Source organism: Centruroides sculpturatus, unplaced genomic scaffold (genome assembly GCF_000671375.1).
Source record: "Centruroides sculpturatus isolate CEXI.00-Female unplaced genomic scaffold, Cexi_2.0 scaffold381, whole genome shotgun sequence".
Lineage (NCBI taxonomy): Eukaryota > Metazoa > Arthropoda > Arachnida > Scorpiones > Buthidae > Centruroides > Centruroides sculpturatus.
The window spans coordinates 517,685-589,043 of NW_019384670.1; the positions used below are offsets into that span (position 1 = coordinate 517,685).

Genomic DNA, 71,359 nt, shown 5'->3' on the forward strand with positions numbered 1-71,359 from the left:
TATAATTATTACATTCTTACCCTTTAAAACTTAGTGCTCACCAGTGTTAAGTAGATAAAACCACTGAATGTTAGTCATAGATTTGCACCTGAACAATAGGCTAGCTGCATGGAGTTTTCCATATTTTAAGATGTCTAACATCTAAATAGGGGGAGTTTAATCAGTTCGTTTAAATCAGTTTCCATTAGAAAATACTCTAGGAAGGCATCCTCCCTCTGAAAGATTGCCCTTCTCTTACATTGCCTCATTCTATCAATCCAATCCTTTAAAATTGAATTATTATTCAATGTTTTTCTCAAAATTATCAAAATACCAAAACAATCAATATTGACATTAATATAATACTGGCATTTTATTCTTTGAAAACTGGTAATGTCACTATCAGTAATATTGATATTGCAATCCTTATACAGATGTGACAGGTTGTCTGTTATGTTATAAATAGTTATGTAAATAGATGTCACCAGCTGAACAGATATATGCTTTTTATAAAAGAAGAGATAAAAATAATGAGAAAAGAGCTGCAAAAAGAGAAAGAGAAGGGCTGAACCAAAAGATAGAAAAGAAAATACTAACAAAAGTATCATTATAAAAATGTTCAAACAAAATCAAGCTAAAAATATTGCAATAAAAATAAGAGGCAGAAAAGGTGCCTACTTAAGAAGAGATTACTGAATGAAAATGCCAATGTGCCTCAGCAGTAAATTCTGTGAAAAGCCCAATTGGCAACTATAAGAACAGTGGTACATTTGCTAAAACTAGGTCACATGTAAAAAATTTTTCGTGGAACCCCAGAAAAAAATTATAAAACAGTGTAATTATTCAATACCTAGTTTAAGAAGCTGGATTTTTACTCAACACTCATATTCTAGAGCAGTGTTTTTCAACCTGTGGGTCGCGACCCCCATACACGGGGGTCGCAACCCACAGGTTGCATGTAAGGCTTTGTGACCCCAGGGGGGTCACAAAGCCTTACACGGGGGTTGCGGGTGTAAAAAAAGACAAGTGTTTGTAGGTCCTACACTACAATAAAAAAAAAAACTAGAATTTCAATGAGAAGGCTGTGTTTGTTTATTTTACAGTACAATTGGTTTTTCGATCAATATTTAAAGATAGAAAATTAAATACGTAGTTTTTAAAATCACTGACATAGTTTTAATATGGCCCTGAGGGTTGCCAGAATTTTTTAACTTGTAAAGGGGTCGCATATTCAAGAAGGTTAAAAAGCACTGTTATAAGCAATGCCAATGAGTTTGCCCATTTTGCTATAAAGGAGTTTTAATATATGAATATAATTTTTATCTCACATTTACTAATTAAAGCATACAAATCAAAGCTAAACAATAGGTGGGATACAGTCAAGGCAAACTTTTCATGAGAAAAAGAGTGTTTGCAATAAATTTCTCTTGATTCAACATTCTTCAAAAAGTGTTATTCAAAGATTTTTGTCATGTCAACAAATTCTAAAAACATCATTGCTGATGTAAAACAGAAAAAACAAGCAAAGATTATTGACATTGTCACAATTCCAGGCTACAATTTTTAATCATATTTTTAATTAATTTAATTAAAAATATATGCTCTTGATCTCAAATTAATTGTGTCTTGTCCCTGTACATCATACTTTTCTTGATGATAACAGAGTCATGCTGATCATTTATATAACTCTATTCTGGGAAAAATTTTTTTAATTGAAATCACGACTTCCAGTCTAGACCAGAAGTTCATATATAGTTTATTGGGGCCTCCTGTCCCTAAGCTTTCCATATCAAATATTGACTATCCATATTGACTTTGGTCTTGACTTTCATCTATCTAACACTGTTCTCAAGATTAAGAAAAAACAAACAGACAGGCAGAAGACAGCAGGCAGATGGACAACAGTGGAAATTTATAGGTCTACAATTTTTTTAAATTGCAGCCCAAAAAGGAAGAAATAAATTTGTCAATGACAAACATTGCATTTCTGCTATATGAAGGAAAGCCAGAAAGTCCTTGAGTTTTTAAGAAGCTTTCTAGTTGTCTTATCACAAGTGAAATGAAATGCTTTCAAGTTGGTGAAGCAAATCAAAGACATTGTCAAGCAGAAAACGATGGTTTGTTAATGTCAAACTCATCTAACAGATCTATTTTATCTAATGGTTTGAATATTTTGTTTATTTTGTGCATGTACATGAATATATTATATCTTTATTATTCTTATGTAAGTCTAATTGCTTATTGCTTATATCAAAATATTTATAATTTCATTTAAATAATAGTAATAATAATAGAACAACATAAAAATAAACAATGAGATAATGAAACTACTGTAGCTACTAGCTGTTAAGAATAAGCTCATAAGATTGCATTGAAAGTTTTTAGATAAAAATGAATGAACTGTACAGTCACAGTAGGGCACAAATATAACTCCATTAAAACAAACAAACAAGCAGATGCTTGGAATGGAATCATCTTACTATCTACTTTTACTTGCATAACTTTCAAATTTTACACAAATATGTTTTGAATAAATTTGTAATACTGGGATTATTCAATTCAGATATTGCAATGTGTATTAATTATTTTTTGTAGCAGTAATTCGGATACAGGAAGTTCAGATATCAGGGTATAACTCTATATAAAATAAAATTTTATTACCATATTTTTAATGTGCATAATCTCTAAGTTTAAAACTTGCTAAAACTAGAATAAAATCTTTAAATAACCTAAATCTATGTATATTCTGTACACCTGAAGTTATTAATGAAAACATGGTACTTATTGGTATGCCATTTAGAAGGTACTACCACAAACATTCTTCTTTCTTTTGATTTGAAAACTTTCTCCTTTACGTCTGTTAACATTTCATTATAGATATAATTGTAAAATAAGCAAACATAGAAAAAACGAGCAATTATTTATTGTGACATTTAGAGAATCACACCTAAATGCAAAAATTTCCAGCAAATAAACCCCTAACTTCAATAATTCAAACATTTTCAGTCACTACTTTATCAACCCTCTTCAGTCTGGCATTGTAACATTGTCACAATGCCCAGCTGCAATTTTTAATCATTTTTAAAATTTATTTTATTTAAAATATATTCTCTCCACCTCAAATTAGCAGTGTCTTGTCCATCATACTTTTCCTTTTAGTAAGCTCCTGTACATCATACTTTTCCTGTTAGCAATAGAATCACGCTAGTCATCTAACTCCTTTTAGGAGAAAATGTTTGAACTGAAACAATGTGACTTCCGGTTTGCATTGGAAGTTCATATATAGTTAACTGGGGTTTCCTGTCCTAAGCTTTCCATATCTGGTCTTGACTTTCATCTACCTAACTCCATTCTTCAGATTAAGGAAAGACAGACAGACAACAGTGGAAATTTATAGGTCTACAATTTTTTCAAAATGCAATCCAATAAAATATTTGAGACAGTCTCACAAACTGTCAAAATTATTGTTAATGCTCATTCATCATACTGGAGTGAGAATTAAGAACATAACCACAAAATTACCAACATACCAGCATAAATTCATTTCAAAAACGAACGTTTTTGAAATAAATTTATGCTGCGATGTTCAATTTTTTGAAATCTTGGATTCGAACCTGATGATGACCGTTGAAGACGGTAGAAAACGTTCATTTTTTAAATGAATTTATGCTGGTATGTTGGTAATTTCATGGTTATGTTCTTATTGTTAATCCTAAATGATAAACCAAAGTATATTATTTGTACTCATTAGATATGAATCTATAATGGCAATTCATTTTGTCTTTTAATAATATACAAATATAATTTTATCTTTTAACTTAACTTTCTCTATAAGCCATTTTTCAACTAAGTTATTATTACAGAAATATAGTATGAAAAATTAATAATCTATATATTTTAGAATTTCCTAAATATATTATCCAATAATACTAAACTTTTTTAAAAAATCCAATAATAAACTATTTAATTACACTAACATTTTTGAATTTTTTTGACAGACTTTCCTTAGGTGCTCATTACCACTTATCAAAGAAAAATAAAAAGAAAAAAGTTAAAAATATAATCAGAATGTTACAAACTTTAAATATTAACATTCTAAATATCAAAGTATCTAAATATTGAAAAATGAAAGTTCAAAAATATCAAGGGGAAAAAGCATTGCAAATCTCTGTTCTTTAACAAATCTGTTACATCTTGAGCACTCTGATCCTAGATCAACTAATTTTCCTAAACTATTTGCTTTTGCTAAGACCTATAAGACAAACACAGACCAGTGCTGGACAAATGTGCATATGCAATGTTCTTATTAGAAAAGGTCTTAAAATTTGTTATATCTAATTTGGATAACCATATGCATATGATTTCGGATTTACTCCAGGTGTTACATTGCTTGCAGGATATACTATTGTGAAGAGAAATACATGAATGTTCATTGTCATTTTCATGAACTACAGAATTTTCTGTTTTGCAATGTTTCTAATTCCCATGTTTATTGTGATATCTTGAAACTGGAACATCTTATTTAATTATTCTTTTTCTTACATAACAGTAAATCCTACATACAATGTAAGAGTGTATCAATGAGCTGTCTCACATTAGCATATTGAGTGAACTTGTGTTACAAAGATTAGAAAAAAAACTTCCTTCTACTTTTAGACAACAAATTATCATATGCACATGTTATGTTGATGATGTATTCATTTTGTGGTGTAACAAACTGGAGATACATAAGTTTCTGTACAAAATTAACAATAATCCATATGGATTCTATCTTCATTTAAAGCAGAAGAGTCATATGTCCATGCATTTTTACATCTTGTAACTTTTAAGAATGGATGAATAGCTATATAAATATATTGGAAACCAAGTTAGTACCCACTCTTCAAACTGTATGTGCCCATCAACTTTTGCAGCATTGGTCAGACAAGCATTTATGCATTGTACAGACATCCAGGATGTGCTAAGGGAACTAACTGGCTTATATCAAAGAAATAGCATGCCATCATGAATATTCAAGTAAAATGCCAATATTTTAATAAAAGCTTATAAAAAATAACAGAGAGTAAACAAGTGTAGGAAGGTTAAATGTTAACAGGAAAGTGATAAAATATGTTCCAGTACATACATAGGATATTGCTAGTAAGAATGAGATCATCATCATCATCATCCACTATTGTCCACTGCTGTGCAGGACTTAAACCTCTCCAATGACTTCTATCTTGAGTTTTCTGCATCCAGTTCATCCCCAATTTCTTCTATATTTCATTTCTCCATTTCATTCTGGGTCATCCAGGCAACCTTCTTCCAAATCTTGAGGTTCATTCTAAGCTCAACATGTTATGTAGACATAACCCTTTAATCTTTATGTTTAAATAAGATGCCAAGAGAATATTCTGTGACAGTAGAGGATTGATGTTTTCGTATAATAGACTTTATATGGGCAATCTCCCACAGTATTCAGGTCAGACTTAAGGAACATTAATAGACAGTTAAGAACGGTTTAGAGTGCACATCTTTATTGCCTTTGTATGTGACCCAGAAGTGCAATTGCATTGAAAAAACATTTTTTTTTCTTTTGTAAATGATAATAAGCACCTGATGAAGGTATTTCAATAAGACTGAAATGTTAGTGTAATTAAATAGTTTATTGTTAAATTTTTTAAATAGTTTTTGTTATTGGATTAATAAATACAGTTTTTGGTAATAAGTTAATATTACGTTTAGACACCAATAACATTGAATTGGTCCAAAAACAGGTATAATTCTTCAAAAAACAAACATTTTCAATCTTCTAAGATCTGCTTCAGGCAAAACAACATTCTAAAATGGAATAGTCAATAAAACAGAATCATAAATCAAATTCAAAATAACCAATGCAGTACATGTATATATGATATACCTGTTGCTGAACCAAATCAAGGCTATTGTTGTCTAAATTAGTAGTGTTTTGTCCAGTTTTGTGAGATAATAACTTTGTGAAATTAATATTATATTATAAATCTCAAATATCTTAAATTTACAATACATTTTTTTCAGTAAAATTCTGATCCATAATCAGAAGTAACATAAGAAATGGAATGATGTACTATAATTAATAATTTTATTTTAAATACAACATACGAATAAGCCTGATTGTATTATAAGAATCATAAAACAATGAAAAAAAGACATTTGTCATCATGATAAAAATACAGAATATTTTTTCCTATACTTTTCACATCATATAATTTTCAACATTTTTTTCTACTAGTTTTTAAAAATCTACTTTGATATTACAATCTTCATATTATAGCATTATTTAAATTGAATTACTTGAGAGTGCATTTTAGAACCCTGCAATATTCACTCACATGAGAAACAAACAGTTGTTCTATTCAGAATGACATTTAGATCCAATTTTCAAACCAGCCTGATCTTATTTATAATGGCATCAAGAAATTATTTAGTCATTTATAAGTCTCTTATTTTTTTTTTTTTTAAAGTTCTTGTTTTAACCTACTTTATATCAAAAATCACTTAGCTTCTTCTTTCTTAATAACAAACTTTAAAATATTTTAAATTACACTTTAAAATATCCAGCAAAAACAATTCTATTACTTCACTAACATTTTCAACTAGCTTAATTAATAATCCTCAGATGAAAAAAGAATAGAACAAAATGCTGATAATACATTAGAAAACAAATGTATCTTAACAGGTATTACAAAAGTTTTAGACATTTAAATGTTCAAAAATACATAAGAAAAAAACTAAAAACACAATTTTTGATCTGCAATTAAACAACTTTTACATAATTAAATAAATTTTTTCAAATAAAAATTTAAACAAATACTTAGAATAGACACAGTATCCTGTAACAAGAATTAAAAACATTAACATCAAGAAGTATCACATCTTTTTGAAGCTAATCCTAAATTATACCACCTTGTATATCAATCTCTATTCATTGAACATGCTCTCTGCATCCCCCAAAAAAATCCAGAAACATTTAAAACAGCATGTTTGGTGCCTTCTATTATGATATTTTATTATTAAAACTTTTTATATTTTTAATTATTATAAAATGATTAATTTTGAGAGTAGGGATGGATTTTATAAAAAATTTAAATGCTAATAACAACTAAAATTGTCATTAAGTCCAACCCTTCTTCAGATATAACACATGACCCCCCTTTATCTTCCCACCTTGTCAACCTTTAATCATCAAAATTTAATCCTAATACACAAACCTCCCTGTAAAATTTCAGAAATTTTTGACAAAAAGCACAGGAGTTATTAAGCTTCAAAGACGACAAATAAAATCATGCTCCCCCACATCCATACATACAGAAAAAAAATCCCAAAATTTTTTTTTGCATTCCTCAATGTTTCAAGGTCCCCCAGACCAAATATTTAAAAATCTCAAAAAGTCATTTTTTGACTGATTGCCATTTCCTGACTATTATAAATAATAGTCAGGAAAGTAATTAATGCATTTGTATATATCTCCAACACAGCCAATCTACTGCTTTTAAGCTCCTCATATTGTACAAGAATCTGTTTAATAGACCAACAGAACAAAATGAAATGTGGAAAGGAAGAAAGAGCTAACACTTGGACAGAATACATCAAAATTTGGTTTGGGGATCACAATAGACATTCCCAGATCCATTCAACAGAAAGAGATGCTACCCCTCCTATTACACTAAGAGAATTAGAATGTGCCATGGACTCCATGAGATGTGGAAAAGCGCCTGGTGATGATGACATCCCAGCCGAGCTCCTAAAATTCTTGGACATGTTTGCAAAACTATCATTACTAGATCTTTTTAATAAAATCTACAAAGATGGACAGCTACCATGCAACTTCAAAAGATCCACTTTCATCCTGATCCCAAAGAGGCACAAACCAAGTGGTGTGACCAATTCTGAACCATAAGTCTAATGAGCCATAGTCTAAAACTCTTACTAAAAATTATAGGATATTGAATAAGAAACAAAACAGAGGCTCAGTTAGGACCATCGCAATTTGGGTTTAGGCCTGGAATGGGCACTGTTGATGCACTGTTTGCCATGAGAATTTTATTGGAAAGAGCCATAAAAATGCAAAGGGAGTTATACATTTGTTTCGTCGACTACAAAAAAGCTTTTGACAAAGTACAACACCCACTTTTAATGAAAACATTAAAGAGAGTCAATCTGGACACAAATGACTATAACCTGTACTGGGACCAGACTGCCACAGTTAAGCTGGACAACATAGAAACAACACCATGCCAGATAGAAAAAGGAATTAGACAGGGATGTGTATTATCATCCACACTTTTTAATGTCTTCTCCAAATAGATAACACAGGAATGTTTCTGCGGGGATGTGAGAATCAAGGTCGAAGGAATGAATATCACTAACATCCAGTACGCTGATGGTCTCACATACATTGCCACATCTGCAACGGAGCTCCAACAGATACTAAACTCACTCCGGGTGGGCAGTGCAAAATATGACATGTGAATCAATAGGAAAAAGACGAAATGGATAAGAATTAGTAAAGACTCCACGACGGACAATTCCCACATATTTGTAGATGGTATTTTACTGGTAGAAGCAACTGAGTTCAAATATCTTGGAGCCATGATAACAAGAGATGGTAGATGTGACAAGGAAATCCAAACATGAATCCAAATGGCAAAATCAGCCTTCTCTAATCTCCAGAGAACACTTACAGATAAGAAACTAAGCCTGGAGATAAAGCTTAAAGTACTACACTGCTACATATGGTCTGTCTTACTGTACGGATGCGAGACGTGGACCCTGAATAAGGGCACAGAGAAAAGGCTGGCAGCATTTGAGATGTGGTGCTATTGCCGCATGCTACGGATAAGCTGGACAGAGCAGGTGACCAATGCACATGTGCTGGAACGGACCGGTGTGAGAAAGCGACAGCTGCTTCCTGTCATAGCAAAATGCAAAACGAGGTACTGCGACCATGCCACGTGGGTCACTAACTCACTGCTTCCTGTCATACTGTAGGGTAGGATCCAAGAAACCCGTTTCCAATGAAAACAGCGGAGGACCTAGCTACAAGACAGTGGCATAGCGTGGGTGTCAGCCGCCTGGGGCAAAGGAAAATTTTGCCGTCCCCTTATTTAAGTATCTCAATTTAAAAAACTAAAATTCGGTTTCATCACAGAATAAGTAATGAAAAATTCCATGCTAGTGTTGCCACCTTTTTAAAATTGCCGATCCGGATGACAAGTGAGGTTTGTTCGAACAGAAGTTCCTGACACATGCGCAATGTCATTTTGCAATGCAAAGAATAACGTGCAGTGCATGCCTGTTCTAAATCAGTTACAGTTAGAGATTAGGGAGACTTGGTTAGGAGTTATGTAAGTAACTAAATACAGATGACTTAGTCTATTGGATATTGGAAACGTGTACAAAGACGAATCATACAAGCAAGAAAAAAAATAAAAAGGTCGACAGATTGCACATGATATTCCTGGACAAAATTAATTGTTCACCCAGACAGTGAGTCAATTCCCAGACTGTCCGGAAGAAAGCCGGACAGGTGGTAACACTAAATATAACATACTTTTATTTTAAAAAATTAATATACACTATTTCTCTGGCAATAATCTGCCCTTATAGATAATCTCTTCAGTATTCTAAAAGCTTTGTGAAATCAGTTAATGGTGATGATGTAACCCAATTTCACTGCCCCAAGTAACAGGAAATCCTTAAGGGACTTGCTCTCATTAACATGACCAGTTATTGGAATCAGTGTTGCTACCTTGTAGAAGTTTTTGCAATTTGAAAATGTTTTAATATGAATATAGTTATAAAAGAGTAAAGAGTTTTCTATATTCTCTCTTTACATATATAGTAGTAAACAGAGAATATAGAAAATCTTTATTTTGTAGGGAAATTTTGTATTTTTCAAAAATTAAAGTTAATTTTCTAAGAATATTTACTACAAGATAAGTATAATTGCTGTTTTATGGTGAGAATTAAAATATTTTATCTATTTTCACCTAAATACATCCATCATAATTATGATAATCATACATTCTTTATTTCACTGCTCTGTCCTCTAGATTTATTTTTTTCTAAAATGGCTATTTTATTTTGTAAATTGAAATAATAAAGTGAATATTGGCATCCTTGTACAACACCAATATTCAATTTACCAAATTTATTTTACGCAATTTATAAATTTAATGAAACTAGCATTAATTATTTAAATAGCCAAAACAGTGTTTTCTTGGAAATGAAGTATTTGAATGGGTCCTACTACAAAAAATTCCTCTGTGGGTAAGTAAAATCAAAGAAAACATTCTGTTCATTTTTAGTCCCTGGAACTTAAATGTAAATGATGATAAACTATTTGATAAAGTTTCATGTATTAAAGGTTACGTCAAAAGTATATTACATGTTAAAGACATATAAGAAATAACATTGAAAATTTCAATATTCTAAAATTCATAGGCAAATATGAGACAACACACATGCTTATTTGAATAAAAAAATGTAAGAATGACAGTGTTTGCACTTAAAAATTGTGATGTTTTGTACAGAAATGTCTCCAATTCTTGAACCACATTAGAGCAAAACCATGTTGTAGGAGGATTTCCCCAATTCATAAACTGTATGAGCAAAATCATATTGTTGGAATGCCATGTGGTCAGAAGGGATACTTGTACATTATATTTCTTGGAAATAATTGGAATGTAAAAATAATTTGAAATAAAACTGTTATTGGTATCAGAAAGCACTTTAAATTTACCTTTTGCATATAGTCTGCCCTTGTTTATAGTCCATACACCACAATGAGATATGGGTTTTTAATAGATAGTATGCAAATCATCACCACAGGAATAGAATATTAAATTTTAAAGAATTTTATTACTATTTTTATTTTAAACATTACATTAAATTTAATAAATTTAGATTAAAATTAGTTTTTTAAAATCTAAATTTAATAAAAGTTATGATGAAAATTTTTAAAATTCCAGTCTTAAAGTCATTAGCTAATTATGAAGTATTTAACATGATTTTTATTTGTTGCTTTCTATCAAAATTTTAAAAAATGATAAAATAAGTAGTTATTTACAATGTTTATCTAAACTTCTGCAGAGAACTATGTAAAATTACAGTAAATTAAAGATTTTATAAACATAGCTATAACATTTGGAAGCTGTTTTCATTTTTTTCAAAATTTATTAGCTATAATTTGTTTATAACTTATGCAAGAGTTATGTACCTGAAACAAAGATTTATAGATTTAACATGAATTAATACTAATTATTCCACATTAAAATTCAAGGAGTATATTTTAAAATGTACAAACAGTTACTAATGTAACAATTTTTAAAAAAATTTGTTTATTAATTTTAATTTTCTATTAACATAAATAAAATTAAACAAAATATGTAATAAAAATCTGCATATATTTCAATTTTTTATGATAAAAAAATTACTGTCATAAAACATTCAACTGCAAATTATCTGTATAGTACAATAAAAAAGAAATGCAAATATGCAAATATCACAGAGTAAGTTATATTTCTTTAGGTAAAGGCGGGATAAATATCATTTGTGGCAATCTTGTCATCTCTTGAATTAGTGATAAATTTTTTAAATTCTGTGTAAACATATAACAAATTATTTTAATATATATGTATATAATAAAACTAAACTATTATTATGATTTATATTATATTATTGCATTATTTGAAAATGTAAACTGCATAGACACAACTCTGAAATTTATAGCATCTCACCAATTACAATAAAAAAATATTTAACTAACTACTAAATTTGAATAAGATTACTGTTAATTAAACTAAAATTATTTTACTATATTAAATAGATAACTTTAATTATTTAGATGTTTTTAAAAATGAAGCCTATATTAACTTTTTGATATAAGCATTATATTTAGCAATTAACTATATGTTTTAGATTCTAAATAAAAATTCTGTATGTGGTAGTTATATAGAATTTTTAACAAATTGTTTATTATCATAATAGACAGGAATTTGTAAATCTAATAATAATAACAAGCTTTAAATCTTATTGCTACATTTTAATTTTCTCTTTTCTTACAGCATCACTTTGATGTATTTTCTTATTTTGCAAATCACAAATTGCACATAGTACCTGTCTAATAATATAGCTTTAGTGTATTCATTAGCAAGTATATATTTAGCTTTTTATACACATTTAATGACAAACAGAAAAACTACCCATTAAAGACAAAGCTGACTCTTAATTAGAAATTACTACAAAAACATTTATGCAATATCAGGCTGCTTTCCTTAGGCATCAGTTACAAAACAATTTCTTCAAATGAACTTTATACTTTTTAATCAATCATATGTGATGAGAATTAATTCTGTATCATAACATATTCATTTCGTGCTTCTTAATATAGTCCAATCATTAGCTCATAATACATTTGAAAAACACGTACTGAATTTATGCCATCTTTAAACTATAACAAAATGAAAATTTAAAATTAACAAAGACAAAAAACTCAAGCATCAAACTCAGCACTTGATCTGAAACTATTAAATTTAAATCAGTGTATAATAAACAAATTATTAAAAAAAAAAAAAAACAACATAATTCGAAAAATTATTGTGTAAAAACTCCACAATACTATATTCACCGTCATTTTATTTTACAATTGCAAATTATCTGAATTTTATCACTTCACATAATTTAAATTATAAAACTTAAAATTAAAAGAACAAATGAAGCCATCTAAATTTTTTCTATGCACGAAACAAATATACATTTCCCCAAATTTACACTGGAGTATAGCAATAATATATGATAGCCACATAACTATTAATTGGATATCTAGAATGCATTACATATATAAAATGCAATTATTTTATTGCATTAAATAGAAAACTTGATAAAAAATGATAGATCCAAAACATTATTATTATTGTTTATGTTAGCATGTAGTCTATTCAATATAGATTCCAAATACTATATCACAAACTAAAACTTTTAATTATTTTATGGATAACTTATTTAAGAATACAAAGCTTTGAAATATACATATTTAATTTAAATACATCGGGAAAAGGCACGAGCGATTATGCCACGTGACGTCATTTCCGGTTACTTTTTTGGCACGCTTAAATTAAACTCGAATTCGCTTCACTGTTGAAGGAAATGCAACTAATTACCGGACAAGCATTTTAGTCGATAATTAATTGAAATAGAAATTTATTTTTGTTTACGATCTCACCTGAGGATGTGTTGTTTCTGGTTCGTTACTGTCGCCGGCATTGACTTCTTCCGTTTTATTTGTCATCTCGCTATCGATTCGACGTTCTTTCGCACGACTTTTTTTTATTTATTTATTACGATTTTATACTCCTAAACGTTCTTCGAATATCTGTGAAATGTTTACTTTTACAGATCTCGTGTAGCTGGGAACGAACAAACAAGATCACATTGCGTCACGCGGTTCTAATAAAATATTTAGTTCGATTCAAAACTCCAGGTGGCGCTTTGCATTATGACCTTTTATGGAGGGGAAACGATCTTTGATCGTCTATCGAGAATATAGAAAATCTTTATTTTGTAGGGAAATTTTGTATTTTTCAAAAATTAAAGTTAATTTTCTAAGAATATTTACTACAAGATAAGTATAATTGCTGTTTTATGGTGAGAATTAAAATATTTTATCTATTTTCACCTAAATACATCCATCATAATTATGATAATCATACATTCTTTATTTCACTGCTCTGTCCTCTAGATTTATTTTTTTCTAAAATGGCTATTTTATTTTGTAAATTGAAATAATAAAGTGAATATTGGCATCCTTGTACAACACCAATATTCAATTTACCAAATTTATTTTACGCAATTTATAAATTTAATGAAACTAGCATTAATTATTTAAATAGCCAAAACAGTGTTTTCTTGGAAATGAAGTATTTGAATGGGTCCTACTACAAAAAATTCCTCTGTGGGTAAGTAAAATCAAAGAAAACATTCTGTTCATTTTTAGTCCCTGGAACTTAAATGTAAATGATGATAAACTATTTGATAAAGTTTCATGTATTAAAGGTTACGTCAAAAGTATATTACATGTTAAAGACATATAAGAAATAACATTGAAAATTTCAATATTCTAAAATTCATAGGCAAATATGAGACAACACACATGCTTATTTGAATAAAAAAATGTAAGAATGACAGTGTTTGCACTTAAAAATTGTGATGTTTTGTACAGAAATGTCTNTTATTTGGGATGATTAATGAGAATAGGACCGGAAATATAGTGAAAGAAGATCTAAAAACCATTGAAGATAAGCAGAGGCACCGTAAGGGATGCAACTATGAGCTATACCAGGTTCTTGTTAGAGCGGGATTTTAACCAAAGAAAAAAATATATATATATCTTGGAATTAATTCTGGAAAGTAAATTTCTGTACAAATCTCTTAATTTTTGAAAATATACGCTCTTAAAGGCGTGTTTATATTAAATTTGTGGGATAGAATGAGGAGGAGTTGAACGATTTTCCAGTAGTTTTGATTGTTTCTCTTTACGTGCGTCAGAAATGGAATTTTTGATTTTACGAGTTCACGGTTCCCCTGGTAAGAGAAATAACAGATGCTATTATGCTTATGCTTCGATGAGTAATCACATATAAGCTTATGAAACACAACCGTTTAAAAGTGGAAATAAATTATTAAAAGTTATAAAAATGTCTGTTATTATTTCTTTAGTTTTTGTGTTGAATTATTTTTAGAATACGATAAACTTGGCGTTAACTTTTATAGTAATTTTTTATTTATTTATTATTGCGTAAAAACTGATATGTAAAAAAATTTATAGGTCTATTAAATTTTTATACAAAGTATTTATGAACCAAAGACGTTTACATAGAAATAGACTTTTAAATTTAACATTTTTTTATTATTATTATTTCCTAAAGTAAAAAAAAACTACCTTAGAATTTATTAAATCAGAATGAATTACATATTTTAAGATATGATTCGTATTAATCTTTATATATTTATTTTGTCTATTTTTTTGTTTATAAATTATTTAGGATTTTTTTTAGCATTTACTGTTATTCTAAAGTTTCAATTAACATATAAATATTTTAATGTATTATATGACATTTTCTAAGTGTATCTATAAACACAAAGGCTTAAGTTGCCTTATCGGGTAAAATATTCGTAATAGAAACTATCTCGATTAAAATAATTCAATGCTAAATGTCTAATCTTACTCTTTGTGATTAGTTTTCTATTTATTGAATTTATTCAAACCTATTTTTTTTTTAGTTTAATTAGTATAGCTATTATTAATCTTGTGTCATAGAAAAATTAAATTTATGGAATTGCTTAATTATCATTGAATGCTTTCTGTAATTTATAAATGGAACATTTAACAATGTTTCCTTACATTATCAAATAAATGGTTCTATTATTATTGACTCATTAAGTTCCTGCTTTAGTTGGTATCATTTAATGGAACAAAGGTATAGGGAAAAATTACATTTTATACCGAAGGTTAACGACAAACAAACTCAAATATTAATAGCTTATTTGTGTTCTACTTTAGTTCATGCATTTAGTTATTATTTGTTCTATTATAGAATTTTGTTTTAATTTCTTTCATAATCAAATTCACATTTTAGTTGAAGTAATAACCTATAAAGATTATTTTATACTCCACGAATATATCTAAAAATATTTTGAGTAAGTAATGCAATAAATCTATAATAAATACAAATTTCTACGTAAACATAAATTATTAAAATATTTTTAATATACGTCTCATCTTACGTGACCTATTTACTCTTAACCAATTGTTAAAATGCTAATAATATTAAATAATATGTTCAGGATTATCATCATACGTCATTTACTTTTATTCAAAATATTTAATATCCTGCTTCTTATTATTGAAAAAAACAAAATTGCTTGCGGGTATAATAAGTTAGACAGCACTGTTCTATCAATAACTTGTCAATAATACCTCTTGAAAAGAAAATTTATTGTTGAAAACATTAATTATTAAATAAATATAAATTTCTCATTTTATGAGTGAACATTTATTATACTTTACTAAATAAAATAAGATTATTTTATTTTGATGGTAAATATAGTCGACCCCCTATAACACTGTTGATTATTCCGTTTTATATGAATTCCATGTTGTACGAGTCACTTAGATTTTACAAATATGTGTGCCGGGCTGTGAACGGCTCACGTATTTGTAAAATCTAAGTGACTCGTACAACATGGAATTCATATAAAACGGAATAATCAACAGTGTTATAGGGGGTCGACTATATTTACCATCAAAATAAAATAATCTTATTTTATTTAGTAAAGTATAATAAATGTTCACTCATAAAATGAGAAATTTATATTTATTTAATAATTAATGTTTTCAACAATAAATTTTCTTTTCAAGAGGTATTATTGACAAGTTATTGATAGAACAGTGCTGTCTAACTTATTATACCCGCAAGCAATTTTGTTTTTTTCAATAATAAGAAGCAGGATATTAAATATTTTGAATAAAAGTAAATGACGTATGATGATAATCCTGAACATATTATTTAATATTATTAGCATTTTAACAATTGGTTAAGAGTAAATAGGTCACGTAAGATGAGACGTATATTAAAAATATTTTAATAATTTATGTTTACGTAGAAATTTGTATTTATTATAGATTTATTGCATTACTTACTCAAAATATTTTTAGATATATTCGTGGAGTATAAAATAATCTTTATAGGTTATTACTTCAACTAAAATGTGAATTTGATTATGAAAGAAATTAAAACAAAATTCTATAATAGAACAAATAATAACTAAATGCATGAACTAAAGTAGAACACAAATAAGCTATTAATATTTGAGTTTGTTTGTCGTTAACCTTCGGTATAAAATGTAATTTTTCCCTATACCTTTGTTCCATTAAATGATACCAACTAAAGCAGGAACTTAATGAGTCAATAATAATAGAACCATTTATTTGATAATGTAAGGAAACATTGTTAAATGTTCCATTTATAAATTACAGAAAGCATTCAATGATAATTAAGCAATTCCATAAATTTAATTTTTCTATGACACAAGATTAATAATAGCTATACTAATTAAACTAAAAAAAAAATAGGTTTGAATAAATTCAATAAATAGAAAACTAATCACAAAGAGTAAGATTAGACATTTAGCATTGAATTATTTTAATCGAGATAGTTTCTATTACGAATATTTTACCCGATAAGGCAACTTAAGCCTTTGTGTTTATAGATACACTTAGAAAATGTCATATAATACATTAAAATATTTATATGTTAATTGAAACTTTAGAATAACAGTAAATGTTAAAAAANCTTTATCCATTATAATTGAAGAAGTATAAAATTATATTTTGCAAATTTTATTTTTGTGCCTTATAGTTTCATTTTCTCCATTATAAAATTCACAATAGCCTACTATATTTCAGTATTAAATTATAAATATATTCATAAATACATATTGATGAATGTATGTGAAGAGTAGCAAACATTAGTTATTTCGAATCATTTTATGTATTTAGAAATATTTTATGGTAACTACATATTGGTATTCAACAAAATTAATTAACTTATATAGAGGCAAGGGCATCCGCAGAAATAGGCAAACAGGGCACTTGTCCTCCCCTGGAATTCCATAAATTATAATAAAAATTTATTGATGTAATTATTTGTCTCCAAGTTTTGTCTCTACTGGAAAATTTTCTGCGAACGCCCCTGTATATAAACCCAAACAAATTCCTTTTCTGTTTGTTTTCAACTGAATTATTTCTTCTAAATTGATATAGCTGTTGGTTGAAGTGGGTAAGTTTTATACCAACATCTTTCTGCTTCAGGACTGCATCAAACCCTTAAAAAACCCTTTAATTCATACAGATACAATAGGCTATATCAAAGAAAAGTTCTGTTTAACTTTTATATCGCCTATACAAATTTTTAACTAACTTTCCATCATAAAAAAAACAAACTTTTTACATATTTGTATTTATTACATTCATTTATAACATCTGGCTGTATTGTATTCTCCTTTGGTAAAAATCTTACATACTCGCTTAACGAATAATAATTATTATACAAAATATTTCTTTGTAATTAATTAAATAATCGAATTATCCATGCCATTTTAATATGATAGAAATCTAGGAACGTCTTTATTTTATTCTATACAGTTGACCCCCCTATAACACTGTTGATTATTCCGTTTTATGTGAATTCCATGTTGTACGAGTCACTTATATTTTATAAATACGTCAGACGTTCACAGCCCGGCACACGTATTTGTAAAATCTAAGTGACTCGTACAACATGGAATTAATATAAAACGGAATAATCAACAGTGTTATAGAGTGGTCGACTGTAATTATTAATACATACACGAACATATAAATATATTAGTTGTATATTATATAAATACATCTAAATGCTATACATAAATAGAAATATGCCACATACAATTCTATTAATACATAATTCTTATTTATTAATCGTAACAGTTATTCAATAGAGCGTATCAAAATAAAACAAAAAAGATCGATATCTCTCGTGATTATGATCAATGACTGAAAGAAAGACACGAGCTTATTTCATGCATTTATTCTACATGATTTAACACTTTCCTTATCAGTTCCATAAGCATTTTCGGCAATAAAATTTCATAAAATTCGAAATGATACTATCGAATTAATGTATTTCGTAGGGCATTGTGTAGTGTTTTAAAGTAAGTCCGTAAGTCGGAGTAACTTTGCTTCAAAAACATTGTCATTTTTTATATTTTGAGTAAAATTTGTAAATTATTATATAGCCTATATACTGTACAGTACAAAACTTCCCGTTAGTATTGAATACAATCCTCCTTTACAGGCCATCTCCAACACTTTTAGACATACAGTACATACGTATATAAAAATGTACTTATTAAAACAAAAAAAAAAAAATTCAAAGGTTATTCCACTCAAATAGAAGTTGTAGGAGGTATGTATTTTATTATTATAATGAAAACATCTACTGTACATTTACATATGAGATGCTGTATGCCGTGGCAAAAGTATGAACCATTTGGTACACTTAGCTAGTGCTGCCATCTATTTTTTTCGTGTCAAAATTCATTGAATTCGGTATTATAACATTGAAAATAAACATTTTTTACGTTTTGGGATCAGAATTACCCTGGTTGGACCAAAGTTACTCCAACTTAGAGTATATAATTTTCTTTTTTATTATGGAATATCGATTATTTTTATTTTTATTTAAAAAAAATGAAAAGTTTTAAGTTTAAAAAACGATTTTAAAATGCAAGAAAAACGCTAAAAAGAATCTTTATTAGATTTTTTTTTAGCGTAATAAATTTGGTTAATAGATGAAATATTGATACATTATAAAATGATATACTTGGTACAGTCGACCCCCCCTATAATACTTTTAATTATTCCGTTTTATATGAATTTCATGTTGTACGAGTCACTTAGATTTTACAAATACATGAGCCGTTCACAGCCCGGCACACATATTTGTAAAATCTAAGTGACACGTACAACATGGAATTCATATAAAACGGAATGTTATTTGCAAATTTTCACGTTTTCAGAGCCCCTGAATCCCCCCAAAAAAGAAAAAAAAATCCATGTGTGGTTGTGTAATACGAATTCTAAAACACAAGATAACATTAGAATAAATGAATTCACTCGACATCTATAAATTTTATTTTTATAATTCTATTGATTAGAAAGTAGAAAAATTTTAATTTTTAAAATGAAATAATTCGACTCCATTAATGTTATAACGTTACGCGTCACGTATTTGTCGAAAGTAACGAATTGTTAGAATGCATTGTTGGATGATTCCATTGTTGGCGCTGCTTTGTTGGAGGAGAAAATCTGGAATCGCGAAGAGAAGACGAAGAATCGTTAACGTTAAAGAGATGTTATTCAAGTGTGAGTTAGGATGAATGAAACTGCGCAAGTGATGTTAATCACGTGTGGAGTTGCATTCCTTCTAACCAGGAGTGGAGAGTTCTGGGTTGCCATTCGTTTGGAAATAAAGAAGGACAAGCGAAGAGTTGCGTGTTTTCATTTATTTTATTATTATAAGAAGGGATGAAAATAAGCCAAATATACTTAAGAATAACAGAAGTAAGAAGTAGTCATTTATTGTGACAACGTCGCAATGTCTTGTCCCTGTACATCGTAGTTTTTCTGTTAATAGTAGATTGCTATTAAGTAGTTGACCCATTCTCTCTCCAGGAGGAGGACAACTACTACTTTTGGTCGAATTAACTTCAACCTCTTTCTGCAACAGTCCCTTTTTTATGACGGCCGGATGGTCGAATGGTCAAAGTGGCAGCCTACCGCTCTGAGGGACTCGTGTCCGGACACAGACAGGTCGATAAATCCCCAGGAATTTTTCAGGTGTAGTCCGTCCGGATATGTCGGGCCCCATCCCTCACCACTCGGCCGCCCCATTGTGGACCTGGCCGAACCCATAATAGGTTTGCTAAAAGAGTCCATCTTAGTGCCCACAGGGCGAAAAGAGTTTAAAAAAAAGCCCCTTCTTTCTATCGGATCCATCGGTATGGTGGCAATCGAATAGGAAAATTACATAATACGAGGTTACCGACCAGCACAAAATACAATTTAAGTGGTTTTCGAGGGTGCCGAGTTTGATCCATTTTTCGCGAAATTTGATTCGTTGGCAGATCACGGTTTGATATTTGGCAGTGAATGAAACAGTTTGTTAGTGATAGATAACATTAGAAAAAAAAATTCGATATCTTATTTTATTTTTTAAGATATCGAATTTTCAATTGGTGTCTACTTGACCAATGAAACCGTGCCATTTCGTACCATCCTAGTATTGAGATAAAAATGACAATGGTAGTCTAAAATAACCAAACTCTTTATACGGTTTTCGTGTTAATAATTGTTATATCATAATATTTGATTTATACATATAACTACAAAGGTTATCTTACGTAAGGGTTTATCGCACCCAGTGAACACATTTAAAAGTTTTCCTCTTAAAGATTGGTTGCTTGGTGTTATAAACCCTTAGGTAAGATAACCTTTGTAGTTATATAAATCAATTACTATAATATAATATAATAGAAGAGTTAGAAGTACGAAATCATCTTAATGTTTGTACTTATATTTTGCCTGGGCAACGCCGGGCTTACCTGCTAGTTTTAAATAAACTAGTTTGGCAGAAATGAAATAAAATAAATATATTCAATAGGGTGGTCTGGTGGTGAGGTAAACAGATTCAGTCGGACCAACCGCAGAAAAATTCCTGGGGTAGGCTCTCATCTTGACCGCGGATGGCCGCATCCGGCCGTCCGTAGGCACAATTGATCGAAGGTACCAATAATGTTTTATTTTATTTATTAAATAAATAATAATTACATATAGTTTAGGAAAAATAACTTGAGACTTGATATACAGGGTGTTCACTTAAACATGTATACAGGAGCAAAAAAGATCTTTCCAACATTGCACGAGTGTATACATGTGATGAATGCTTTTCTCAATGGTAAAATAATCGATATTTAAATATCCATCTAGGGAGCGTAAGATTAATTCGTTTAAAATTTCGTATAGATGATAAATTAATGTATTCAATAAAATAAAATAAATCACTCAAAAAAGTGTTATCTCGTACTTCGAACGTTCACTTCAAAAGAAATTCGATTCGGAGTTCGAACGATGATTCTAAGTTCGAACTACACGCACAGCAAAAAACCTGCACTCACGGCATAAAAATGTTGTCTGTTGCGCGCGTAAGTAGTCTCTCGCTCTCTCTGTGAAAACAACTCTTGTATCAAGCGCGTATGTTTTCAGCATTTTTTTCTGCTTTATCTTTGACTTGTTTGGTTTTATATATATAACCGTGCCATTTAAGAACCAACCTATTAACCATGGCATCTAAGAAGAGTGTGGAAGAAACGAAACCTAAGGGGACGGTTGTAGTATTGACGATTGAGATGAAAAATGAATTTATCGCGAAGCGTGAAAGCGGTATCGTCACCCATGGAAAGCACTAACGCAGCTTAGTAAGTAAGGAGATTCGTTGGGAGCTTCAAGTGGTCTTTCATAACTCGAAGCTCGCTGCATACTGTGGTTGAGCTGTTTAAGGAAGCAATCGACCGTCCTGGAACCCTGGATCAAATCCGAACTAACGAAAACCCCAGGAATTTTTCATGGGTTAATCCGTCTTGGATTTGTTGGATCCCGTCTCTCACCACTCGACCTCTCCATTGTGCACCTGGACGAATCTATAATGGTCTTTCAGTAAGACCCCGTTAAAAAATGCAGACACTTTTTATGTACTAACTCGTTTAGTAGTAAGTGACTATTAATCAGCGTCTAAATTACTAGACGTATGTGAATCAGCTTCATTGTTCTGAATTTGATTGTTTGCAGAATATCCTAATTGAAGTTTTTATTTTATTGTAAAACGAAAAAAAAAAATAATAATTTATTTTTAAATTTAGTATTTTTGTTTTAATTTTTATATACATTATTGTGTTTTTTTCATCGTTATTATTATATTTAAAATTTTAGTATAATTTTTATTTTCCATTTTCCTCCACCAGAGTTCATATTTGAGTAAACTATCAGTTCGTCACACTGGGTCGTCACGTGCTTGTTGGCAGTAAAAATGTCAGAGGTGGGTTTAGCAAATTTTTCGATTGTTATTTTTTTAAAAAAGTAAAAATAAATTTATTTGGCGAAAACATTCCAAGATACTGCTTCTATCAGAGTAATTGCAAATTCATTTTTGAATTAATTATAATTATGGTTTTGTTTTATATGATTATTTTTGAATATAATACAGTACTAAACTACTGCAGTTTAATTGTCTGTTTTGATTATTTCATTGTATTTATTAAAGAGGTTTACAGGTTTATTCTGATATTCGTATTACAAACCATTTATATTTTGTATTAAAGGCTATATTATTTAATTATAAATAAACAAAAGCGTATACTAGTGTAATAATAATAGTAAAACAAATGAAAAATGCGTCCTACAAAGTTTATTAAAGCCTGTAATGTACAAGTTGTATTTTCAATGAACTGTTCAAAATCATAGATATTTGTTTTCCCACTTGAATTCATTTAAGTATTTCGGTGCAATTTAAGAATTTATCTTATAGACACTATATCTGATTTGATAGTTCAGTGATCGGTGATGTATTCAGAATTTAATCTTGGGGAGCCGAGTTGAATGCATAAAAAAAAATTTTTATGAGAATTCAGTGAAATTCTCACTGTATGTGACTGCTAATTCTTTAGTATAGATATAGAAGACACGACATAATACAAATAAAAAATTAATTTTAATTAGGAAAAGGTTTTTGGAAAATTATCTAGTATTTATTTTTTTTTGGGAGGATACCAGGGCCTCTTGGACCCCCTCTGGGTGTGTCAGTGTTAGTGATTATGTCAATTTTTTTTTATTTTTTTAAAGTAATTCATTAAAGCATTAATTCTATAAAAATTGATTTCTTTACTAGGCTGAAATGCTGTGACTAAAATGTCTAAAATATTTGCAAATTAATGAGTATAATTTTATAGAAATACAAATGTAAATTTTCTATGTGGTGTAGGGCAGGGGTTCTTGTCCTTTTTTGTGTATTGGTTAAGATGTGAACTCTGAACAAGGGATTTGCCACTCCTCAGAATTGTAGACCTCCCTGTAGGAGCAAAAAAGTCAATAGAACCATACCTATACATGCAACTCTTTGTGATATATTCACCTCCAGAAGTCAGTTTTTATCAGTGCTGTGGAGTCGTGTAAAAATCTACCGACTCCAACCAGGGGCGGACTTGTTACCAAAAGAGACTCGGAAATTCTGATGCCATCACATGACCTCAGAATAAAAGATTCAATAAATAGAGTTCTAATAAAGATAGAATGTAGAAACTTTTTATTTCAAAGCTAAAAGACTCCTCTAAGTAATGACACAGTCAATATATAAATATGTATTTGATAATCTTTACTTTTCTGGCTGTTATATATAACAGAGGGAAAGTGTAACGCTCAGTCAAAAAATGGCCCCTCCCAAATTTTTACGTTTTTGGACTCGGGGCACCTTGAAATTTCGAGATATGCAAAAGATTCGAGATTTTTTTCTATATGTATGGATGTTAGACTGTGTGGAGGGGCATGATTTTGTTCGCCCTGTTTGAAGCCTAATAATTAGTGTTGCAACGAATAGTATATTTGGCCAGGAATACTGAATATTTGGCTATTCGGCTCAATTAACGCACATACAAAAATTGGCATGCAAACCGCATTATGGCAAGGACCCTGCTCTCTATTGGCCCACTGTCACTATGCTTCGCCAATCACGTTAATTCTTGACAGTTGAAGTGGACAGACACGAGCATCATGGCAGTATGTGATAAGTGATGATATCAAATGTGGATAACAATGAAATGACCTGCACGTATAAATAACAGAAAAAGAAGAGAGAAGGACCACAAAGTGAAAATGTGAAAATAAATATGAAATTGAGTTGATAACATAATCGAACAAGTTGAGGCAGCTTATTGGCGCAGCCGTCAATGCCAAACAATTGTTGTCATAGACTTCGGAAAGCTAAATGCTTGTAATGAAAGTCACTTAGCATGCACGGGTGAAAGCCTGGGGCCGTTCGAACTACCAAGCTGTCTCGAATTTGTGAAATCATAACTGTGACTTGTATCAGTGTCATATATGTCTCTTTTCTCCGTTATCACCAGGCTATGAGTCACGTAATTGTAAAATGGAAAATCTACAATGGAAAAGTGACAAATCAAAAGTATCGTGAGCGCGTATTATGATGTATGCATAGGCATATGTGGACTAGAGCGATAGAGGAAAGAGAAAGGGAAGAGCAAAGACAAGCGCTTAAAAAGAAGGATAGGCAGGGTCAGACCCTCAGATATGTGCGATGATTCTCGAACGAATAGGTGTGTACGTGTGCTGATCTTTGTAATTATAAATTGTGAATACATGTGACTAATATTATTTTCTATTTTATTTTGTGCATATTATAAGTTATAAATAAATATAAACAAACAACACTAACCCGATAACATTAAATCTAAATACCAAAATGATTAATTTACTGTTTTTTTGTTATTTCTTACTCCTGTTTTTAGGTATTCGGTATTTGGCCGAATAGTGATTAAATATTCAGTATTCGGCCGAATACCAAATAGTAACTGAATATTTGTTACATCACTACTAATAATTTCTGTGGTTTTTAAATTGGAGTCAGATGGTTTAATACAGGAGTTAGTTATTAAGCGTCAAAGTGGTTGAACTAAATCATGTCCCCATACACATTCTAACATCTTAGGCGAGAACATCTTAACAGATTTTACTGTACTATTATAAAATGACAAAAAGCTTACTTTGAGAATAGAGATGAGTTTTATTTATTTATTTATTTATTTAAATTTTGAAACACTAATGAGTAAAATATTCATTAAAAGATATGACACATGACCCCTTTTATGTCTTCACCCTGTCGACCTTTAATTAAGAACTAAAATTTAATGGTATTAATGCCCCTTTATATGCAAGCTAAAGTGCCACATTTTGTTTCTTAAACTTTACCCATTCTGAGATATTGTTTAATGTCTCAGAACAGAAATTAAAGAAATTAACCAAATTAGATGCCAACACACACACACGCATGAGTTTTTCCTCTTTTATTGACTTTTTTTTTGGGGGTTTGGGAGGTCTCCAAATGTGTAGATTTGCAAAAAAAAAAACTTGGAGGGTCAAATTTGACACAATTTTAATACTTTTCCATTTTATATACGTAACAAGTTGGAAAGTAAAAAGGAGTTGGAGTCGATGGTTTTTTTACAACTCCGACTCGGGCTAAAACACCAAAACTCCGTGACTCCAACTCCACGGTCCTGGTTTTTATTGTGTATCAGTACTGTACTGCTGCCTATTTTCCAAGCTCTGCATCAGTCAAGATGTAGTCACTCACTACAGTGCTCACTATTGCTTATACCTTGGCATTTGTATGGGGTTAACCTCCCTAAAATTATATAACATCAATTACTCCACAAACATTTAAATGGGCTATTCAAAGCAAGCATAGTCATGTGGGTTAAATAGTTAAATGCAATAGTCTTAACAGAGTGATATGACTCCCATTTGCATGCGTCCTAGAAGTAGGCTGATTTCTGGGAATGTATATCACATGGGTCACATATAGAGGTATGATTCCTTTGACTTTTTTTGCTCACATGGGCATGGGCTACAGCTCTGATAAGGTCCCAACCATCTTATTCAAAGATGTAATTATATATTATTGACTCTTTTTAAGAAAATTTTTTCCATTGATCCCCCTTGATGCTGTCCTTGCTGAGAACATGTGATATTGATCAATAGGATTAATATGCATATAAAAAATGCAATAAATATGAGAGTATAATAAGTAGGGTATAATTGAAATGTATGAATCAGTAATACGAATAATAAATCTGTATTTGTTTGCAATACTAAATATTGATTATGATGATTATCTTAAATAATCTAACCATTTTATGTGAAGATGTTGGCCCTTCAACAGTTATCTTCATATAAAGTGAATAGCTGAGTTATTCCAAATTTATATGTATATATAAATATGTTATCTCAACAATAAAGATATATTTATTACAAAATGTTAAAAATGTGAAAAATTAAATATTCAATAAAAAAATAAACAAAACCTAAAATTTTTTAGTTTAACAACATATCAAAATTTTTGGAGTAAAAACTTGCATGTCACATATGACATTGAATTGCTAACACTTGCTCTATGACTGCTCACTTAATAGCATTTTACTATAATAGCTTTTGAAAAGTTATACCAATTTTCAAACAATGACTCCATTATTTTTTAACCAAATAACCTTTTAATAAAAAAAGTATTTGATAATTTATTCTAAAATTGGCAAGGAGCAAATAATTTTAATCTATTAATAGGTTTGCATCAGACATATTTATGCATTCTATTTTTAGAACACATTAGTTCTAATACAAATGTTACGAAATTTAAACTTTGAAACAATTTTGAACTTCATAAGTGTGTTTCATACAAAACTAATTATATAATAATGTGCAATTTGATAAAAATTAAAATGAAAGGTTTAGTTCAGTGTTTCAAATATAAATTTCCTTAATTAAAAACACCATTTTCCTGAGTTGTTAAGTTTGTCATAGAAAAGATTGCCGGGTGGTTGATAACTTCTTACTGTCTTTGAAATTGAGGCATTCTCCTGTATTTGTCACCTTGTATATTTTCAGGGTTTCAAGTGACCTGATTTGGTCAATGTGGATGGTATGCCTGATTAATTTGGCTTGTCTGAAGTTAACTTTGACACCTGATTCAGTGGCAAAGATTGACAGAGTAGGAATCAGTTTTTTCTATATGATGTCGTATTTGTGTTCTGCTAGCCTTTTAAGTATCTATTGGTGGACCTAATATATATGAGGTTAGGATTAAGTCTTTTATCTGAAGCTGGGACACTACTTACCTCTGGTGCTTGCAAAACAGTTATCTCATCTTTATTGTTGCATAACAGATATTTAATTAAATGAGCATTCACACACTGCTCAAACATCCTTGAAACACTGGAGGAATTAAAACATATTGAGAACATCATAGTTAAACAGAGACGTAAGAAAGATGGTTCAAAGATTGGCTTTTATATATGCAAGTAAGGCAAGTGAACATTCTCCAAATAATTCTAATAACCAACTAAATAAAGATACAAACATTCAGATATTTTGACTTGCTTAATTGGAATTTTCTTCATTTAGGCAAGCTAATAATACCATGTGATTCAATAAAGCTTAAAAACAATTTTTAATAGTAAGTTAAATTATCATTAAATAAAAAAATTTATATATTTTTCAATTTCTCTTTGAGAATATAAAACAAGGAAAAGTATTAATGGGGAAATTTCCCCATTAATACTTTTCCTCATTTTTTCCCCTGTTGACTTGAAAGTCCCTATTTTGAAGGAAACTCCATTGCTGCTACTGATTTATCTGTAACTAATTCTTGTAATTCTTTTTGTTTATTCTGAATATTATCCTTATTTACTTGTTTGCTAATGAAACTAATAGTTTCATTATTTAATAGTTAATAGTTCTATTTATTTTATTATTTTGGAAACTGTTCATTAGCAATTTTTCTAATTATCATAAATTTTTTATTTATGTCTTGTTTCTCTGAAGAGTGAGAAATCGCTTCTTTTACTAGTGCTCTAAATGCTAAAAGTGTGGCTGCCTTTGAATCATTGACTTCCAATGTACAAAGGAATCAATAATAATTTTCTTATGATAGATTTTAGAGCTGATGCATGCTCTCATTTTTGTAAATGGTTAAGCAGGGGAGGCCCAATCAAAAGCGGGGCCTGGTGCAAAGTTGACTTGTGGGGCCTTGAAACAAATTTCGTACAACAAAATAATTTATTGCATTTTGCTATTTATTACACTGTACAAATTGGTATAGTAAGGAGTATAATAAAATGATAATTTTATTAAATTAATTTAATTATTTAACATTTCAATCACACAAAAAATTGTTAATAAATTAAATAACAAGAATAATTGATTCATATACAATTTGGTATGCAACTTACTAGAATAAGGTTTTACAATATGTGATTTTTTTCATTTTTTTTTACATGTTTTATAGCAATTTCATTGATGTCATCATAATTCAGTTTTTTGACAAATTCAGATTCGATAGATAAAATGGCTAAGGAGGTAAATCTCTCTTGACTAATGCTAGCTCTCAAGTAATTTTTTATCTTGAGAGAGATCTTTCTGCAGATGTGACAGTAATTGATAAGGTTAATATAATTTTCAGAACAGTAACAAAATTTGGATATAATTCAAATTATTTTAAAATAAATACTATAATATTTATAATATTGTGATCCTGGAAGGCAAAACTCGACGACAAATTTTGATTTCATTAAATAAAAAAAAGAGAGAGAAGAAATTGCAGTAAAACAGAAAAGCTTTCTTATAAAATTTTTAAAAACTGAAAATGTGCAACAAACTGAAGAAACACACAATTCACAGTTACTGGAAGATCAAACTCACGGAAATAAAATTACGCTATGCGACATCCATGTAAATGATCTGGATCATCATAAAGCCAGCTCTCGTCTTAATGACAGAAAAGTGATAATAAGAAAACTGAGCAATGGAAAGATAATGATGAAGCAGAGGGAAACATACAGACAGAGGATTATTTTGTTGGCATCAAACAAAGAAGATGAATTATTCCAAGGACTGCAGCTTCAAGAGAATAAACAAAGCAAAGAAGACTAAAATGTCAATATCAATGTTTCTGGTACTTGGCCTGAAATTATAACTGATAAATTTAGAATGGCTATCATACGAAATGGCATAACACAAGTAAAAAACTTGTCACACCATTTTGTATGCAAAAGTCATAATTTAAATTTAGTTATTGGAGACATTTCAAAATCATCTCTTGAAAATTTATTTTTGGGATAGCATATATAACAAGTATGCATATTATATATAACAATGTATATATATTAAGTAGCATATATAACAATGTATGTATATTAAAACTAGAAAGAAAAAGAAAACGAAACCATTTTCATTTTGCAAACTCAGTCATAGGCTTGTGTGCTCGCACTGTTCACACCCCCCTCAGGCTGGCTCTGTGGTTAAGTCTAGGAAAGTAATTTTATCAAAACTACCTTGAGTTACATTACTACTGAGTGTGTGTTGATCCCTTAGTATTAAATCTTGCATCCTTTTGCTGCTCTTCCATAAAGTAAGAATTCATTTATGTATGTTAAAATTAGCTTAATGTTTTATGGAATGTTAGTTTCCACAACATCATCTTATCTCACTGAGAATTATTTAAATGTAATTTTAATGTGTTCTTAATCTTAACTGTTCTATTGAAAAAGAACAGTAAAATAATAATATTTATTAGTGGTTAAATATTTAAACAAATGAAGAAATAGAAACAGGTCAAATATTTATGAAATATTTTCACTATTACTATCAATAAGTTTTGGTAAAGCCAAGACATGTTTTTTTTTATACAAGTGATGATGTAACTTGACTCAAATTATTTTGTTTATGTAAACAGTTTTTTAGTCACCATGACAATTTATTTTAATGAAATTCAATTGAAACAACAATCTTAATTGAATTATTAAAAATTGAAATAATTTTATCAAAATTGCTTTTGTGTTTATATAAACATTAAACATTTTTATTTAGGAAATGAAGAAATATTTATATGACATTATGTCTAGGTAAGTTATTTTTAAAATTTTTTTACTTAAATAATGTTTCCAGTTTTATCAAAATGTACTGAGTAAAGAATGAACTACACTTTCTTTTGGTGTTAACATTGTTTTCTTGAAAAGTTTTTTAACTACAAGCATTTTCGACATTTCAAAGTGTCATCCTTAGGCAAAGTGTACATAATATTCAAATTTTAATTTTTTTAAAGTACATTAAAAGATTCCAAATCTGTGGTTTAAATCTTAGCATATAGCTTTTACAGAAGTTAGAAAAGATGCAACATAAATTTTGTAGATTAAGATAAATAAGAAGCATGTTATCAATAAACACAAAAAATAAAACAAAAAATGTAGCAATCTTAAAATATGAATATGTTATAATTTTAACCTGTTAATATATTCTGATGTATTTATCTTAAAATAAAATGAATAAATGATGAATTATTTTAACACTTTGTAAAGTGTAACCCATATCTGTGATAGTTCAAGAGTGGGTTTGTTACAGGGCTCTAACATTATGTGTAGTGACTCTCATAGAAAGATGGCTCTGCAGTTTAAACATTGCTTAAGAAGGAAAACTTCAACCCATAAAGGTGTAAAATTAATCTGTAAAACTTCAGGCAAGGTCAGTAGTGATCCTATTATCATCATCATCCTGGTGTTCTTGAAAATGTATGCTAATTTTCTGATAGTAGCTCATATATAAAAGGTATTTGATCCCTTTGCAGCAAATGTGTACAGGATCAAAAACCTTCTGTCTTTGAGCTACTATCAGAAAATTAGTTTACTGTTTTCAAGATTACCAGGATGACATTAGTAATGATAGGATTACTACTGATCTTGCTGGAAAAGTTTTAGAGAATGATTTTACGTGTTTGAGCTGAAGCTTTCCTTTTTAGCGATGTTTAAATTGCAGAACTATCTTTCTTGGGGAATATACTGACTTCTGATTGAGACTGGAAGTTTGTATATAGTTAATCGGTCCTTAAGCTTTCCATATCTGGTCTTGACTTTCATTTATCTAACTGTGTTCTCAAGATTAAGGAAAGACAGGCAGACAGATGGGTGGACACCAGGACTCTAATATTATACATAACAATGTTAGAGCCCTTTAACAAACCCACTCTTGAACTACCAGAGATGTTCATCACACTTTATAAAACATTAAAATTATAACATTCATATTTTAGGATTGCTACATTTTTGTTTTTCTTTTATTCTTGTATTAATTGATAATATGCTTTCTATTTATCTTAATCTAAAAAATTTGTTACATCTGTTCAAATTTCTGTAAAAACTATGCACAAAGACCATGCATTTGGAATCTTTTAATGTACTTTTTAAAGAATTGAAATTTGAATGTTATATATACTCTGCCTGAAGATGACATTTTGAAATGTCAAAAGTTCAAAAATGCTTGTAGTTCAAAACTTTTTTAAGTAAACAATTTTAATGCCAAAAGACAGTGTGGTTTATTCTTATTCTTGTTCCCTGTTAATAATTATTTCATATATAATGTTTTCTAATCTTTTAATTGTGAAATATTTTATGACAACTATTAATTTCCTATTTATAGTAAAATAAATTATAATCAGAAATATATGCCTAACTTTTGATTTATATAGATTGGTTTTGTGTAAAATCAAAATTAGGTAAATTGAGACTAGCATTTATATTGAAAATTGAGGAATGACTTTTTTCCTAATTTGTTTACTTATGGCATTTATAGTCCTATCTTAATAAAATCTACCATCAAAGCTTGTTTTTATTTCTATTTAATTTTTATAAATTTCCTGATAGTTAGCGAAGTTTAATGTATGTGGTATGAATCATGACAGCACAAAATGGAGAATCCCAATTTCTAAAAACATGGAAGTTTCAATAATGCAATTGCATTACCATAAGAGTTAGCACAGAGCAAAACATTAATTTTATCAATGAAAATACTTAATTTTAAAATAATATAAAATATTTGTTAGTGTTTTATCTTATTAAGCTAAAATCCTATAGTATAAAATAAAATTTTGTCACATTCTTGGATCTTGCGAAATTTAAGTACCATGTAAGTTGAGGATTAGGTGTAAATTAACTAGAAAGCTTAAAATATACATTTTAAAACTTTAACAGAATATTTAATTATGCTGATTTTAAACTTTTAATTCTAAGTTGTGCTAATTACAAAAGAATATAACTTGAAAATGAAACTAAAATTATAATTAAATCATCTAGCATTTTTATAGATACCAATAATTATCTGCAATTATTTATTAAAAGATTTCAATAAGTAATGGTTTATTATTTTGATGTATTTTAAACACATTCCCTAATATTTATTCTTTTGTTTTGATCTTAAAATTTATAGCTATTTTTATTAACTTTAAAAAATTAACTAATTGTTTGTTGCTTTTTTAATGAAGGTTAATTCTCTAGTTCAGTCTACAGATGATACATGTTTGAAAGTTATAAACTATTGGTGTTTTTTATTTATTTGTGTACACTAGCTTTGGTTTTCTAAGCTTTAAGATTTAATTTTATAATTAAATATAAAAAGGTTTATTGATAATTTTTTTATACAAAGTCAATTTATTAATAGTGTCATAATGCATGTAGCATTTCACAAAAGATCTATACAGAATGAACTTAAAATTATTTTTGCATATTTTATTATGATTTCCAAGTTAGAAAGCTCAAAACAAAAAAATGTTTGGATGATTTTTAAAATTAGAAAAAATATTCAAAAAATTGTTTAAAAGAGTTTAATAATCTGTAAGTTTATTGTAATAAAATATTTTTAGATTATAGTTGAAAATTGTATGAAGTATTATTAATGTAATAACCAACTTTCTTTGTGGCTTTCTTTGTTGTCTCTTTCTCCACAGATGGTGCTACTTCATAACATGTATTAATTATTTTTTATTGTTATGTTCTTTTTGTATGAGGGATACCTATACTAATGGTACTTCTATAACTGTTTCGCTCTAATACGGTTTCAAAATTAGGGATACCCCCATACAACATGATTCCAGTTTCGCTCTAACACAGTTTTGAAAATCCTTTGTACAAAATTTCACAATTTTTAAGTGTAAACTTTGTTATTCGATATTTTTAAAAAACTAAGACAATAATACTTTGTAAAAAGAAAATGCCCTGATTTATCTAAAATTAATATTAACATGTAATACAGTACTTTTAATTGTGATTGTTAATTAATTATTGATTGGAAATGAATTATTGATTGCTTTAATAAACATATTTCTCTTAGTAACGAAAAATAATAGTATATTTTTGCTAACTTCTGGAACCTAACCCCATGTTTTACATTAGTCCTTTGTTTCATATAGCACAGATTCATGTATGGCACTTTTTTGGAACGTAACTACCATGTTATACAAGGGATACCTATAATTCCTTTATTTAGAAACATGATATATCTATATTGACATACCATGTTAACTCCTGCTATTTTTGTCCATTTCAGGTGAAATTTTGATTATAGTCTTTTTATGTTCTGACAAATTATAGCATACTTAATTTGAAAAAATACTACCTATTGGCTGTAAAAGAAAGGTTTAAGTGATTTCAGCTCAGTGATGTCATTCATCTTAAGTTGCATTTTAAAATATTTTGGCAAATAGTATAATTTTAAATTTAGAATTTAAACATTAAATTAAAAACAAAAATAGTTGTATTGTGTTGATTCTATGATAAATTTTTAAAAAAATTCTATATTGATCACAAATGTTCTATTATCCAATCAGAAGTATGATCTAATGAACCTGTTATTTAAAATATATTAGCACATCAATCATGTGCTAATATAGGCTACAAATATAATCAAACACCAAACACTTGCTAAGCTATTAATTTAATTTTCAAATGCTTTCAGCCTATTTTTAATAGGCCATCCTCAGGAAATTACTGTTCTACAATCAAACACAAAGCTTTTCGAACATTCTTTAAATTTAAAATTTTCTAACATATTTTTTAAATCTTTACATTAAACTGTAAATATTAAATAGTTAACAAAATACTAACATATTATATAATTAAACAAAATGTAAAAAATATACTTAAAGTCAGTTAAAATACAACTGCCACAAGTTTAAGAGTTTTTAATTCTTATTTACTTTTCTATCACATATTTCCAAGCAGTAAGCTCAGCAAATGTTTGGTGTTTGATTATATTTGTAAGTAAAGCGCTTCAACCTCCGCAACGAGGACACCTGTGACTGTGACAATAACTCAATCCAAAACAGTAAACATTATCTGTTTGACTGTAGTCTCTTTGACGACAAAAGAAACAACCTTCTAGACAGCGTCCTCTATGAAGGTTTTAACTGGCCTTGCCCACTTAATGTTTTCATCGAAAACAAGGTCATCTACAGCAGACTCAATGACTTCTTATCAGCCACTGAAGCTCTCAACCCACCAAGGAATCTACCTAACACCAAAGACGAGCATGCAACTACGTGAACGAACTTTTCTTCCCAGTGTGCTTGCCTCGAACTGTGCGTGTTTTCTTACCCTAAATGGGTATCCTTCAGCCCTGGACAGCTTTTAGCATTAGCAACTGGCTCCATTCTGTCATCTGTCTTGTAAATATTTTGTGTAACTCCTGATTAATAATCTGTTTATTACTTTTTACTACGTACACGTGGTCAGCATTCATCAGCTGTTATGTTCATTGTCAATTATATAATATTGTCGGGTTCTTTAAATCTTAGTTGTACTTCCTTTATTGTCTGTTATAAGTTGTCGCGCCATCTAATTGTATATATTTTCTAGTATTTCCCTGTTAATGTATTCATTTGTTATACCACTGTATTTGCTTATTGGTTTAATAAATGCAAGCGCTATGTGTTCTCAACTTTACCTGTCCCAACCTCATCCCCTATTCTTCATAACCCTCACTCTTCCTTCCGAACTTTCCAACCTCCAGGTCGTACCTTTGAGTGATACCTGGAGGACCTCCCCTCCTTCAATTAATAATTAATTAATATATATTTGTAAGTAAACAGCTGAGGAGGTGAGGATAGTACAAGCTAGTTAATTTGTAGAAATATCAGCTGCTCTTGAATTTTTGAATTCTCTACTTTCTGTGAGAAAGTAGTGAATTCAAGAAATTCCATCATGCATGGTAGAAAAATTTCTAGTAAACATAATAAAAACTGATTTAAATTAATTGAAATATTTTATTATGTTATATACATTTTATTTTTTATATTTAAAAATAATTGTAAATCTAGTTTTTAGATATAGATACTTTAATAATAATCAATACCTCTATTTTTCATTATCAAAATTATAAAAGCTTTGTCCAATTGCTCAACATAACGTCATCATAAAAATTTTTTCTGCAGAATTGATGGCCTTCATAGTATAGTGATTACTGATCGTGATGGGGTTCCTTTATTAAAAGGTAAAAAATTTTGAAAATATATTCAATATTTAGTTAAGATAAAGTTTTAAAAATATTAACATAAATATATTAGCTAATACATTAACTATAACATCTATAGTTAAATTTTCTTATAGTCAATATTTGCTAAAGTCAATAACTTTGTATACAAAAATAAAATATGTGAAGATTAGTTTTTATAATTTTATTATATAACTTTTTCACTTTTTCTTTTTTATAATAATCTGTTAGGTTGTTAACTATGAAATGTCCAGTTTATTAAAAGACTTTAATGATACATTGTATGTGAGCAGAACAGATTTAATTAATTTCTATAGCTTTCTTCCATCTCAACATGCATGTTCTGGATTTGATGCAGAAGTGAAGTTGTAATCATCATTCTTTGAATGCTGTTTTTTACAAAAAGCTGATGTGGAACCCAAATACCTTCCCTCGAGACTTTACCAATTTCTTGCAGGTTTTTTGTACTGCTTCCTGCGAGCACTTCAAAATCTGTCATTTTCTGTAATGTTTGACTCACATTGGATTCATCAAGTGTTTGTAAGGCCTTACAGTTCACCTGCATTGGAGAATTGCCATCTGCATGGTTTTTCAAGGCTGAATCTGTAAATCAAAATTTTCCAAACCATTGACAATACTTTTACTCACTCACTTCATTTTCATAAATGTCATTGATGTTTCTTGTAGCATAAGCTACATTTGACCCCTTATGAAAGGGACACTTTCAACTGGGTGCTGGACATCCGGGCAACAAAATAAGGGATGAACAATACACAAAATACAAATTTTTTTTTCTTTATAAAAAAATTACCATTTGTTTATATTGATATATTACTCAGTAAATTTAAATAATGTTTTTTAAGAAACTAGTTAAACCAGTTAAAAGAACAATTTTGTAATTAACAAACATATTTATACACATTACATATCTTATTTATTTATTTATTTATTTTTACAAGTCAATTGAAATGTCTTGAAGGACAGTTGATATCTATTTACCCCCAAAATTAACAAATATACATAAAAACAAAGATAATAATTACATAAAATTAAAAATACATTACACTATACATTAAATATAATATACATTAAAACAAAAAAGTATAAAAGTTCTTTGAAGGAATTTGTTTTTGAAGAACTGCTTTTGACAAGATTAAAGATGCTACAGTAGGTTATTTAAAAACATTTACTTTTTCTAAGTTGGAAATAACTCATAACTATAGTTTGTAACTTATAACTTGTACCTCAAATTTTAACCATATTTATATTTATATATATTTTACCAATATTTACAAATAAATAAATAAAAAGTATCCACAAAATTGAATGCTTGCTAAGTATGCAAAAATTTTTAAGTTTCCATTGCCCACTTGACTGTCCAGTTGATTGTTGCCCAGTTGTTGCCTTATGGAACTCAAAAAGCATTAAGTGCCTGATCTATATTTCTTTAGAACTCATAGTGGACTAATTCATAAAATGAAATAACCATACCACCAGGTAGAAAAATGCAACATCCTATCTCAATATAGTTATTTTTATTATATATATGCAAAATAAGGTGCACTGAGAAATGAACATTTCATAGTTGACAACCCAATAGAATGTATAGTCTTTTCCTGATAAGAAAAGATTACATCTCAAGTTTATACTTCAGCTTGTTTTATTCACAGGTTTGTTTTTTTCATTATGAAGATAAAATTTTTCATGTGGTAGGAAAAAGGATAATTTTGGAATTTGAGAATAAAGCATTTGTTGTTAGTATGAATCTCTAAAAAAAATTTATTTGTGCAATTTATGCTTTTTTTGTAGGCTTTTTAACAACTTATTCTGCCTGTCTAGATAAAATCTTGTAACTCAATTTTCATCCAGTTTCCAATCTAGTAACTTTGCATATCTTTGTATTCCTGATAACAATATATTTTTTTAGTTTGCAAACAATTTTAGCAATTAGCAAAAAATTTAAATTTGTAAATAAAATCTGATAACAGATGACACTACAGAAAGTTTAATAAGCGAGTGCCTTAAGTGATGCAAAGTGACAAGTGCTTTTACCTGTTTTAGTTGTACTGTCTACATAAAATCTTGTAACTCAATTTTTCACTCTACTTCCCAATTAAATGCTAAATCAAGAAGAATTATAATAATTGAGTATTCAATATATAAAACTAAAATATAGAAAATAAAAAGTGTGTTAAAAAACTTTAAAAAAATGCTTTTTATTCACATTAAATGCACTAAAAATAATTTTTTCAGTAATACACATCTCAAAGCTAGATGAGTTAATATAATAATCCAACGATCGCCTAAATATTCGGGCTATAATATGGCTATAATCAAATAATTAATACAAATAAATTTGCTACTAGAGGTAGACATTACGTGCCATCTCTTTAATAAATTTATTAAAATTATAATTATTTGGTTAATAATTTAGAACCCTCTGGAAGAAAATAACTGACCCAGGCGGGGCTTGAACACACAGCCTCCACTTGTCATGCAGTGCACTACCAATTGTGCCACCTGGATCCCAAGCCAGCCTTCGCTTCCAGAAGTATTTTGATATAATTGTGGAAGGTTATATTGAAATTTAAATACTTCTGGAAGTGACGCCGTCCTGATGAGCATCAGGACGGCGTCGAGGCGTTTACGCTGTCCGCTTCTCGTAACAGACCTTGCAGGTGTGATGTGTGGGCACCAAATCGTCCGCAGACGACCTAGGTCAACTAAATAAAATTTGATGATAAAAATTGCCAAGTGCCTGAAAATAAATACAATAATAATTTGTGTTTGAATTACTACTAAAAATTATAATTATTAATTTAGATATGATATGGCACCTAATGCTTACCTCTAGTACCAAATTTATTTGTATTAATTATTTGATTATAGCCATATTATAGCCCGAATATTTAGGTGATCATTGGATTATTAAATTTTTTCAGCTTTCACAATGTCCTTGGTATTATGTGACCAAAAATAAAAACATAGGGTGCTCGTGGGAAGCCCATAAAAATTGATAGAAAATGTAACTAAGAATATTTCTAAACTTGAGCAATTCACACTTTTATTTTTTGTTACATAATATCAAGAATACTGTAAGAGCTGAAAAAAAAATTTTTTTCAGCTCTTACTAATGCACTAAAAAATTTAATATTTTTTAGTGCATTTGTGTGTATAAAAAGTGTTTCTTTTAAAATTTTTAAAAAATATTTTTTATCATTTATTTGATGATAAAATATTTATAATATAATAATAATTGTAATAACATTTTGTAAAAAAAAATTGTAAAATGACTAGTTAGTTATGTATTATTAGCTAAATGTAATGGAATTGTTTGACTGAAATTAGTATTCAGTCATTGATTTATTCATTTTCGAGAAATAAAAATTAAAACTTAAGTGAGATGATAATATCAAGAAATTTTGAATGTAATACAGATCAATAATTACCATATTTACAGAAAAAATTGTTCAAAAAATTAAAAAAATTCATTAGAGTATATTTGAAATTTTATGCCAAAATATTATTTTTACCCATGAGAGAGCAATTTTGCTCCCTGGAAACACTGTACTAGATAGTAGGCAGTTTCTTATCAAATGTAAAAAAATAATATAGATGCTCCCTACATATGAACAAGTTACATTCCTGAGGTTTTGTCATAAGTTGAAAATTAACCTATAAAGTACATTTGTTTATAGAATAACCACTTATTGTATGTTTGGTTCTTTAATACACTTAATAGAATACATTACACTCAATTACCTGTTTACTACTGTTTATTAGCAGGCCTTTCAAACACAGTTTTATCACCTAATACCCTTAGTTCTATAATGTCCGGTCTCATTTCCATGGTGAAAGAGCAACAGTTACATTTGTCTTTAATGCTATTACATTTTGGATGCATTTTTGAAACATTAATTGTAAACATTTGTAAAAACTGTAAACAATAATGAAAAATATTATTATTCTAATAGTACCTCACGATGGATGGTATAAAAAAAAAAATGGCAAATTACGATAGAAATAAGCCACATTAATTATTTATTGAAAGTTTATTATTTATTAGTGTCCAAAGACTTACTTCAACATAACTCCACAGCACAAGAAAACTTCAGAATATGTGCAAAATTTAAATTTTAGATGTATGATCAAATTGTAAGTTGTATGTTTGTGAGTAGGGGAACACCTGTAGTCAATTAAATAAGTTAATTTGATTCTTGATTTATTTTCATAATGGACAATTGATAGCACTTTCACTTTTTAAGCATATTTATTAAAAATATGAACTCTCTGACTAGTTAATAATTTTATAAATTAAAATTACATATGAAATAAGTTGTATTTAAATGCGATCGTCAATTTGTTTTAAGACTTTCACATCTTTATGCTTAGTGTGGAAAATATAGTGTTTTACAATCAGCATTTTATCATTAAACATCTGAGAAATTGTGAAAGTTTAATCAAAAGAAGAAGTTTTATAGATTGAATAATCATTCAATTATTATTGTTATTCATATCATTCAAGTAGCAGTCAGCGATATGAGAATCATTCAAATTTTTATAGGTGATTTTCAACCTACATCTTTTGATTGATCCAGCACTTTATACAAAAGTCAGTTTTAATCATAATTTGAATATAATATAAAGAATTTTTTATATTCTTTTTATACAATCATGAACAGTTATGTCAAAGATTTAGCCATCTTTGTGCTTATGGATGATTTTTCTTTTGGTCTCCAAATCAATTGCCTAAAGCTCACAACAAGGCTTTTCTTTTTCATCATTTGATCATTTTACACCAGTCATACCTGTTGGAATTCAAAAAATAACAACCGATGAGCAAAAAAGTAGAATGAAATATTTACATGAATTAATCTTTAGTTTTTTCAATGTAATTATTTATTTGCCTTGTGTATTGTATTCAGTAACTTATATTCACTACTATGATTAGTTACGAATGGAGATCAGTTTAGCCACATTTTCCCAATCTCATAGAAGAAACCTATGAAAATTGAAAAAAACAATTGTAGCATAATCTATATTTTACTAATCTATTGTAAATTAACCAGTTTGATTTAACATGTTATGCCAGATAATTGGGGAAAGAAAATGACTTAGTTATTCTGGTTCGAGTTAATGAGGATGTTCATTCATATTTCATTTCATTTTCACAGGATGATATTTTATATTTTAATAACAGAAGTTCTACTATGTATTATTGCAAAATTTAACAAAAGCTTATATTATAGTTTCAGATGATGAAGTGCCAGAAGTAGCATTAAAACCAAGCATTTTATCAACAGTTGCAACAGTTACAGATCAAGGAGGAAAACTTGGTTTAGGAAAAAATAAATGGATTATGGCAACCTATAACAACTATCAAGTATGTTTATGAAATAGATTTTATCAAAAAATCCTAATCCATATTATTAAGTTATTTATATACAGGAACTCTTATTGGTAATAGAAATGATAGCATTATTATTCTTTAGTACTGTTTTACTGTGAAAGCAGGGGTTCCCAATTTTTTTCTTGCATTGACCATTTGTTTAGAAGATTCTATTTTCAATTGACTGCCTTAAAACTTTTGTTATTTTTCAAGATTTTGTGTAATATATCAAGTAAATTATTAAATCAGTTAATGAATTTCCCACATGATTGTTGTTGTTCTTATTTGAAAATTATCTGAAATTATTGAAGCAGTACAATAAATATCTAATTTTTCTATCGACTCCCAATTGACTCTTTGAGTTCCATTGACCCCCATGGGATCTATATTAACTCTGTTGGTAATCCCTGCTGTAAAGGATAGTTTCTGCCTGACAGTTTTATACAGCAAAATAGATTTGTGTAGACTGTTGCCTAGCAGCAATCAACTTACTGTTGTTGAAGTTGCAGAACAGAACAAGTAGATCTTACTTTTTGGCAGGTATAGATGTTTACATGATGAACAGACTTCCTAAGAACGCCCTATGATTGTTATTTTCTGATCAACAACCCTTTTTTTGTAACAATGAGATGTGCTATTTTAGAGTGAATTTGTTATGCAATATTTGTCTTTATACAGACATGTTTGTTTCATCTTTTATGATAATGAAATAAATACAGATAATGAATTCATTGATTTCCTGTGTTCACTTCATTAATTGGCATGATTTTCCAGTCTTTGTGGTTAGTGACTGAATTGCCACTAAAGCACTTTGTACAGGTTTGTGTTGTCCATTGTGAGTGAGCGAAGTGATGAATGTGTTTGTGATATAATAGTTACACTTGGCTAGAGGTGCATTTACCACTAGTGACCAACAGAGACTGTGGCAGACTGTTTTTCTTGAATGGGATTTTCTGCCTAACTCACAAATGCTGATTTTGTTAACTCTGGCAATGCCCCTGTTGAGAATGCATCACAATCACAGGAAACAACCTATATCAGTAATCTATATGGATTGGATATTACTTGTGACAGTGTTCAATCCAAATGACATTAAGGTCTGAAGAGAAATGAAGCTTTTTGCTTCACTTCTTTTCATGGATCTTACTGGCATACATGATCCTAATGGAATCTTATGATCTTGCCAACATTGCTCTATAGCTTATTGGAACTACTCAGCTCTCTTCACCTGATAAGGTGCTGACTGGCAACAGAGTTATTATTTTAATTGTAATATCTAATTCTCTATTTGATATATAATTGCCATTGTATTAAATTGAAAAATGTTTTTTATTAAATTATAACAGTAATAAAAGTTGTCTTATTTTTAAAACTTGCTTGAATAATTTATTATAATTTAATATTATAGGTTATTCATTTTAATAAATCATCTCTAATGGTTAGTCTTATAGCAGCAGCAAATGCCAATACAGGTAAATTAATATTTTTAACTTAGTTATTTTAGCATTAAAAGATTGAAAATTTGATATTTGTACCAAAATACATTTTAACAATTTATTTAGTGGTAAAAAGTTTTTTAAATAATAAATTTTCTGTTTTTTTAATAATCAAATGTTATGGGATATTTAATTTAATAAATATATTTCTGAATAGCTAAAAGATCAAACTGAAATATATATTAAATACCAAATCATAAATTAACTATTAATTTAGAATGTTAATTAATTATTCTATGACCAAGATTCTGGTAATTGTTAATTTGTTTATTTAATAATACCAATTGATTATAATGTTTTAAATTATCTGTTAAAGCTTACAGCATTAGTGGGATTTGCATTTAAACAATTTTAAGAAGTATGAAAGAGAATGTTTTACAAATAATATGCAGGGTGTTTATAGTTAAAGTTCCACTTTGAAATGGCCATAAAATGAAAACTATTGGACAGAATGTTATCAAACTTTGTAATAGTGTACAGGATGTCATGAGATTTTATTTCCTGCAAAAAAAAAAATAGTTCAAAAACTCACCACCAATGGGAAATGGCGCAGTCTGCAATATTGTTAAATGAAATAAGACATGAAGACATCATTGCAAATGTTTTTAATCAGTTTTAAAACAAAACTGTTTGTGGGGTTATGCAAAATCACAATGGCTTATGGCAGGAAGAAAGTGATATACCAAGAGCTACTGTTGAGAACTCAGTAATGCAATGTAACTTTTTTTTTTATATTACCGTACTGTACTAATCTTTAGTACACGGAAAACTACTAGTTTTCCATTCGTTTCTGACTTTTGGAGGCTTAATAAGTCCCGAGTCCGTAGACTGATATAAAAAATTAAAAAAGGGTAAACAGGTTAACAAGGAAAATATAATTTTATTTTTATATAAATATATACTTCACCCCAAATGCATTTCGCCTGTCAAGGCCTCTTCAGTAGGGTTTCTGACTACTAGAGTGTACAATAGGAACAGCAGAAGGTATCTCAAACGACACATTTTTCTCCGTCGTAGACACAGAAGAAAACACATCTTTCTCACTGATACTATCGCGTTTACAATCTTTAAGTAACACAAACTCTTCCCAGCATTCCGCTGGTATCACCCCATTATTCAAATTCATTACATTACTTTGCATAATTATCGCGAAATGTTCTTTAAATTTTCTTTTTACAATATTTTTCTCTTTATGTATTATTTTTACATTATTAATATCTAATTGACAGTTGTTAACATGGCAATGCAAAAATACCGGGGATGTATTAATTTTATTTCGTACTGCTGCCAAGTGTTCCGACATCCTCACTTTTAGTTTCCGTTTCGTTTCTCCAACGTAGTAATACGGTACTCCACACGTACATTGAAGCCTGTAAACCACTCCATCTTCTTCCAATAAATCTTTCTTTCTGTAAGGTTCAGTTCTAATTAATTCAGATAATCTATTTTTTTGCAATGGAGCCAATTGTATTAAGTTTTCACAGAAAATTTTTTTATATTTTTCGAAAATACCTTGGATATATGGAAAAGAAACATACTTTTTACTTTCTTTTTGTTGCTTTACTTGAAATCTTCTTTTTGAATATTCATCATACCAGTTCCTCAGCAATCTTTTCGGATAATTGTTCAACAAGTACTTCTTATTTATTTTTTTGAGTTCTTCTATTCTTTTTTCACTTCTGGTTGTTCTAGAAAATATCTTTTTTACTTCCATTAAATAAATATTTCTTTTTTGATTAATTGGACAATACGATCTAAAATTTATAACTTTATTTGTGTTACAAGGTTTTTCATACCTACTATACTCCAAATGATCTTTAAACCTGGTTATTGTGATATCCAAATAATTTAGACTATCTAATTTTTCACACTCATAGGTGAACTTAATATGTTCATTAATTTCATTAGCTTCTTTTAAGATTTTTTCTGGTGATGTTATTTTACTATTATAAATAATAAATATATCATCGACATACCGTGCCAGAAAAACTATTCCACCTAAGTTCAGCAACGTTTTATCTATATTTTTCATAACAATCTCTGCCAGCTTTGGGCCGACCACCGAGCCCATGGATATTCCATCCTTTTGTCGAAAGTACTCGCCTTTAACTGCAAAGAAATTGTTTTCCAATACAAATGTTATTAATGATATTAAATCTGAAGGGGTGTTATACTCACTTAAACTCTGTATAATCATTTCTTTTGTAATCGATGGATACATTGACACTATATCTATACTCATTAAACGGTACTCTGGCAAAATTCTTCCTGCTTCTAATCTTGAAATTAAACTATCAGTATTTTTTATACTAAGTTCAGAGTTTAATATAACCTGTAATGATTTCTTTAAAAATATCTCTAAATTATATAACACGGTCATCTTAAAGTCTACTATAGGTCTGCATTTATTTTGTTTGTGTGTCTTAATACGAACATTTAACTTTGGCATTCTCACATTTTCTCCTGGTAATAGTTCTTTACTTTCAGTAATTGAAATAGCTCCTTCTTTTATTAATTTTCCTACAATTTTCTTCAATAATTTCTGTATGTTACTTGTTGGATCTAACTCTAATTTTTCAAAATTTCCTTCTTTTATAATTTCCTGTTTCTTTTTGTCTAAATCTGTTAAATTCATTATTATTAATTGCCTTGATTTATCTGCTTTTACAATACCTAAATTAAATCTATGAAGAAACTTTTTCAATCTGTTATATTTACCTATATACTTCTTAGCCTTTTGATCCATCATGTATCCTTGTTTTGTTTTAAACTTCTTTAGATCTTCAGCGATCTTTATTCTCATTTCTTCTTTTTTGTTTTTATCAAGTCCACTTTTGAATATTGCCAATTCAATGTCCGCTATAGTATCCAATGATTTATCAAAATATGGTAAATTCATACCCACACCATATGACAAAAACCGCATATAATCATCTGGAATACTTTTTTCAGTTAAGTTTACCACCAGATTTTCTTGCCACTCTCTGTATTCCGATTCTAAAGGATAATCAAATAATTTACATAATCTTTCATTTTTATTTTTTATGTATTTATTTATAGTCTTTGCTTCTTTTCTCTTACTTTTAATGTTTAATTTAATTTTTAACTCTTTAATCTTTTTATTTATATTATTAATTAATTTACCTTTTTTATTTATTATTGATTTCAATATTAATCTTTCTATCTTCCATATATCTTGTTCATTGATGTCTTTTCTTATCGACTTCTTTAGTTGTAATGTTCTTGGAGTGATTTCTTCACGAAGATGGCACTTAAAAAATTATACATCCTTTAAAAATTTTTCTCTCTTTTCCTGTAAACCTTTCAATTTATGTAACTTGCTTATCAAAAATGTAACTTGCTTATCAAAAATGGTGAACACCACATTGAACATGCTCTGTAATGCATTTTAAAACTGATAAAAACATTTTAAACGATGTCTTCATGTCTTATTTCGTTTAACAATATTGCATGCACCGCCATTTTCTGTTGGTGGTGCGTTTTTTAACTTTTTTTTTGCGGGAAATAAAATCCGATGACATTTTTTACATTATTACCATTTCAAAGTGGAACTTTAATTATAAACACCCTGTATGTATACAGTGGTGCCTTGTATTTTGAATTTAATTCATTCTTGGAGGCTATTTGAACTCCAAATCTTTCAAAGTCCAAAGCAGTTTTTTCCTTTAAAAATAATGGAAAGTCAATTAATACAATCCCAGACCCTGAATAATACCAATTTCAATAAACTTAAAAAAGTAAATAAACAATTTAAGAGGGAAATAACATAATTAAATGTCCTAATAATATATTAAAACATGAATAAAATAAATAAAATACTTAAATACTGTATATTAAAATGAAAATTGCATTAACTAGTTGCACACCCAGGATAATCTTGGACGCTTTTAATAAATCTACATTTTGAAGGCTTTGATCTTCTTTTCAGATGTTTTGGATGCAGTCCAAGATTCAACTCTGTACAATAGCACTGGAATCATACAGCATCTGATTATTCTAGTTTTCAAATAAAGGGTTAGGTCTCTAGAACATGGCAATTTTCTCATTTTAGTGAAAACAGTTCTTACCTTTTCCATTTCTGCTCAGATTGCTATATCATGATCCCAGTTATCATTCAAGACAGTTCCCAAGTAATTAAATTACTCTCGATTTCATTTGATCCAGCTATCAACTTGCCCTGAGTTGATGTTTGACTTATGATCATATATTTGGTCTTTTTGATGGTGAGATCTAAAGATATTTTTTGCTTATAGTTCTGACAATCTAGCATTATCTGAAGGGTTTTAAAATTTGTGGAGAACAGTATTGTGTCATCAGCATAATGAATGTTATTCAAATATCCTCCATTGATCTTGATACAAGTGTCAGATCAACCAGTGCTAGTGCTTCTAAAAAAATATTTTCAGAGTATATATTGAAGAAGGTAGGGGATAATACACAGCCTTGTGTATTATTCTCTACCTTTTTCAATATATACTCTGAAAATTTATATATAATAGATATGAATTTATTCTGTCAGTTGATCTTCCATCTGATCTGTGTGGTTTGATTCTAGTAAAGGTTGCTGATGATTCTGTCTTTGTTGTCAATGCCAGTTTTCTGCAATGCCTGGATCATCTTTTCATGTTGGCACCTGTTGAAAGCTTTTGTATAATCTAAAAAGCATAAATTTGTATAATCATAAGCGTAAATAGTATGCATGTCACATCCTATATATCTGCATCTTTGTATGAGAACTCTCTAGTGCCCATGGAATTCCAGAAGCCAAATTGTGTTTCTCCAGTGTTCTCTTCACATTTTTTTGTAAATTCTGTTTTGAATGATTTTTAAGAAGACCTTGAGTGCATGAATCATGAGACTGATTGTTCTGTATTCATCACATGACTTGGCATCAGCTTTTTTTTGTTGTGGTGATAAAAGTTGATTGCAGCCAATCATTTGGGATGATGCCTGTGTCATAGATTCATTGAAGAGTTCTGTTAGTTCATTAATGTTCACTTATGATAGGAGTTTCAACATCTCTAGAAGGATGTCATTTGGACCATTTGCTTTCCTATTTTTGGATGTTCTTAAGGCTCTTATTGGTGGTTCAATGTTACTGTTTGATAGGTCATTCTCCTCTATTGTCATTGAATAGTTTTTTTATGTATTCTTTCCATATATTGAACTTGTCTTATATAGCTATTGCCAGGTTTCCATTCTTGTCTTTTTTAGCAATGCACATGTTTTCTGCCTGCACTTCTCAGTAGTTTTTCTGATCTTGTGCATATTAAAGAGATCATGTTTATTCTGGTATTATTTTATCTCAGTGTAAAATTTCAGTCATATGAACTTCCTTTGTGATTCTTATTTCTCATTGGATTATCTTTTGTATTTCGTCATATTTGGTTTTGTCTCAATTTTTGAAAGTCCTTTTTTAAGTTCATTAGGTGGAGTATGTTATCAGTCATCCATTCTTTCTTCTTGTTCTTTTGTTCCCTTCTGCAGAAATGCTTATTGCTAATTTTCTGGATTGTCTCTCTTATTTTCTTCTGTTTATCTTCTATAGATGTTCTCTCTTGCCATCTTTTTTAATTCCTCTTGTACTGTCCGTCTTATTGTTGCTCTTTGTACTTTATCTTTGAGGATGGTAATGTCATGGCAAGTTTTATGATTTGTGGATGGGCTTATGCAGTTTCAAATGAACCAATGGGTTGTGGTCTGATGATACATCTGTACAAGTGGTACTGTTACAAAATCTTTTTTATTTATCAGAATAAAGTCTATTTGATTTTTAACAATGTTATCTGGTCTTATGGGAGGCAGTTTGAACCAGATGTTGGTGATCATCTTTTCCTCTTTGAAAAACTGTATGAGGCGAGTCCCTCTTTTATTTCTTTTTCCAAGACCATGTGATCCAATGATGTCTTCCTCCTTTATATATATTTCAAATTTATATTTAAATTGTCCTTGAGTAAAGTCATCTTTAATTCATCATTAAAACTAATGAATGAAGAGTAATTTGTATTTTGAAGTTATCATATTTTTTTCATATTTACATTCAGACAATTTTTAAATTTGAGATTCTTAATTTTAAAGATTTCTGAATTTATAATTTATTTTATGTATNGTCAATTTGTTTTAAGACTTTCACATCTTTATGCTTAGTGTGGAAAATATAGTGTTTTACAATCAGCATTTTATCATTAAACATCTGAGAAATTGTGAAAGTTTAATCAAAAGAAGAAGTTTTATAGATTGAATAATCATTCAATTATTATTGTTATTCATATCATTCAAATAGCAGTCAGCGATATGAGAATCATTCAAATTTTTATAGGTGATTTTCAACCTACATCTTTTGATTGATCCAGCACTTTATACAAAAGTCAGTTTTAATCATAATTTGAATATAATATAAAGAATTTTTTATATTCTTTTTATACAATCATGAACAGTTATGTCAAAGATTTAGCCATCTTTGTGCTTATGGATGATTTTTCTTTTGGTCTCCAAATCAATTGCCTAAAGCTCACAACAAGGCTTTTCTTTTTCATCATTTGATCATTTTACACCAGTCATACCTGTTGGAATTCAAAAAATAACAACCGATGAGCAAAAAAGTAGAATGAAATATTTACATGAATTAATCTTTAGTTTTTTCAATGTAATTATTTATTTGCCTTGTGTATTGTATTCAGTAACTTATATTCACTACTATGATTAGTTACAAATGGAGATCAGTTTAGCCACATTTTCCCAATCTCATAGAAGAAACCTATGAAAATTGAAAAAAACAATTGTAGCATAATCTATATTTTACTAATCTATTGTAAATTAACCAGTTTGATTTAACATGTTATGCCAGATAATTGGGGAAAGAAAATGACTTAGTTATTCTGGTTCGAGTTAATGAGGATGTTCATTCATATTTCATTTCATTTTCACAGGATGATATTTTATATTTTAATAACAGAAGTTCTACTATGTATTATTGCAAAATTTAACAAAAGCTTATATTATAGTTTCAGATGATGAAGTGCCAGAAGTAGCATTAAAACCAAGCATTTTATCAACAGTTGCAACAGTTACAGATCAAGGAGGAAAACTTGGTTTAGGAAAAAATAAATGGATTATGGCAACCTATAACAACTATCAAGTATGTTTATGAAATAGATTTTATCAAAAAATCCTAATCCATATTATTAAGTTATTTATATACAGGAACTCTTATTGGTAATAGAAATGATAGCATTATTATTCTTTAGTACTGTTTTACTGTGAAAGCAGGGGTTCCCAATTTTTTTCTTGCATTGACCATTTGTTTAGAAGATTCTATTTTCAATTGACTGCCTTAAAACTTTTGTTATTTTTCAAGATTTTGTGTAATATATCAAGTAAATTATTAAATCAGTTAATGAATTTCCCACATGATTGTTGTTGTTCTTATTTGAAAATTATCTGAAATTATTGAAGCAGTACAATAAATATCTAATTTTTCTATCGACTCCCAATTGACTCTTTGAGTTCCATTGACCCCCATGGGATCTATATTAACTCTGTTGGTAATCCCTGCTGTAAAGGATAGTTTCTGCCTGACAGTTTTATACAGCAAAATAGATTTGTGTAGACTGTTGCCTAGCAGCAATCAACTTACTGTTGTTGAAGTTGCAGAACAGAACAAGTAGATCTTACTTTTTGGCAGGTATAGATGTTTACATGATGAACAGACTTCCTAAGAACGCCCTATGATTGTTATTTTCTGATCAACAACCCTTTTTTTGTAACAATGAGATGTGCTATTTTAGAGTGAATTTGTTATGCAATATTTGTCTTTATACAGACATGTTTGTTTCATCTTTTATGATAATGAAATAAATACAGATAATGAATTCATTGATTTCCTGTGTTCACTTCATTAATTGGCATGATTTTCCAGTCTTTGTGGTTAGTGACTGAATTGCCACTAAAGCACTTTGTACAGGTTTGTGTTGTCCATTGTGAGTGAGCGAAGTGATGAATGTGTTTGTGATATAATAGTTACACTTGGCTAGAGGTGCATTTACCACTAGTGACCAACAGAGACTGTGGCAGACTGTTTTTCTTGAATGGGATTTTCTGCCTAACTCACAAATGCTGATTTTGTTAACTCTGGCAATGCCCCTGTTGAGAATGCATCACAATCACAGGAAACAACCTATATCAGTAATCTATATGGATTGGATATTACTTGTGACAGTGTTCAATCCAAATGACATTAAGGTCTGAAGAGAAATGAAGCTTTTTGCTTCACTTCTTTTCATGGATCTTACTGGCATACATGATCCTAATGGAATCTTATGATCTTGCCAACATTGCTCTATAGCTTATTGGAACTACTCAGCTCTCTTCACCTGATAAGGTGCTGACTGGCAACAGAGTTATTATTTTAATTGTAATATCTAATTCTCTATTTGATATATAATTGCCATTGTATTAAATTGAAAAATGTTTTTTATTAAATTATAACAGTAATAAAAGTTGTCTTATTTTTAAAACTTGCTTGAATAATTTATTATAATTTAATATTATAGGTTATTCATTTTAATAAATCATCTCTAATGGTTAGTCTTATAGCAGCAGCAAATGCCAATACAGGTAAATTAATATTTTTAACTTAGTTATTTTAGCATTAAAAGATTGAAAATTTGATATTTGTACCAAAATACATTTTAACAATTTATTTAGTGGTAAAAAGTTTTTTAAATAATAAATTTTCTGTTTTTTTAATAATCAAATGTTATGGGATATTTAATTTAATAAATATATTTCTGAATAGCTAAAAGATCAAACTGAAATATATATTAAATACCAAATCATAAATTAACTATTAATTTAGAATGTTAATTAATTATTCTATGACCAAGATTCTGGTAATTGTTAATTTGTTTATTTAATAATACCAATTGATTATAATGTTTTAAATTATCTGTTAAAGCTTACAGCATTAGTGGGATTTGCATTTAAACAATTTTAAGAAGTATGAAAGAGAATGTTTTACAAATAATATGCAGGGTGTTTATAGTTAAAGTTCCACTTTGAAATGGCCATAAAATGAAAACTATTGGACAGAATGTTATCAAACTTTGTAATAGTGTACAGGATGTCATGAGATTTTATTTCCTGCAAAAAAAAAAATAGTTCAAAAACTCACCACCAATGGGAAATGGCGCAGTCTGCAATATTGTTAAATGAAATAAGACATGAAGACATCATTGCAAATGTTTTTAATCAGTTTTAAAACAAAACTGTTTGTGGGGTTATGCAAAATCACAATGGCTTATGGCAGGAAGAAAGTGATATACCAAGAGCTACTGTTGAGAACTCAGTAATGCAATGTAACTTTTTTTTTTATATTACCGTACTGTACTAATCTTTAGTACACGGAAAACTACTAGTTTTCCATTCGTTTCTGACTTTTGGAGGCTTAATAAGTCCCGAGTCCGTAGACTGATATAAAAAATTAAAAAAGGGTAAACAGGTTAACAAGGAAAATATAATTTTATTTTTATATAAATATATACTTCACCCCAAATGCATTTCGCCTGTCAAGGCCTCTTCAGTAGGGTTTCTGACTACTAGAGTGTACAATAGGAACAGCAGAAGGTATCTCAAACGACACATTTTTCTCCGTCGTAGACACAGAAGAAAACACATCTTTCTCACTGATACTATCGCGTTTACAATCTTTAAGTAACACAAACTCTTCCCAGCATTCCGCTGGTATCACCCCATTATTCAAATTCATTACATTACTTTGCATAATTATCGCGAAATGTTCTTTAAATTTTCTTTTTACAATATTTTTCTCTTTATGTATTATTTTTACATTATTAATATCTAATTGACAGTTATTAACATGACAATGCAAAAATACCGGGGATGTATTAATTTTATTTCGTACTGCTGCCAAGTGTTCCGACATCCTCACTTTTAGTTTCCGTTTTGTTTCTCCAACGTAGTAATACGGTACTCCACACGTACATTGAAGCCTGTAAACCACTCCATCTTCTTCCAATAAATCTTTCTTTCTGTAAGGTTCAGTTCTAATTAATTCAGATAATCTATTTTTTTGCAATGGAGCCAATTGTATTAAGTTTTTACAGAAAATTTTTTTATATTTTTCAAAAATACCTTGGATATATGGAAAAGAAACATACTTTTTACTTTCTTTTTGTTGCTTTACTTGAAATCTTCTTTTTGAATATTCATCATACCAGTTCCTCAGCAATCTTTTCGGATAATTGTTCAACAAGTACTTCTTATTTATTTTTTTGAGTTCTTCTATTCTTTTTTCACTTCTGGTTGTTCTAGAAAATATCTTTTTTACTTCCATTAAATAAATATTTCTTTTTTGATTAATTGGACAATACGATCTAAAATTTATAACTTTATTTGTGTTACAAGGTTTTTCATACCTACTATACTCCAAATGATCTTTAAACCTGGTTATTGTGATATCCAAATAATTTAGACTATCTAATTTTTCACACTCATAGGTGAACTTAATATGTTCATTAATTTCATTAGCTTCTTTTAAGATTTTTTCTGGTGATGTTATTTTACTATTATAAATAATAAATATATCATCGACATACCGTGCCAGAAAAACTATTCCACCTAAGTTCAGCAACGTTTTATCTATATTTTTCATAACAATCTCTGCCAGCTTTGGGCCGACCACCGAGCCCATGGATATTCCATCCTTTTGTCGAAAGTACTCGCCTTTAACTGCAAAGAAATTGTTTTCCAATACAAATGTTATTAATGATATTAAATCTGAAGGGGTGTTATACTCACTTAAACTCTGTATAATCATTTCTTTTGTAATCGATGGATACATTGACACTATATCTATACTCATTAAACGGTACTCTGGCAAAATTCTTCCTGCTTCTAATCTTGAAATTAAACTATCAGTATTTTTTATACTAAGTTCAGAGTTTAATATAACCTGTAATGATTTCTTTAAAAATATCTCTAAATTATATAACACGGTCATCTTAAAGTCTACTATAGGTCTGCATTTATTTTGTTTGTGTGTCTTAATACGAACATTTAACTTTGGCATTCTCACATTTTCTCCTGGTAATAGTTCTTTACTTTCAGTAATTGAAATAGCTCCTTCTTTTATTAATTTTCCTACAATTTTCTTCAATAATTTCTGTATGTTACTTGTTGGATCTAACTCTAATTTTTCAAAATTTCCTTCTTTTATAATTTCCTGTTTCTTTTTGTCTAAATCTGTTAAATTCATTATTATTAATTGCCTTGATTTATCTGCTTTTACAATACCTAAATTAAATCTATGAAGAAACTTTTTCAATCTGTTATATTTACCTATATACTTCTTAGCCTTTTGATCCATCATGTATCCTTGTTTTGTTTTAAACTTCTTTAGATCTTCAGCGATCTTTATTCTCATTTCTTCTTTTTTGTTTTTATCAAGTCCACTTTTGAATATTGCCAATTCAATGTCCGCTATAGTATCCAATGATTTATCAAAATATGGTAAATTCATACCCACACCATATGACAAAAACCGCATATAATCATCTGGAATACTTTTTTCAGTTAGGTTTACCACCAGATTTTCTTGCCACTCTCTGTATTCCGATTCTAAAGGATAATCAAATAATTTACATAATCTTTCATTTTTATTTTTTATGTATTTATTTATAGTCTTTGCTTCTTTTCTCTTACTTTTAATGTTTAATTTAATTTTTAACTCTTTAATCTTTTTATTTATATTATTAATTAATTTACCTTTTTTATTTATTATTGATTTCAATATTAATCTTTCTATCTTCCATATATCTTGTTCATTGATGTCTTTTCTTATCGACTTCTTTAGTTGTAATGTTCTTGGAGTGATTTCTTCACGAAGATGGCACTTAAAAAATTGTACATCCTTTAAAAATTTTTCTCTCTTTTCCTGTAAACCTTTCAATTTATGTAACTTGCTTATCAAAAATGTAACTTGCTTATCAAAAATGGTGAACACCACATTGAACATGCTCTGTAATGCATTTTAAAACTGATAAAAACATTTTAAACGATGTCTTCATGTCTTATTTCGTTTAACAATATTGCATGCACCGCCATTTTCTGTTGGTGGTGCGTTTTTTAACTTTTTTTTTGCGGGAAATAAAATCCGATGACATTTTTTACATTATTACCATTTCAAAGTGGAACTTTAATTATAAACACCCTGTATGTATACAGTGGTGCCTTGTATTTTGAATTTAATTCATTCTTGGAGGCTATTTGAACTCCAAATCTTTCAAAGTCCAAAGCAGTTTTTTCCTTTAAAAATAATGGAAAGTCAATTAATACAATCCCAGACCCTGAATAATACCAATTTCAATAAACTTAAAAAAGTAAATAAACAATTTAAGAGGGAAATAACATAATTAAATGTCCTAATAATATATTAAAACATGAATAAAATAAATAAAATACTTAAATACTGTATATTAAAATGAAAATTGCATTAACTAGTTGCACACCCAGGATAATCTTGGACGCTTTTAATAAATCTACATTTTGAAGGCTTTGATCTTCTTTTCAGATGTTTTGGATGCAGTCCAAGATTCAACTCTGTACAATAGCACTGGAATCATACAGCATCTGATTATTCTAGTTTTCAAATAAAGGGTTAGGTCTCTAGAACATGGCAATTTTCTCATTTTAGTGAAAACAGTTCTTACCTTTTCCATTTCTGCTCAGATTGCTATATCATGATCCCAGTTATCATTCAAGACAGTTCCCAAGTAATTAAATTACTCTCGATTTCATTTGATCCAGCTATCAACTTGCCCTGAGTTGATGTTTGACTTATGATCATATATTTGGTCTTTTTGATGGTGAGATCTAAAGATATTTTTTGCTTATAGTTCTGACAATCTAGCATTATCTGAAGGGTTTTAAAATTTGTGGAGAACAGTATTGTGTCATCAGCATAATGAATGTTATTCAAATATCCTCCATTGATCTTGATACAAGTGTCAGATCAACCAGTGCTAGTGCTTCTAAAAAAATATTTTCAGAGTATATATTGAAGAAGGTAGGGGATAATACACAGCCTTGTGTATTATTCTCTACCTTTTTCAATATATACTCTGAAAATTTATATATAATAGATATGAATTTATTCTGTCAGTTGATCTTCCATCTGATCTGTGTGGTTTGATTCTAGTAAAGGTTGCTGATGATTCTGTCTTTGTTGTCAATGCCAGTTTTCTGCAATGCCTGGATCATCTTTTCATGTTGGCACCTGTTGAAAGCTTTTGTATAATCTAAAAAGCATAAATTTGTATAATCATAAGCGTAAATAGTATGCATGTCACATCCTATATATCTGCATCTTTGTATGAGAACTCTCTAGTGCCCATGGAATTCCAGAAGCCAAATTGTGTTTCTCCAGTGTTCTCTTCACATTTTTTTGTAAATTCTGTTTTGAATGATTTTTAAGAAGACCTTGAGTGCATGAATCATGAGACTGATTGTTCTGTATTCATCACATGACTTGGCATCAGCTTTTTTTTGTTGTGGTGATAAAAGTTGATTGCAGCCAATCATTTGGGATGATGCCTGTGTCATAGATTCATTGAAGAGTTCTGTTAGTTCATTAATGTTCACTTATGATAGGAGTTTCAACATCTCTAGAAGGATGTCATTTGGACCATTTGCTTTCCTATTTTTGGATGTTCTTAAGGCTCTTATTGGTGGTTCAATGTTACTGTTTGATAGGTCATTCTCCTCTATTGTCATTGAATAGTTTTTTTATGTATTCTTTCCATATATTGAACTTGTCTTATATAGCTATTGCCAGGTTTCCATTCTTGTCTTTTTTAGCAATGCACATGTTTTCTGCCTGCACTTCTCAGTAGTTTTTCTGATCTTGTGCATATTAAAGAGATCATGTTTATTCTGGTATTATTTTATCTCAGTGTAAAATTTCAGTCATATGAACTTCCTTTGTGATTCTTATTTCTCATTGGATTATCTTTTGTATTTCGTCATATTTGGTTTTGTCTCAATTTTTGAAAGTCCTTTTTTAAGTTCATTAGGTGGAGTATGTTATCAGTCATCCATTCTTTCTTCTTGTTCTTTTGTTCCCTTCTGCAGAAATGCTTATTGCTAATTTTCTGGATTGTCTCTCTTATTTTCTTCTGTTTATCTTCTATAGATGTTCTCTCTTGCCATCTTTTTTAATTCCTCTTGTACTGTCCGTCTTATTGTTGCTCTTTGTACTTTATCTTTGAGGATGGTAATGTCATGGCAAGTTTTATGATTTGTGGATGGGCTTATGCAGTTTCAAATGAACCAATGGGTTGTGGTCTGATGATACATCTGTACAAGTGGTACTGTTACAAAATCTTTTTTATTTATCAGAATAAAGTCTATTTGATTTTTAACAATGTTATCTGGTCTTATGGGAGGCAGTTTGAACCAGATGTTGGTGATCATCTTTTCCTCTTTGAAAAACTGTATGAGGCGAGTCCCTCTTTTATTTCTTTTTCCAAGACCATGTGATCCAATGATGTCTTCCTCCTTTATATATATTTCAAATTTATATTTAAATTGTCCTTGAGTAAAGTCATCTTTAATTCATCATTAAAACTAATGAATGAAGAGTAATTTGTATTTTGAAGTTATCATATTTTTTTCATATTTACATTCAGACAATTTTTAAATTTGAGATTCTTAATTTTAAAGATTTCTGAATTTATAATTTATTTTATGTATGATAATGAAATATTAAAAGGTTTTTGTACATTCTAACAAAATAACTTGTGTGAATAGGTATGCTGCTAAACTTGGAAACAGAATTAGCTACACTAATACAAAATTTAAAGACAGCAATTGATGTTGCATAATAATGATGCATAAATTTATTCAATATTTACAAGTAAGTATTTTTAATTTAAATATTTTTGTAAATAAAATATCAAAGTATCCTTGTAACATGTAATTAAATTATGATATAAACTGGAAAACTATTTATAAAACTAGCAAAATGTTTATTTTTTGAGGGTGAGTAATAAGTTTTTTTGAGGGTGAGTAATATGTTTAACGTTGTTTAAAATGGTACATGTATTACTTTATTTCTTATCATATTAAATGAAAAACATCTCTCTAGACTATTTTTAGATAGTTTATATTTGATAAGTCTTACTGTAATATTTATAAAGAAAATTCATATGATTTATTAATTAAATACAGATATAAAATTACAAAGAAAGAAGAGAGATAAAGAGGGGTTTTAGTTTTAAACAATGAATCAATAATTATAATTTATATGTATTTAGTGCTTTCAAACAGATAGCCATCAGTTTTGTATCAGTTTATTGCCATTCAAACAGATAACCAGATAATTATACAGTAAGTAATATTTCTAGAATTTAAGAATTTGAAAAAGTAAATGACACTTAAAATATTAAATAATTCTTGTAGTAAATAAAAGTACCACATTATGTTATCCTTTTCATAAATCTTACATAAGTTTGACACAACTGTTGATAAATTTAATAGTTTTTCCAGTTATTACAGATTTGATATAGGACAAAATTATTTTTAGCTTTTTGTTTCATTCCATTAAAATTTAGAACATTAACATTTTTGAAGAGAGTTTTTTTTTATGGTATTATAATAAAAATTTTAATTAAAAATAAACAATTTTAAATTCTATTTTTATTAGAATAAATGATTAGATAAAACACTTAAAAAAAAAATAATAATAAAAAAAATAAACTTTGCAACCAGCAGAATTTATTGAAAATCAGAGTTGGAAGATTTATTTCTTTTATTATTTGTCTGCATTGAACAAGAATGTGTGTTGAGTTTATCTTTCATAATATTTAGATTTTTGTCTAAAAGTAATGAATTGTGATGCTATAATAATACATATAAAGTAAACAAATATGTATATATAAAACTCAATATTTATTTATAGGATCTTTATCTATAGTATTCAAAGTTTATTTGTCCATTCTTTATTCTTTTTGGCAGGGTTTCATTAAATGCAATGAAACTTTTTATGGGTCCAGAAGATTAATGGGAACGTTTTAATAAACTTTTCCTCATAACATTCCCTCTATCTTTCTGATCAGTAAGATTGAAACATTTGACTGAAATCACTATAGCCTATTATTCTGAGCAAGCACAAAATATATATCTAGTAATTTTGAGAGTATTGACTGAATTTTCAATTCATTTTGTGAAAAACTGATTAAGATTAGAATTCATCTGTGAATGGCATGCCAAAGTTAACAGTTGAACAAATTTATATATTTTCTCATCCAGGAGAAAGTCAATGACTACTTTTTATCTGCCTTCTCAATTATAAGATTATGACATTTCATATTATCAGAGAAATATGGAGCTACATACTATTAGCAAGTACAAAACATGTACTTGCTAATAGTTTTTCAGGTGATTGAATTTGAATCTTCAAACTGTTTGACTGAACAACTGATTGATTGACCAATTATATTTTGATATGATTGACCAATGTATTTTGTTGGCTTTTCATCTGCATAAAAAGCCAACAAAATACATTACTTTAGGAAAATCATGATATAGGTGCAAATGATAGGATGATGAATCCGGAGTTTTAGCCTCAAGATATTATTGGTTGCTCACAACTAAATAAGAATTCAGCTGCTAAGAAAGTGGTTAATGAAAATTGTTTTCATAAGCAAATCAGATAGTTTTATAGGTGGCACATTTGAATTTATAGTCAAAGATCTCATAAGTAGATGATGATCACTTGGAAAATAAATCTGCTGAGGAACAGACTGTTGTTTCTGAAAAAATATAAAATAAAATTGAAATGCTACCAAAAGGAAAAAGTAAAGAATGACAATGACAAAAGTGAAAATGGCATAATTTTCATATAGCCACCACCAAGACCAAATCTACAAAGATTTATCAAATATCTAAAACCAGATTTCATTAAGCTTTCTCTCATGTCTAAGTTAGCCAAAAGATAAAATATCAAGCTGGATTTTATTGAGTTATGTAATTTTCATTGATAAAACATGCATTTCTATGGCAACAATATTAATTTTTTCTTTAACATCATTAACCATTAAGTTTTAATGATTAACTGGTAAAATTTTAAAAATATGTCAATTCCTGGCAACACTGGATACCTCCACTAGTATCAAATATAAATAACACTTTTTAGGAGCTACTAACATTTTTTAATAAAAAATTTTCAGAAAATTATAATTTAACATAATGTTTTTGTAACTCATATTTTTTAAAAACAAAATCTAGTGAAATAAACTGAAAAAAAAATCAAGTTTAAACCAGTTTTTTATGAACTTTCATATTTAAAAATTTGAAGTTTTTTACTCAATTTATATAGTTTTATGATTCATAATTTTAGTGTGTATAAAATTCATTTAAAAGTTTTAAGTTAAATTTTAAGATATATGAGATGTCTACTTAAACATTATCTGGAGATGAGAGATCTTTCTAGCATTGTATGAGTGTATGAATGTGATGCATATTTGTTCAGGGAATGAAATTAAGATGATTTAGCATAATTACAAATAATATGACTGTAAAGGATAAAGACAACATTGCAGAAATTGTTACAAAAAAAAATGAACTTTATTTTGTTGCAGTACAACTTGAAAACAACTACCTTCAGCAACTATACAAAGATGCAGATGGTTGAGCATTGTGTTTTGGATGACATATAGCATTCTGGTTTCAGGAATTTCATAAGCCTGTTATATGCATCTCTTCAGTTTGTCTTAGTATAGGATTGTGTTGTTCTATCCTGCAGACAGGCATGATCCACTGACACACACCTGTTCAGGAATGAGATAGCCTGCTATCATGCTGATATCAAACCTGCTGCAGTTGTGTCAATAACAAGTCATTAATTAATAATAAACAATGCCTTTTGCCCATGACTATAAATTAGACAGAATTAGGGTATAGGGTATAACAATTGCAATAGGATGTGATAAGCCCTGCAAATTGTTATACCCTATTTATTAGGTTATCTAATTCTGTCTAACAAGTCATTCATCCATTGTCTTGTTTAGCATGTTCAGATAGAGTATCAGTTCACTTATTCAGTGTACTGTAAATGAATATGAAGTTTCTCCAAATTCTACACAGGCATTTAGATACAATATACTTGGTGTCAATCATTTTGTATGAGTGAAGTTTAAACGGTACAATATGTACTCGATTGGTGACCAACTCAGTATGTCAATAACATTAACAAGGTAAGATAGTTCAATCAGTTTGTATTTGCTGGTCTGGTTCGTCGAGAAGGCACCTTGTGACGATCTGGTGTAATGAAGACTAGTAGCAATCTTTTGTTGGCTTCTGGATGGCTTAAAGTCCCTGGACAAACTTAGACGAGCTTGTTGGCTTACTTGAAGATCTCTGACAAACTTGATGTCAACCTGAAGTTCCCAAAACTGAACTTGAATATCCCGCTTCCACATTGACCTTATATAGCCGTGGACAGCGGGCTAGACGATCAATCAGCGATTACCAGGCTGTAGCCCTATGCAAATATGCCATGTGGTGTGATTCTCTGCCGACCAATCACCGATCGCTTCTCTGTCAGAGGTCCGTGGCATGATGCAATCTCTGGCTAACCGTCTCTGAACTGAGTTGTGTGCACCGCTAATTCAAACACGACAGTCGCCTCCTCGACAGTCTTTTTTGGCCATTACCAGTTTTAAAAAAAGGCGGAAATTGTGTTCTTACACAATTCTACTCCGACAGCATGTATTGTGAAGCACATTCTGCCCATCATGATAATTATACACTCCATTCTGGGAAAACAGTGCCTTATCAGTTCTTAAAATGTGCTGAAGATGTTATGGTTTGTCATACTATACAGTAAATACATCATCTTGGTGCATCATTCAAATTAGTGTGTGTCATCTTTTGCATATTGTGCTGGTTGTAGATACTGTAACAGTAGAATGGGTGCATATCACGATGACAATAATTAGTGTGTGTGTTTGCTGCGGTCTACAGCCTAACTTAACTTATTCTAACTAATACTAAAAAGATTCTTTTTTTTGCCTCTGGATAGATGCTTAAGTTGACACACTATGTATTTTTAAATTATTCAGATATTTAAACATGGCTTTGTTAATTGAAAATACACAATTAGATTAATTTAACTATTGAATAGCATTCAGTTAAATATTTCTTGAACAGCTATCATATCTTAGTTATAAAAATTTATTAATCCTGCCAGATAAATCTAATTTTGTTTGTAAATTTAAAAATAGAATTTTATAATAGCAAAAATTACTGTAACAGAATTTATCATCAAATTCATCATGCTCAGAGAGAAGATATTTGAATACAGAGTAAAAGAATACTTTAAAAAAAAATGAGTTAAAATTATTTGTAGTGTATTCTTTCTAAAATACAAATAAGATATATAAATGTTCTAAAATAATTTTAAAATCAACATTCTATAAGTTAAAATTTAGAATCTAAAGACAAAAATTGCCCAAATATTTTTTATATATAAATAAATAATAATACCTTTGTTCTGCTACATTTTTCTTCAACAATTCTTTTTACAATTATTGGAAATATGAATACAAAATTTATAATCATAACAAATGAAACTGCTATCAACTCGACAGACATTGCCTTTACTTCATCATTAGGTGGATATGGCATAGACTGTAGAGTAAACTGCAATAAAAATTTCATAGATTAAGTGCTACTCTGTATATAAAATAGTTTAATAATTATTATTTNAACTTTTATTTATTTTTTCAGAATTTGATTCTCTACAATGGAATGTGATTTAAGAACAGAAACATAATTTAATATATACAAAAAGTAAATCATAAATAAAATTTTATACCTTTAAAAAATTACTTTGAAATTATTTTTTCTGTATACAAAAATGCAATTTAATTAGAAACACTAATTGTAGAGACAATCTGTGTGAAGAATGATTTGAATTCATGGAAATAACTATATGATATAAAATGTGTTTACTATTGTAATATAAGAACTTTTGTAAAATGATGTCAAATTTGATGTATCAAAATATAATAATTGATGATTATTTGTACATTATAACATTGGAGAATGTAAGATATATAAATGCTAACAGTATACTGTATCATAATTATAAATGTTATTTAATATTATGTAACATTTTTTTAGAAATCTTTTTGATTTATTAAAGCAGAATTGTTTATACTGTACATCATTAGTAAGATTCATTTATAGTAAGTATATATTATTAAGATTCCATTCATATTTAATTCTCTATATAAAACTTCGTTCCAGAATTCACAATAATTTTCTCTTTTGATATTTACTCTGACCAAGTTATATTGTATGCATATATGAATATGTGCATAAAAGATAAAAATTGCCATATTATGTAATACTTCCATTTATAAATTTTTCCTTGTTCGGATAATATTTTTTCCTTTGCAAAATTTATTTTAACAATTAAAGTAAAAGATATTTTTGGTTATGTGAAATCAGTTTATATTTATGTCAATAAAATTCATTTAAAAACTAAAGTTTAAACATTTTAATTCCTATCATTAATTATAATTTACTTAAATATTAAAAGCTAGAGGCTTGTCCTTTTTTTAAAGTTGATGTGCTGCTATTATAAATGAAAATGTGTAAAAAATTATTTTGTATTCAATAAAATTTTAAGGTTTTTCTTTATTATTTTGTTTTTAAAAATCTTAGATAAATAATAAATTATTATAAACTTTTCATTTATTAGATTATTATAATCTGTTAAAAGTTAATAATAGAATAAAATACTTTTTGTTGTATTCTATCCATACTATATTTTAAAATAGAAACTTTACCTGTAATAGAATACTTATAGAATATGCAATGGAATGCCACAATCATTCCATTATGTATTCTATTAGAAGAAGATCATTAAAAACATCCAAAAATGTTTATTAAATTTTTGCTGTTTATGCAAGGTTATTTGATAGTGTTTATTATAGTTCTTTCTACTGTTTTTTAATTTTATATGGATATACTTTGCTATGGTTGCCAGAAGACATAGTCACATTTAGCAATTATTACCGTATTTACCTGCATATAAGACAAGGTTTTTGTTCATTTATCACAGTTTTAAATTCCTAGGTTGTCCTATACACGAGTGAAAGATTCTTTGAATTTTTGCAAATAATTTTTGTGAACCATGTATTTGCATTTTTCACTGGATGCTCACCTTCTTGTATTTAAAAACATAAGTATATTATCTGGGTCGTTTCAATCGTTCTTGTATATTGTCAGGAGTAAAGATGAATAGCAATAGGAAAAGCAAAGCTTTTGAATTGAATTCAAAATTAAAATTTCATAACCACATGGGAGCACGATATAAGTTTTAATCCATTCCCACGTGAAAACAGATGATTATTCGGAAATCAGAATTCGGAGAAACTCATAAGTGTAATTGACAGAGAGTGGACTCAACTGTTAAAAATTGGCAAAAAAAAAAAAAGGTTCCTGATTGTCCAGCTTTACATGAACAAATTATGTTATCGATTTTACAAGATTTTTCCTTAAACTTTAAAATGCCAGTAATTTTTGTGGGACAATGTGTGCATTTATGTTCATTTGATATTTTACTTGTGATTAAACGAAATAAAATTAGAATAGTATTAATAAATCTAATTTTCTTTATTTTGATCTTTAAAGTCGCACCTCATTCTATATGCGATGTCGTCTTTGTGGGGAGGTGTTGACCTTTCAGTTAAAGATGAACACACTTTCTTTGTGAATATCGTCAGGATATTCACAAAGAAAGTGAATATCCTGACGAGAAAGCCCTTTCCGTATGGGGGTAGTGGTTTGCAGGACACACAGAAACCACAAATCCACAATTTACACGTTTATTTGGATAAAAATTTGCTGACAATAGGGTTACTATCGTCGTCTCGTTGGTAACTGTCCCACCGAAGAAGAGTTCGTCTCCGGTGATGAGTTTCTCAGTAGGAAAGTTCGTATCCACGGGTTTGGTGTGGTTGAAGGCTGGAAGATTGGAAGTACTCGCTGGGAAGTTGAGTCCCCAGTCCCTTGGTCACCTTCGCGTGTCGTTGAGGTCTTTCCTTGTATCTTCGGTAATTCAGGTATCGATCTCCAGGACTGCGTATCCTACTCCCAACCTCCTTGTGTCCTTGGGATTTCAGGCTTTTATAACCTTTTTCTTCCTGAAATCCTGAGATTTTAGTTAGTCCAAATGCTGGTCCCCTTCAATTCTATTTGTCCCTGGTCTGTTGCCAGGGTCGCAATTCAGGCCGCGGAGTTGCCGAACATTCCCGTCTGGGCCATTCCTCTTCGGAGTCGGATCAAGTCCTTTCCCGGATGACGGACCTGTGAATTTTACCTAAATTTATGGGTCCGTCTATTTTTCTGTACCAGAGAAGACGTAGCTGTCCCAGCTGCCGCCCCCTCTACAGGAGTGTCAGCAGCTCCCGCTTTGAACTCTCTGTAAGGTGACCATCCAAAGTTACCCTGGCAGACGATCCCTCTCTTGTTCTCAAGATTGACGATCATGGATCTGCCAGTTAGGTCTGGAATGCGACAATTATATTGTCTTGCACCCCATTCCTTGGTCACACCGGTCCTATTTACGTAATAAGTCACCAATATATTGACTTTAGCTCAACAGCTGGTTCCCATCCAAGGGGGTGTTGTCTCGGCCTCACATCTTATATGCGAGTAAATATGGTATTTAATTAAGTATACTAAACATCCCGAAGCCCAATACCTAGATCTTCAACTAGACAATTGTTTTAAAGAATCGGATATAAGTTCACTATTATTAAGGATTAGATACTAAGTAATTTCTTCCAGATGGTTCTAAATTATTTAATAAATTATTAAAATTCTAATTATTAATTTAGATAAAAGATGGCACCTAACGTCTATCTCTAGTACCAAATTACTTAGTATCTAATCATTAATAACAGCAAATTTATAGATGGATTTTTTAAGGCAATTCTTTGGTTGAGAATTATTATTATTTCTATACATATATTTAATTGAATGAAATTCCATGATTGAATTTCAATGTAATTTATACTGTCAAAATTATTAATCTTAATAATAATTGCTGTACATACACATATGGCCATGCTCCCTATCAAGAATAATTTGTATAAAATTATAGAAGCAAAAAACCACACACACGTTGATTTCAAATAAGCTTAACTACAGAATATGATGAGATCAAACAATTCATAATAGTGACATAATTATCCATTGTTTTCTGTATTTAAAAGTCAATTTGGAAGTGTGGGTTATCTGTTGAATTATGAATTTATAAAACATTTTCCTTTGTCTAAACTTGCCAAGAGCATCCTTTTTCAAAAATGCTGATAAAGTGAAAAATTCTTTTCATGCTACAGACATATCTGCTATCACTAACTTTTTTCAAAACCAGCAAAGACACTCCTGTTTATTTTCTTTGTCAATCCATGCTCTAATTCAGTGTTTCTCAACCTCTAACGAATCGTCGCCCCCTTCAATAAAACTGTTACCTATTATCGCCCCTTCATTTCAAAATTCCGATGCCGAGGACCAAGACTAACGCCAAATTCGTACTGCATTGAAAAGACTAGTGACTAGTATAATGTTGTTTAATTATTGTACGATATAACGAACAAAATATCTAATTATTCTTAATGTAATGTTTTACTATATCGCCCAGAAAATTGTTTTTCGCCCCCAAAATATAAATTGCCCCCTCAACATGGAAAAACGCCCACATGGGGGCAATATCGCCCCGTTGAGAAACACTACTCTAATTGATGTTACTTGACACACTTATTTGAACATGTATCTTGAAAAAATTAAATTTCTGGTTTTCTCTTCCTGTATATAATAAATCTTGGAGAATTATTTAGGAACTGGCTATTGATTTTATTGTATGTTATTTGTTTACAGTGAATGAGCTGTGATCAACTTTTGGATATTGTATTTTATGAGTAACTTTCTCAGTGAAATAAATAACAATGACGTTAACAACAGTTACTTTATTTACTGCTTATTGACTGGACATTTAATGGAACAACCATCCTCTCCAAAAGCTGTACCAGCTGTATTACCTGTATTCATTTGGACCCAGATTGCTTTCAAAGTTGTACAAAATCATAAAGGTGTGTTTTTATATGGCTAAGCAAATACTGGGTGTTTAGCTCTCTTCTACATTATTCCTTCTGGTTTATATTGTTTCTTCAAAAATGTTTTGTTTATCTGTTAAAAAACAGCATTATCAATAAAATATTAGTTTCTTTGACGCAAGGTTGGAATTACAGGGTATTAAGCTCTTAAAACCCTCTTGCTCTGTCCAACCATCTCTGCCTACTTGTAGAGGATGGTCCTCCTGTATCCCTTGTGCCTGTATGTTGAAATACATAAAACATTTATGAAATTATTGAAATATACTGATAGTCTCAGGAAAGCAAATACAGGACAAAATTATGGTGAGAATGATTGAAATGCTTAAATTGAAAATGATTTGAATCTATAAGCTGAAAAGAATTGCTTTTTAAGAAATAACATGAGTCATTATTACTGAAGCAATATAAAGGATTATGGATAAGGGGAAGAAATGACAAAATCTATCTTAATTTAATCAGGTGGTTTTTTAAGCTAAAACTTTTTACAATTAACCTAAATCCCAAGTCTCACAAGATGCATATGAACTTCCTACATATACTTATAAAACTTATAACAATATCCTGTACACCTGTCTGGTTATTCATTGCCAAAGTATTTTATATTAAATATAAAAGTTTTATGTTGTATAAACCCATCTGAGAGTTTCAAAGTACAAATTTTGTTTCTAAATTCTGTTGTGAAACAATAAGTTGGAAACCAGGTAAAATTATTCCTAGTTAGTCTAATTAACTGGTTTACTTTCTGTTTATTATAATATGAAATGAGCTGGCAACTTACAAAAACTTGAAGTTAGTATACAAAAGATATTTATAACTTACTAAGGAATGATAAAGACAAACTAAAGAAAGAGGAACAATATAGAGTATGCAAAATATCCTATGAAAACCAACTGGGATCAAAAATGAATATGTTGGGGTTACACAAAGAAATCTCGTGCATCTCAAGGAACATAAGTTCAATGTGGAAAGAGGCCATGGTAATATAATTTTAGTGGCAATGTCAGAAATGGAAGGCTTAGTTGTAAAGTGGAATGAAGCAAACATGATTAAAACAGTAATTTCCAATCTTTGCTATGGATATGGAAAAAATATATATATACAAGAGCAAGATTAAGAACAATGAATGCTAGGGATACACATGCATTATTTTCAGCTTGGAAATACATCATGGAAAAAAGATTAGGACAAAAAAACCCTTGAATTGTGTTTACCCTATAATCAACTTTGGCTCTGCTTTCATGTTATTTTTCACTTTCTTAATTTTTAATTTGTTAACCCTATATTTTTCGTAAATTATTTTAAAAATCTAGTTACATACGTAACCAATCATAATATGAATCATTTCATGTATTCGGAACATCTAACTTGTCACGTTCTGCATTTTCTGATATACTTATCGAATATCAAGCTTTTTTGATTTATTTGTATTTTTGAAAACGAACCAATGGCGCATTATAGCTTCATGGGGCTCGGGCAAATTTGAATTACAAGGCTCCATGTATACAGTATTGTCTTCATTCGGAGGAATTTTTTGAGGAGAAATATTTTGTTATAAAAGATTGGTTTGGGCCCCAGGTAATTGTCCTTTTTGCCCATAGGGTGACGAGTCACTAAAATGAACCACTCTTCCAAACATTTTCGTTCCATGACTAAAACAATTCTCACGGTTAATAGGTAATTAACAGCTATAATTTCAAAAATATTTCCTCAAAAAATTGATGAAACTTTATGGGTTAATTCTACAGAAATAACCACCGTTTTTTTTTTGCCTGGACCGCATTTAACCCACAACAGGCTTGCTAAATAAAGAGGTCCTCTTAGTGCCCAGAGGAGCGAGTGAAAAAATAAATAAATAAAACCCTCGGAGTGGCAAGTGTGTCTTTGCCACTTTTAACTGTCTCTCTAAAATTATCTTTTCTTAAAAGGAATGCGCTTACAAAAGAACAGAAAAAGATTAGATCTGAAGAAACTGTTTTATTTTTGCAAACATTATGTTTTTACAAATTACATAAGTTTTATTCTTTATCGAGGCATTTTTAAACAGATTTTTAATAACATTTGTATAGGTCCAAACACGTATTTTAATGTGTGCCAGAGCTCTCGACTATCGCTTGGATGCCTTAATTAGGCCGTAACAATTACTATTAATGTTTTACAAATATATAATTGAGATTAAAATTATTAATTAATATATTAATAATCAATCAATTTATCAGACGTTTTATGTATAAAAAATTTGTTTTGCAATTAATCCTTTTACTAGTGTCTGAATAACAAATATCAATTTGTTGAGGTGTCGTTCCAATAACAAATTAAAACACAATTCTGGAGAGTCCAAGTTCCAGGGATGTCAAATTTGAGCACAGACACAAGCCGGAAGAGTACAAATTCCAATATACACAGGATTCTGAAGTCAAATTCGAGATAGACGTAATTCGGGTGAGTCCAAATTCGAGTGCAGACACCATTCATGAGTCAAATCCGGGGTTGACATAATTCGGGAGAGTCCAATTCGAGTACAGGCACAATTGAGGAGTCAAATTCGGGGTAGACGTAATTCGGGAGAGTCCAGATTCGTGAAGTAGACATAAATCGAGAGTCCAAATTCGTGTAGACCAATTCGGGTAAATGATAATTGACTAAAAGACAATAATAAGGAGACACAGCCGGGATAAAGTCAAAATTGGGAAGTCATAATCGAACTTGGCATTGACGCAATCGGGATGTCAAAATCAGGAGAAGTCATCGATGGTTTGCAGAAAAAACCATATCTAAAAGTGAATGAAAAACCAATATTTTAATTTTTACTTATAAATTGAAAATTATTTTTGCAATTTTTAGGAGCTTTTTAGATTTTATTTATTAATTTTTAAACTTTATCATTTCTTTTTGTTATTTTTTGAATATTTTTAAATGAAAACAAAATTAAGAATATTATTTCCTTCTAAAATGGAAATAAAGTTACGTGCCAAATGATATTGCTTACCGCAATTAATTGCATACTGCCACGTGTCATGTATGTATCAAATATGTCATTGTCAATTCCATTATTTTAACATGTTCCCGTCCGCGTAATCACGTAAGATTACTGGATAATTTAATTTCTACGTTCATTTATACCATTGCTTTCGCTGTGTTAAGAGACCAGCAACTTATACCCAGGATTTATTATTGTATACCCGATACCCTAAAAACGTGGCTTTTCTGTAAACGCATCAAAATATAATACATTTCCACGCTAATACCGTACATAAATATTTCCATTTTTTTCTGTTGTCCGGCCATTAATTGCGGGTTATTATGAAATCGCGGTTAGATATTGTGTCAATTTATAAACCCAGACCGTAAAATCTCCCAAGTGTTTGGTGTAGAATACAATAAAGTTGCCATACTTACAATTAGCCAACTCTGCCCAGATCCAGCAAATCAGAGAGCAGATCTTATTGTCGAATTTGACAGGTGGAAGCAAAGAGATCCTTACTCGAACCGAACGTACTCGCATTCTCCACTTCTGGCCATTTTACACACATTCTGCACGGATCTAAATGTAGAAAAAGAAGTATAATTATTCATGTAAAACGTATAACTCCATTTGAATTCCATTAAACATATTGCGGCGCTGTATCGATGGGCTGTAAATGTTGGCCTACAAAGAACGAAAGTTGGATTATGAAATTTTCTACTAATTCATTGGTTCGGTGACGTTTTGAATTCAACTTTTCATCCAATCAGTAATGACACGGACGAATGGGCCGATACAGCGCCGAACAATACGGGAAAGTTATGCGATTCGCAAACATTTCCAACTCAAATCTTAATGCTATAAAAATTTTTGGCGTTTTCGATACTTGGGCTTAGCGCCACACTCGATTTATTGCCAATTTCAGAGGCTAAATAATACAAAATCTTACCTCTTAACGGGTTTCCACATGATCTTAAAGAACGACCCGACTTTCTTCAATGTATTTCTATCCCTGGAATGGCCAGGATTATCTCGCACGCAATCTTCGTGCTCTGCCGGGTCTTCGTTCTCTTTGGTGCTTCGTGGAGGAATCACGCTCTCTCTATTATTCACTCCTTCATCCTCCACATCTTCGATCAATCTCTCACTAAACAAGGAAAGAAATACAATAAATATATAATTTTGGAATTGAATTACGATGAATATTTATAAATGGTAACACTTGGAAAACATTTTCTTTAATTTCCCATCAGGGCAAGAAACTATTAAACTTATTACTATTTATCGAAAAATTAAAACGATGATTCCTCGTATTTCTCAGAATAACCCCTCGTTAAACAGCTCGTACATGTAATATACACAAGTTTATTACATACAAACAGTAATGTAATTTACCTGTTAAAACGTTGGCAGGCCGTCTGACAGATTGGTCGAACCTTCATCACAGCTTTTCTATAAGCAGGCTTGATGTTATTTTCAAAAACGTCCAAACCTTCGAAAGCACCGGTCGAGGGTTCGTACTGCTTCGAGAGGCCT

The 71,359-nt window shown here is 29.4% G+C and overlaps 4 protein-coding genes across 4 annotated transcripts; 1 reads left to right on the forward strand and 3 right to left on the reverse strand.

Moving 5' to 3' along the window:
• The first annotated feature begins 19,872 nt into the window (after positions 1 to 19,872).
• On the forward strand, positions 19,873 to 42,633 carry LOC111626697 (ragulator complex protein LAMTOR3-like). Its single transcript, XM_023370177.1, has 6 exons — positions 19,873 to 20,087; positions 22,618 to 22,691; positions 30,305 to 30,339; positions 35,691 to 35,749; positions 40,999 to 41,132; positions 42,547 to 42,633. The coding sequence occupies exons 2-6, from the start codon at positions 22,683 to 22,685 to the stop codon at positions 42,631 to 42,633; spliced, it is 324 nt and encodes a 107-aa protein (XP_023225945.1). The 5' UTR covers positions 19,873 to 20,087; positions 22,618 to 22,682.
• Positions 42,634 to 43,376: 743 nt separating this feature from the next.
• LOC111626693 lies at positions 43,377 to 45,601 on the reverse strand. Its single transcript, XM_023370174.1, has 5 exons — positions 45,069 to 45,601; positions 44,813 to 44,966; positions 44,173 to 44,743; positions 43,542 to 44,043; positions 43,377 to 43,462 (listed from the first exon to the last, which is right to left on the reverse strand). The coding sequence occupies exons 1-4, from the start codon at positions 45,558 to 45,560 to the stop codon at positions 43,572 to 43,574; spliced, it is 1,689 nt and encodes a 562-aa protein (XP_023225942.1). The 5' UTR covers positions 45,561 to 45,601; the 3' UTR covers positions 43,377 to 43,462; positions 43,542 to 43,571.
• Positions 45,602 to 52,037: 6,436 nt separating this feature from the next.
• Positions 52,038 to 54,689, reverse strand: LOC111626698. Its single transcript, XM_023370178.1, has 4 exons — positions 54,440 to 54,689; positions 53,474 to 54,292; positions 52,203 to 53,404; positions 52,038 to 52,123 (listed from the first exon to the last, which is right to left on the reverse strand). Exons 1-3 carry the CDS (start codon positions 54,687 to 54,689, stop codon positions 52,233 to 52,235), a joined length of 2,241 nt encoding a protein of 746 aa, XP_023225946.1. The 3' UTR covers positions 52,038 to 52,123; positions 52,203 to 52,232.
• Positions 54,690 to 68,826: 14,137 nt separating this feature from the next.
• On the reverse strand, positions 68,827 to 71,352 carry LOC111626700. Its single transcript, XM_023370181.1, has 4 exons — positions 71,219 to 71,352; positions 70,773 to 70,970; positions 70,258 to 70,402; positions 68,827 to 69,632 (listed from the first exon to the last, which is right to left on the reverse strand). The coding sequence occupies exons 1-3, from the start codon at positions 71,263 to 71,265 to the stop codon at positions 70,339 to 70,341; spliced, it is 309 nt and encodes a 102-aa protein (XP_023225949.1). The 5' UTR covers positions 71,266 to 71,352; the 3' UTR covers positions 68,827 to 69,632; positions 70,258 to 70,338.
• Positions 71,353 to 71,359: the final 7 nt, after the last annotated feature.

Bases quoted from the DNA above. Each gene is read 5' to 3' on its own strand.
- LOC111626697 (XM_023370177.1), top strand. The intron at 30,340-35,690 runs GTAAGTTATTTT...TTTTTTCTGCAG, and splicing joins TTATATGACATTATGTCTAG to AATTGATGGCCTTCATAGTA. The intron at 35,750-40,998 runs GTAAAAAATTTT...CTTATATTATAG, and splicing joins TGGGGTTCCTTTATTAAAAG to TTTCAGATGATGAAGTGCCA.
- LOC111626693 (XM_023370174.1), bottom strand. From the start codon at position 45,560: ATGCGGTTTTTGTCATATGGTGTGGGTATGAATTTACCATATTTTGAT. The intron at 44,967-45,068 runs GTTCGTATTAAG...AAATCATTACAG, and splicing joins TGAGAATGCCAAAGTTAAAT to GTTATATTAAACTCTGAACT. The intron at 44,744-44,812 runs GTGAGTATAACA...ATTTCTTTGCAG, and splicing joins AATGATTATACAGAGTTTAA to TTAAAGGCGAGTACTTTCGA.
- LOC111626698 (XM_023370178.1), bottom strand. From the start codon at position 54,689: ATGTTCAATGTGGTGTTCACCATTTTTGATAAGCAAGTTACATTTTTG. The intron at 54,293-54,439 runs GTAAATTAATTA...ATTATCCTTTAG, and splicing joins ATCAATAATAAATAAAAAAG to AATCGGAATACAGAGAGTGG. The intron at 53,405-53,473 runs GTGAGTATAACA...ATTTCTTTGCAG, and splicing joins AATGATTATACAGAGTTTAA to TTAAAGGCGAGTACTTTCGA.
- LOC111626700 (XM_023370181.1), bottom strand. From the start codon at position 71,265: ATGAAGGTTCGACCAATCTGTCAGACGGCCTGCCAACGTTTTAACAG. The intron at 70,971-71,218 runs GTAAATTACATT...TTCCTTGTTTAG, and splicing joins GCCTGCCAACGTTTTAACAG to TGAGAGATTGATCGAAGATG. The intron at 70,403-70,772 runs GTAAGATTTTGT...TTCTACATTTAG, and splicing joins ATGTGGAAACCCGTTAAGAG to ATCCGTGCAGAATGTGTGTA.